Below are 71,721 nucleotides of genomic sequence, written 5' to 3'. Positions count from 1 at the left end.
TGCAGGCTCCCCCCTCCAAATAATGCAAACAAACGGGCCCTTAGCGTCAAACTAATATACTTTTGACAATCTTATGCCTTTACTGAAAAATAAGAGTAGATAAGAGACAGCACAACAATATGTTGCAGAAAATTGTATAATAAAGTCCATGGTGAGATCACAGAATAACTTCACACCTGCTATAGATAAAATATTGAACTAAGTACAAAGCCTTAATACCTAATAAAAAAAATTCTTAGAGAGTTTTAATCCTTGTTTAATTTCAAGAATATTGAAATATTACTTAGTACATATGATATTTTCTTTATTAATCTTAAATGATATGCCACTACGATGTATATAACATTTTTTTAAAGTAAGTTGCTTCACTGAGTTCTTCTCAATACATACATGCATATATACCTACGTGCATATAATACATATATACATCACCGATATACATGTATACGCATATAGAATCAGGAGTGGAGATGTGGACTATTCCAGTACCATTTTGTCTCTTCTTCCTTGTAGCAAAGCTAGAAAGCTAAACTGGGCTATGATCCCCTACACCATAGGAAGTAGATTTATGCTTCTCATAAGGAAGCTATATAGTTACATATCAGCTGCCACAAAGAATCGTAAGCATTTTTAGTGCACGTTAAATTCAACAGCTTTATATCCAGCCTCCCAAAATAAACCTCTCAAAATAACATCCTTTGGTATAGTGGTCAAAGTGCTACTTTCAAACGTTGTAGCATTTTTCCCCAGAAAAAGATAACCAAAGAGATATAATCTACTTTGGATATCTTACTAAAAATGCAATCTACTAAGCTTTACATTGAAAATTGGCTAGTGGTCACAATCACTTGATGCTGATACTTGGCTTATCCTTTCACCTTATAGAGGTATTGCATATCATTCACAGACGTTTTACAAATTTAGTTTGTTTTTAGGATATTTTAGGCACAAGATATTTCTTGATCTAAGGCCTTGTTTGCACAAAGACAATTCAACTAACGCATTCTAAAGTAATGGTCATACAAACAAATAGTTTTCTTTTTTTTATATACATAATAATAATAATAATAATAATAATAATAATAATAATAATAATAATGTGCTTTTTAGGTTTTTTTGGGAACAAAAATCATAATTAAATGTTGAGCACTGAGATTGGTCCCAACTTCGGCATACATGTACAGTATGTACATGCTAATACACAAAGTATATGGATATTTTTTGATAGTTCAATAATAAAGGTTTTCTCTGACTTTAATGTTACCTCAGGCTTTCACCCTGAAGTTGATTTTTCTACTCAATGTGGGACTATACGGATCCATGATACTTCTCACACTACTATTTCTAAAGGGAAAACGACGAGTTGCTTTGGTTGGAGGAATTTGTGCTGCATTTGCTGTCAGTGTGTTTGTAGCTCCTCTGAGTATCATAGTAAGCGCATATTGTATTAGAACTATGCAATATCACCAAATAAAGACATAATCCGTTAAAGATCTTTTTTCTTGTTTGTGCAGAAACTAGTAATCAGAACAAAAAGTGTCGAGTACATGCCATTTTCATTGTCCTTCTTCCTCACCCTCAGTGCCCTTGCTTGGTTTTGCTATGGTTTGCTCCTCAAGGATTTCTTCGTTGCAGTAAGTTCCTATTTTGTAAAAGGATAAATTTTACAAAACTACCATAGCCCTTTTTCACAGAGAAAACTACGAACTTATAAACTGATGAAAAATATGGTAAGCCGTCACGTGCGGAGCACATGACATGATTTAGACAATTTTGCCCTTATGTGCTATATCAATCTTTACTCACTCTCCTTCTGTTTCAAGTTTAGTTTAGAAATTTTATCCAAATCCTTAACAAGAAATTTCGACAATTCTTAGTACTTCTCTGCATTTTGAAAGTTGGTTTTAATTTTCTCTAATAAAATATATTATGGCAGTATCATGCAGAACCGTTCAAAGTTCGTGATGGTTTTGTAGAATTTACCCTTCATAAAGTTCTACTGTCTTCTTAAAAAATTTCTTACTTCTCTTCAATGTGAATTTTGTTTCAGTTTCCAAATGTAATGGGTTTCTTGTTTGGAATGGCACAAATGATTCTCTACTTCATCTACATGAACAAAAACAAGGATGAGCCTGTACCAAATCTTACTGAGGTTGTCCATGTGCATCCAACAAGGAATTCAGAGATTGAAGTGATCCACAATAACGAGAAGGAAGCTGCAAGACCTGAAACATAGTAAAAATAAAGATAAAAGTTACAGTTTCTAATTCTGCTAGAATTTATGATTATCTCCAATATAGACACAACATTCAACATATTGTAACAGTTTTAGTGAAATAAGAAAATAATTGCATACATGAGTTTGCATGTAACAATAAACTATGTATTTCTCGGATATGAAATAAAGATGTGAGAGAATACGTCCCTACTCGAGTTATATAAATCCTAAAGTGAGTTCTTGTAATTTCAGAAGCTCAAGTTTACATGTTGAGTAATTGACAATTGAAGTATTAAAGCAATTGTAGATCAATAATAATTAAGAGAGTTGTATAGGAGACTCTTAACTAACCTCTACAGAAGAAACTGGAAGTTAAAACTTTCGGTGAACAACTTCCACCAATCCTGTAAGCAATAGTTAGAGAAAGTTGGGTAACTTTCACAAAACTACCAAATAGTTTGGGGTTTTGTACATAACTACTATGAATTATTGATATGAAAGGAAACAATTTGAACTCCCAAAACAGCAGAAAAATACCATGAACTACTGGAAATTGTCGCTAATTATAAACTGTTCTTCTTTATATCTAACTGACAAAATTTATAAGGTTAATATAGAAGATATATAAAGTACATAAGAGCAAAATTTTCCAGGACATAGCACATGCATGATAGCTTAGCCCTACTGCCATCAACCATGATATAGCTTAGTGGGGGAAAAAGTTCATAATAGTTTTTTCTAATAAAATGGTTTGTGACAATATTGTGCAACATGCCCCAAACTTTGTGGTAGTTTTGTGAAACTTACCCTAAATAGTTTCTAGCGAAAAATAGCACAAGAAATATCTCATCAAGAATATTTATATACTAAAAAAAAGTTCAAACATTTTGCTCTAATATTGCATATTGCAAGGAAATCATGATCAAGATATCAGAAAAATGAGTACAAGATGAGTACTTAATCGATACAAATATTGTATAAATAATGATTCTCACATAAGTGCTATATCAGTAAATGTATCTGGATACAACCAATAACTGTTGCGAATAAAAAAGAATTAGACTAACAAGCTGAAAATTGTTCTTGTTTGTCCCTTAGCCACAATGTTTGATATCCTGAAACTTGAACATACTCCTCTCATAGTAAACAATTTCCTTGGTTCACTAGGCAGCACAAGACCTGGAACAAGAATAAATCTCTTATTTAGCCTTGAATTACAAAGTGCAGTAATTTGTCCTGTTTAGATATTAAAATATTAGTCAGGTCTATTATATTTTAGTCAATTAGGCATGTACCTACTTCTTAACAGGGTAAGTGAAGATTACACTTTAATACTAAAAGAATGTCTCACACAAATTCTAGAAGAAAAGTTACAATTTATTCATAGTATCCGTGAAGATATATATTAGGAGTAAAGCTAGAATAAACTTAAGTGGTGGAGTAGTGATAAGTGTACTACTCCCCCTATACTACTTTGGCACTACCACTCACAAAAGAATGGGGTCATGATGACTCACCACTCACCACTGCAATTTTCAAGTGGTGAGTCATCATGACCCCACTCTTTGAGAGTAGTAGTGCCAAAATAGTATAGGGGAACAGTAAACAACATTTTTCTAAGTTGGAGAAGACTATATCCACCAGCCTTTTTATCTATTGAATTTGCTTTGAGATTTGTGTTGCGATACACATCAGGACACACATCTCAAAGATGACCTTGATGTGTATCACACATCAACACGAATTTTAAAGAAATCCAAGGGATAAAAAGGTTGGTGGGCAGATGACGCAGCGCGGAAGTTGTAACCTCGGAATCCACCAATGGTGTTCTCTGAATCCACAAAGAACGATATTCGAATCCACGAAGAACTTCGAATCCACGAAGAAAATATTGAAAAGAGAAATTTTATTGATGAAAAGTTATGCTTCTAGGGCTTATAAGACTCTTCTTAAATAGAAAAAAAAAACTCCTACAATGACTCTAATTCCTAAGGACTCAAATTTTACCAAAAATAGTAAAAGAATTCCTAAAATATTAAAACTCCTAAAAAGACTCCTTATGATTAGGAAAGTCAACCGGTCAAATCTGAGATCAAACCGGATTTGTTTCCTAAACAAAACAGACTCCTAAAATATTACTAAAATAAAAAACGGACAGAATGTAAATATCTCTCAAACCGTAAGGAATTTGGCGAAAAGAAAAACGCAAACCGAACCCGAAGGGGTAGGTTTGGATGGCTCCGTCTCGTCAAGATAGTCGATTTTCATATATAATTCGTCTAATTCCGACGTACGGTTTGAAAGTTACGGTCGTTTCTTCGAAACAAGTTATTTTCTTCGACCAGGCCCGCATATAGGCTTGCGACTCTCCCACTTTGACATAAACGTGTCTGCTGTGTGTTCTACATCAGTCCCCCCTGCTTGAAAAGAGCTCGATCCCGAGCTTACACTTGCATGAATAGCTGTTTCTTTTGGTGGGTAATACTCAAACAAATCTGTAACATTGAAACTAGGAGAAATACCCAAACCTGTAGGAAGGTCAACCACATAAGCGTTGTCGCTAATCTTCTTCAGTATTTTGCATGGACCATACTTCTTATTCTTCAGCTTGTTGTAGGTGCCCACGGGAAAACGTTCTTTTCGCAGAAACACCATCACCATGTCTCCTTCTTCAAACAGCTTCTTCCTCCTGTGTTGATCAGCATCGGCTTTATATTTAGCATTAGACTGTTTTATCTTTTCCTTCACCTCCTGCTGGATAGCACGTATCTTTTTAGCCACTGTTTTAAAAAACCTCTGCCTAGTCCGCTTAGGCGTACGCCTAGACCTAGGCGGTACCTAGGCCGCCTAACTAGCGTCTAGCGCTTAGACGGTATTTAGGCTGCCCACCTAGATTTTACGAGCGTTTAGGAGAGTATTGTCTGCTTACGTAGATTGCACTCTGTAGGCCTTGATTGTGATTTTATGTGTCGTAGCCTATACGTCTTCCAAACTCCATTAACCTCTAAATATGAACATCTCCACTACCTCCTCCGACCTTCAACAAAACTTCATCGACCACCACTTAAATGAAGAAAGAAAAAAAAATACCCAGAAACCGCTTAGGCGTCCGCCTAGACGACTAAGCGCTGGGCGCCAAGTTCGACGCCTAGAAGCGCCCAGCGTTTAATGTAACATTGTTTTTAACCATATGATCCGCAGGAACATTCTGTCCGGGAAGCTTAGGCAATGGAGCAAGATCGAGATAATGATTCGGAAACCTTCCATACACAATCACAAAGGGTGCATTGCCTGTAGTTCGACTCTCCATACAGAAGCTTAGGCAATGGAGCAAGGTCGAGATAATGATTCGGATGCCTTCCATACACAATCACAAAGGGTGCCTTGCCTGTAGTTCGACTCTCCATACAGTTATAAGCAAACTCAGCATGTGCCAAAGCAAGATCCCACTGTTTCGGTCGATCTCCAGAGATGGATCTAAAAAGATTACCGAGTGTGCGATTGACCATTTCAGTTTGGCCATCTGTTTGAGGGTGATAGACAGTACTAAACTTAAGAGAAGTATTAAATCGCTGCCACAAAGTTTTCCAAAAGTGAGATAAGAACTTAGAATCTCGATCGGATGTAATGGACTTCGGCACTCCATGAAGGCGAACTATCTCCCGAAAAAAAAGATTGGCAATATTGCTCGCATCTGCAGTCTTCTTGTACGGAATAAAGTGTCATCTTCGAAAACCTGTCAACCACAACAAAAACAGAATCCATGCCTCGTTGGGTTCGAGGCAATCCCAACACAAAATCCATAGAGATATCATGCCATGGTGCATCAGGAACAGGTAAAGGTGTATACAATCTCGTATTCTGAGACTGTCCCTTAGCAACTTGACAAACTGGACAATGCCGCACATATTTTTCTGCTCCCTTCTTCAACTGAGGCCAGTAATATCGTTCTTCAATGGCTGTAATTATTTTATCACGTCCCAAATGTCCTCCTAGTCCGCCAGCATGAAGGTCTCAAATTATCTGCTCTCTTAGTGAACTCTGGGGTATGCACAATTGATCGCCATGAAATAGATAACCATCCTGAATATGAAAGCCTTTGACTGATTTATTTTGAAGACAGTCGTCCCAAATCTTCTTAAAATCTTCATCCTCTGCATACAGCTCCTTAAGGTACTCAAACCCAATCACTTCAGTCTTCAAAGTTACCAACAATCCAGCTCTCCTACTGAGTGCATCTGCAATCTTATTCTGTTGTCCGGATTTATGCTTCAAAACAAAGGTGAAACGCTGCAGATATGCAATCCAACGAGCATGCATACGGCTGATGCATACGGTTGATCATAGTCTGACTATTAAGGGTCTTCAAAGCCTGATGATCAGCGTGAAGCAGAAACTCTCTCGAGATCAAATAGTGCTCCCAATGCTTCAAAGACTGAACTATGACATATAACTCCAGCTCATATGTGGTCCACTTCTGCCGAGCTTCGCTGAGTTTCTTACTGTAAAAGGCAACTGGACGCCCTTCCTGAGATAAAACACCACCAATTCCTATGATTGACGCATCACAATCAACTTCAAAGACTTTTTGAAAATCTGGAAGTGCAAGTACAGGTGTGGTGGACAACTTCTCCTTGATCAGTGCAAAGCTACGATCTGCATCTTCCCCCTAATTGAACTTTCCTTTCTTCATGCATTCAGTTATAAGTACTACAATGTTGCTGAAATTTCTTACAAATCTCCTATAGAATGTTGCTAGACCATGAAAACTACGAACTTCGCTGACAGTCTTCGGGGTAGGCCAATCTCTAATAGCATGAACATTCTCTTCATCAACATGAATACCATCTGCACTAACAAAGCCTAGAAACACGAGGCTACTGGTCATGAAGTTACACTTCTTCAGATTGATGTACAACTTGTTCTTCTGCAAAACTGTTAGTACCTCCCTCAAGTGGTCCAGATGTGCAGCCTCACTCTGGCTATAAATCAGGATATCATCAAAGTAAACTACGACGAACTTGCCGATAAAGGATTTTAATACCTGATTCATCAATCGCATGAAAGTGCTAGGGGCATTAGAAAGACCAAAAGCCAAAAGGCATGACTGACCACTCGTATAGGCATTCTTTTGTCTTGAAAGCAGTCTTCCACTCATCTCCTTCTCTAAACCGAATCTGATGATAGCCGCTTTTGAGATCTATCTTGGAGAAGACTTTTGAACCAGATAACATGTCTAGCATGTCTTCCAAGCGTGGAATAATAAATCTATACTTCACCGTAATCTTGTTGATAGCCCTACTATCCGCACACATACGCCACTCTCCGTTCTTCTTTGGGACTAGTAGTGCTGGCACTGCACATGAACTCATGCTAGGTTGTATAAGGCCCTTCTGGATGAGATCATCCACCTGCTTCTGTAAAATCTCTCCTTCCTTCGGACTCATCCTATAGTGTGGCAAATTTGGTAGTCGAGATCCAGGGATAAAGTCGATCTGATGTTGAACGTCCCTAAACATGGATAATTCAGAAGGAAGATCATCAGGCATAACTGTATCAAACTGCTGTAAGAGGGTTTGTACTTCAGGTGGAATTTCGACAGTAGCAGACTCCTTTTTTCCCGAAACAAGGGCATAAATCTCATCAGACTGCTTCACATCTTTCATAAAGTCTTCATTGTCAACGACCAAGAAATTCTTCTTTTCAGCCACATTGGTTTTGACATGCCCCTTCTCGGTTAGAGGCTTGAGCACAATTCGGCGACTATCCTTCTTGAAGATGTAAACGTTATCTTTCCCCATATGCGTGGCATCAACATCAAACTGCCAAGGTCTGCCTAACAACATATGACATGCATCCATCTCTACTACATCACACAATGCCTCATCCACATAAGTTCGGCCAATGGAAAAGGATACCCGACACACTTCATCAACATGTACGTCATTACCCTTGCGAATCCAGCCGATCTTGTAAGGAGCAGGATGCTTCTCCGTCTTCAGCCCTAACTTCTCCACCATGTGCCGAGAGACAATATTCTCGTTGCTCCCACTATCAATGATGACATCACAGATCTTCTGTTGCACCGTGCATCTCGTTCGAAAGATGTTATGCCTCTGTGGTGGTTCTTCTGCCTTTGGAGCCAACAATAGTCGTCGCACAACACATGAGAGTTGTTCCCCATCATCATCAGCATCCAACCCATCATCATAGTCTTTAACATCGTCTCGGTCTGTATCCTCATCTTCATGATCCATCATGTTCATAATACCTCTCTTAGGGCACTATTGGACCGATGACCAGGCTGTCCACATCTATAACACTTGATCGGGTCAGGCTTGGCATATGGGTTCGCTGGGGTAGGCTTCTTTGCTGTCGTTGTCGCTGGACCCTTGCCCTTCTCCGTTGTTGCATCCTGCTCAGAAACAGTTTGAGACTGTTTACTTCCACCACGTTTAAAACTCGTGCGCGATCCGTCGGAAGCTGCCCATGATCCTTTAATATTTCGTCTGAGTTGTCGCTCCACCTTCACGGCTAGGCTAACTGTATCTGCTAAGGTATAGGTCTACTGTAGAGACACACGATCCTGAATCGCCATCCTTAATCCCCTGTATATCGAGACATCTGTTGGGCCTCGCTCTCGTTCAAGTTGTTACAGGATGACAGCCGATAAAATTCCTGCGTGTACTCATCCACGGTTCTTCCACCTTGCTTACAATTTTGGTACTGCCCGAATAATACTTGTTCATAACGTGTACTCATCCACGGTTCTTCCACCTTGCTTACAATTTTGGTACTGCCCGAATAATACTTGTTCATAATCACTTGGTAGAAAACGAGCTCTCAGTAGCTTCTTCATCTTCTCCCACCTTTCGACCTTCGGCTTTCCTTGACGAGATCGATTCAGACAAATAGATTCCCACCAAGCTGAAGCTCCACCTTTGAGTCGGTAGGCCACCAATTTTACCTTGCGTTCTTCTGAGATCTCCATATACTCAAAGAACCTCTCTACTTCTGCAATCCAGTCGAGAAACTCTTCAATATGCAGTTGCCCGTTGAAAGATGGCAGATTCATCTTCATCTTGAAACCTCCAACGTCATAATTATCCCTTCGTCGTCGGTCTCTGCGATAAACACTGCGACGTGAGGGTGCATAATGATCTTCCTCGCTTTCGAAATCTTCATACGGAGTCGACTCACGTCGTTGGCGACCATCAACGCGATTTCGATCTCCTGTCATGTCCAGACGCTCTACTGTCGCAGCTAGTCGCTCCATGACCGTCTTTATCTGATTGACATCGGCCTTTAGCACGTCGAACTCAGTTCGAGAGATATGGGCTTCATCACTTGCCATTGGATCGGAGGAACAAGGCTCTGATACCAATTGACGCAGCGCGAAAGTTGTAACCTCGGAATCCACCAACGGTGTTCTCTGAATCCACAAAGAACGATCTTCGAATCCACGAAGAACTTCGAATTCACGAAGAACTTCGAATCCACGAAGAAAATATTAAAAAGAAAAATTTTATTGATGAAAAGTTATGCTTCTAGGGCTTACAAGACTCTTTTTAAATAGAAAAAGAAACAAGACTCCTACAAGGACTCTAATTCCTACAAGGACTCAAACTTTACCAAAAATAGTAAAAGAATTCCTAAAATATTAAAACACCTAAAAAGACTCCTTATGATTAGGAAAGTCCACCGGTCAAATCTGAGATCAAACCGGATTTGTTTCCTAAACAAAACAGACTCCTAAAATATTACTAAAAATAGTAAAAAACGGACAGAATGCAAATATCTCTCAAACCGTAAGGAATTTGGCGAAAAGGAAAAAGCAAACCGAACCCGAAGGGGTAGGTTTGGATGGCTCCGTCTCGTCGAGATAGTCGATTTTTATATATAATTCGTCCAATTCCGACGTACGGTTTGAAAGTTACGGCCGTTTCTACGAAACAAGTTATTTTCTTCGACCAGGCCCGCATTTGGGCTTGCGACTCTCCCACTTTGACATAAACGTGTCTGCTGTGTGTTCTTCATCAACAGAGGCTTCAATCCACTTATGTTTATTCTAACTTTACTCCATATATTAGTATTCATGATAAGACATATATGATATATGTTATAAGCTTAAAATATGTTTTATCTGATAGCAGTGGGTATGTATTTCATTCCATACATTGTTACAAGGTTTGAGATTTGATTGGGATTTAATTACAACTCTTTATCTTTCAGCAAAGAAATTGTAATACGCGTCAAGTTTAAGTTGTTGAACATCTCTTACTTATCTGACCTAAGTTTTTTTTCCCAGTAGAATGTAATGCCTAGAGAAAATGTGTTCGTGCTAGAATTACAATGTAATTTGAAATTTAAAATGAATTTAGTAACAGATGTGAACATAGACTTAGCAACGCACACTGTAATAGCATTTGAGATTTCGCTATCGAAGCTTCTTTTGAGTAGTATTGGTTACTATAAAAAGACAATACAGTGTCCATCCAAAATCAAACTAGCTGCTTCCTAGTACATTAGTACTCGCTCTTGCCATGTTAAATATATTGTCTATTGTCTAGCCAATTATTATTAAAAATGAGGACGTAAATCCATTTATATTTATAAACCAAACAGATCTAGGTGCAGAAATGGCAGGAGGGGAAGTGAGCAGTACCTTTCAGGTTTTAATGTTTTTAAACTTCAAGTCTGCCTCCTTTAGGGCTTGAATAAGATGAGTCACCCGATACTGAAGTTTCTTGTTTTCTGCTTCAAGCTTCTTGATCTCTGTTGATGCCTACAATGATATGTAATGAAACAATAAAACCCAAAAGATTAAGCTCGTATTGTAGGGGCTATAATGAATATTAAGCAGCTCTAAAAGTTAAACCCTTGCAGCTTCTACCCTTCTACCAAAGGTTTAAGCTCATATATCGCGGGCTAACAATGCAATATCAAGCCAACATAGAGTTGAATGGCATTAAAGCTTTTAATATAATTGGCAAATGGGGACACACGATCTTTCACAGAGACTAACCTTCTCCTTCTCAGACACAAGTTCATCTTGAACACTATACAGTTTAGACTCCAAATCTTTTATCATGGATGACTCTTTTTTGTTATCAGTGTTTGCATAACCTGGGGGAAAAAAGGAGAAAACATAATAATTAATGACGATTACCTCATGTCAAAGGAAATATACTGAGTTGAATCTGAGAACCTACCATCTTTTGAAAGTAGAGACTCCAACTTTGACAAACGAACCTTCATTCACAATAAAGAGCAAGTCAGGGTGAAGCTAAAGCAAGACAATACCTCTACAAACATTATAAACAAAGGCTTCAACGACAAATTTTCAAATAGCAGATTTGCTCCATGCAACATTTTCCTTTAGAACAAATGCCATACCTAGGAAATCCCACAACCCAAACCCACTAGTTTACCGCTGCGCTGAGTTGGACAATGTTGGATCCTTCAGAAATATTTTTGACATGCTCATAGAAACGTTCGAGTGAGGCATTCTTTTATACATTATCAATATTACAGAACAAATAAATAGAGCCAATATGCAGATCTAATTTCTCAAGGTAACTACTAATAGAAAGCAATTTGACCAAATAAAGCCTGCCGTGCTTTAGTTAATCAAGTAAGTCATGTTAGCATGCGCTTCTACCTTATAAATCATGAAATTCGGTAATCAAATAGTTATGAACTTGAAAGATATTTTATTCGACTTTCAGTATGGCAATCATCTCAAGGAATAGCTTCTCAATGAAAAACTTGCAGCTTTTATAACTTTCAAAATCTACAAAGCAATACAAGTAAATACATTTTGAGGGTTCCTTTTTCTACTTATCCACTTCATTATGCGTTCAAATAACAGTGAGGTAGTTCAAAAGATAATTAATTTTCACAAGGTTTAAAGCCCCCTTGGCAATCAACTGAAGATAGATGCCATTTCACAAAAAAATACGAAACCCATGAATAAAATCAGCATCTTTTCTATATTAGAACCCGCCAACAATCAAATTGGACAAATTTACTCGGTAACTTCTCTTAAACAAGTAAAGTATACGAAATTAAATTGGAAAAAAAAGAAAAAAAAAGAAATGAAGTTGAAATTGGGTAGTATACCTCAGCATCATAAGCCCTATCATAAAAAGGCTTTAGCGCATAATCAAGATTGTTTGATTTCTCATTCTCCTCCCCCATTTCCCCCTCTCTCTCTGTAAAAGAATCAAAACCCGTCGACTTTCAACCTATTCAAAGAGTCAAAAAAAACCTCACGAGGTTGTGCGTCGGGCCCTATATGGGCCGGGTTTGGGCCTCACGAGGTTGTGCGTCGGGCCGCTGCAGAAAATAAGCCTAGTAGATCAATCTGTAATTGTTTATTGATCTCACTTCGCCTTGACATAAATGTATGTCTATCTAGATCTAAACATATCATAGTATTTTTATGGATAAATTATAGTAAACCCTCGTGAACTTTCAGCAGTTTGCAGTAATCCCTAGAAACTTTCAAAATCATAATAAATCCTAACAATTTTTCTATTTTGCAGAAAATCTCTAATTAGTTTTTGCATTTTGTAGATAACCCCATAAATTGGAACTAGAAAACAACATAAAACAACATGTTGAAAGTTTACGGTGGCTTCTGCAAAAGTTATTGGGGTTAGTGTGATTTTGAAAATTGATAGGGTTTGCCGCAAAACACCTGAAATTTACGAGGTCTTATTGTAATTTACTCCTTTTATTATTTTTACTTACGTGTGCATGTGTATGTTTCCAGGTCTAAATATTTTTGGAGCCCAAAATTATCATTCAATAAAAATTTCTTGGGAAAAATATGTCCAGGCCCCAAAAACAGAAACTTCATATGCTGCAGCCCTGCTTAGTTTTCCCCATGTGATTCAGCCCATTGAAGTGTGATACTTTATACCGCAGTCTCTTTTTAGCAATTATTACATGCCAGCTAAGCTAAAATCCCCAAAATAACCTTATCACATCTCTTCAATCCCTCAAACCCAGCTCTATCATCTCCCTATGTTAGTTCTAGCTAGTTGGGGACAAGTTAGAACTAACAATATTCGAAGTGATATAACGAGAGGTAAAAAATAAGCCTAAGTGAAAGGAAGATACCGTGTGATAGACAATATAAAGGGCTACACACCGGCGAAAACGGTGGTGAAAACGGAGACCGGAGGTGGCCGGAAAACGCGCGCGAAGTCGACACGGTGCTGCTATTTTCTGCTCGCTGCTGCCATCGAGCGATGTTTCGGACGTTACCGAGAGAGATAGAGACTGAGTTAGAACGTGATACAAATTGGAGGTGATAGGCAACATGTAGGGCTAGTCACCAAAGAAAAAATCGGCGGAAACGAAGATTGGAGGTGATCGGAAAGTGCGTGCGAAGTCAGCACAAAACTGCAGCGCCGTGCCGACTTCGCGCGCGTTTTTCGGCCACCTCCGGTCTCCGTTTTCACCACCGTCTTCGTCTGTGTGTAGCCCTTTATATTGTCTATCACACGGTATCTTACTTTCACTTGGGCTCATTTTCTATCTCTCGTTATATCGGTTCGAATATTGTTAGTTCTAACTTGCCCAACTAGCTAGAACTAACATTGGACGGGCTAGAACTATCATGAGACGGGTTAGAACTAACATGGGGAAAATTAGAACTAACATGGGGCAAGTTAAAACTAACATGGGGCGGGCTAGAACTAACATGGGGCGAATTAGAACTAACATGAGGCAAATTAGAACTAACATGGGGCAAGTTAGAACTAACTTGAGAGCTCAAGAGCCTAGAGCTAAGATGAATTAGAGCTAGAACTAGCTAGAATTAACATGGAACGTGCTAGAACTAACATGAGGCAAATTAGAACTAACTTGAGAGCCCAAGAGCCTAGAACTAACTTGAGAAAATGCTCCTCTCACATCCGGCGGAGCCCACCGAGACACCCCGACGACCCCGACAACCTCCTCCCACCTCCGGCAAGCCCGGACAGCGGCGAAAAGCTCCAAACAGTAAAGAACAAACCCGAACGGCGAGAAATTGTACTGCAAAAAACTGCAGTTTGTGCCAACTTCGCACCCACTTTCCGATCACCCTCAATCTCCGTTTTCGCCGATTTCTTCTTTGTTGACTAGCCCTACATGTTGCCTATCATCTCCAATTTGTATCACGCTCTAACTCAGTCTCTATCTCTCTCGGTAACGTCCGAAACATCGCTCGACGGCAGCAGCGAGCAGAAAATAGCAGCGCCGTGCCGACTTCGCGCACGTTTTCCGGCCACCTCCGGTCTCCGTTTTCACCGCCGTCTTCACCGGTGTGTAGCCCTTTATATTGTCTATCACACGGTATCTTCATTTCACTTGGGTTCATTTTCTATCTCTCGTTATATCGCTTCGAATATTGTTAGTTCTAACTTGCCCAACTAGCTTGAACTAACATGGGACAGGCTAGAACTAACATGGGACAGGCTAGAACTAACATGGAACGGGTTAGAACTAACATAGTGAAAGTTAGAACTAACATGGGGCAAGTTAGAACTAACATGGGACATGTTAGAACTAACATGAGGCGAATTAGAACTAACATGAGGCAAATTAGAACTAACATGGGGCAAGTTAGAACTAACTTGAGAGCCCAATAGCCTAGAACTAAAATGAATTAGAGCTAGAACTAGCTAGAACAAACATGGGGCGTGCTAGAACTAACATGGGGCGTGTTAGAACTAACATGGGGCAAATTACAACTAACTTGAGAGCCCAAGAGCCTAAAACTAACTTGAGAAAAAGCTCCTCCCACATCCGGCGGAGCCCACTGAGACACCCCGACGATACCGACAACCTCCTCCCACCTCCGGCAAGCCCGGACAGCGGCGAAAAGCTCCGAACAGCAAAGAACAAACCCGAACGGCGAGAAATTACACCGCAGAAAACTACAGTTTTGTGCCGACTTCGCACGCACTTTCCGATCACCTCTAATCTCCGTTTCCGCCGATTTCTTCTTTGTTGACTAGCCCTACATGTTGCCTATCACCTCCAATTTGTATTACACTCTAACTCAGTCTCTATCTCTCTCGGTAACGTCCGAAACATCGTTCGACGGCAACAGCGAGCAGAAAATAGCAGCGCCGTGCCGACTTCGCGCGCGTTTTTCGGTCACCTCCGGTCTCCGTTTTCACCACCGTCATCGCTGGTGTGTAGCCCTTTATATTGTCTTATCTCTCTCGGTAACGTCCGAAACATCGCTCGACGGCAACAGCGAGCAGAAAATAGCAGTGCCGTGCCGACTTCGCGCGTGTTTTCCGGTCACCTCCGGTCTCCGTTTTCACCACCGTCGTCGCCGGTGTGTAGCCATTTATATTGTCTTATCACACGGTATCTTCCTTTCACGTGGGCTCATTTTCTATCTCTCGTTATATCGCTTCGAATATTGTTAGTTCTAACTTGCTCAACTAGCTAAAACTAACATAGGGAGATGAGAGAGCTGGGTTTGAGGGATTGAAGAGATGTGATAAGGTTATTTTGGGGATTTTAGCTTTAGCTGGCATGTAATAATTGCTAAAAAAGGGTTGCAGTACAAAGTGTCACATTTCAAGGGGCTGAATCACATGGGGAAAACTAAGAGGGGCTGCAGCACATGAAGTTTCTGTTTTTGAGGCATGGACACATTTTTCCCAAAATTCTTATGCTCCGATAGGGGTGTGCAACGGTCGGTTCGGTTCGGTTTTTACCAAAATTTGAACAACCGTACCGAACCGCCTATAATACAAAACCGAACCTAACTGTTGCAAGTCGGTTCGGTGCGGTTCTGTTCGGTTTGTTCGGTTCTAACTTTATCAAACTTCTTATCAAACAACAAAATGTGTTAAAGAAAAAATATCAACAAAGTAGGAGATTATGAAGCATTAAACACTGATATAATGATATTATTTTTAACCCATAATGATCCAGAAAATGAGTTTAGAGTTTGGGTCTTTGACTCTTTGGGGACGGATCGGGTAGTGTTTGAGATCAGAATGGGTAGTATTGCACTATATTCGGTCGGTTCGGGTCGGTTCGGGTTGAAAAGTTTTCAAACCGACCCGAACCGCCCTACTCATAAAACTGATTTTTTCGGGTCGGTTCGGTTCGGTTCGATCGGTTTTTTCGGTTTGGACCGAACCATGCTCAGCCCTATGCTCCGAGCATTTTAAATCTAATCACCGAAAAAAAATAAAGTCATACTAAATCTTGAGCTTGCATTCGCTTGTAGATAGTAATAAAATCTAATTAAACAATTGCGAAATATTCCTTGCAATTAATTAAAAAAATGCTTGTGCTCCAAGTAACATAAAGAGACAAACGCTCAATAATCAATTACAGTTTTAACCTCGTGCGCCAAACCCAATCCCTAGGTATTCCTACCAAATTAAAAACGACCAAGAGCTCCCAAATCGTTTCAGCCGTCCGATCTAAAACTTTCAACGGTCCAAAACGATCCTAAAATCCATCACGGCTTCCCTTAACGCGGAGAAACGCATCCCTATAAATACAGAGACCCTCCCCCTCCTCGGGGAGCCACCACCACCACCGCCTCGGACGCTGCTGCTCTCAGGTTCGAAACGCCCCCACTTTTCTCTCTCTAGAAAATTCTAGGGTTTCGGTGTTTGATTTCATGATCTTGTTGCGGATCGATGAGATTAAGAGTTTGTACGGTTCGTGTTTGCAGTAGAGAAAACCCTAGATTGCCCCCTTCCTTTCTCTCTCAAGGAATTACTAGGTTTGGATGCCGATCTCATGATTTTGTTGCGGATCGGTGCGATTGATGGCTTGTTATTTGTTGATTTATTTGTTTCATTTGTGTTTTCTGTATGAAAACCCTAGATTCGCTCCTTTAGATTTAGTTTTGCGATTGTTTTTTTATGATGATGGTCAGTTTTGTTATGAGAGGAAATATTTGGATGAGTTCTTCGAGATATGACTTGAGGATTATGTGTAATTCTCATATCTTAAGCGTAAAGAGGATACTTTTTTTGGAGATTAGATAGGGTGGTTGTTGATGTTAAGTGATCACACAGTCAATTTGGATGGGGATGAAGATTGATGAGAGGCCGTTTCCTTCCCTGAATATTCGATTCTGAGTTGGGTGGTTAAAAAGTCTGCACATATAGAAACACATGAGAGAACGGGGACTGGTTCCCCGTGGTTCATTCGACGATCAAGTCAGCCGGTGAGCTTGAGTTGGGAAATGAAGAACTCTGGGAGTTCTTGTGTGTGTAGCATATTTTGCAGGAGACATATTTTGTAGAAAAAATCAGAATCAGAATTCGAATTCTCTTAATGTTAGAATAGTACCTCTATTTATACTGGTGTCGAAGGGACAGAACTGTTATTGTGAACGAGCACAGAATGGCGGTGAAGAAGCATGAGTTGGCGACTGAGTTGGCTCTTGTTTTACAGATGTCGGCTGGCGGCTGGATGAGAGATCACCTCAACATTAATTAGAAAGTGATTGGAAGCATGGTGGTGTCTATGTAGTCCGATGAGTCATGAAGACTATCGAAGCTAGAGGCATGATGGAGCCTGCCAAGCATTAAATACGACGCTGATACGTTGGTCAGTGGGAGAGGCTCGAGGCTGAAGTTGTCTTCTAGTTTCGTCGAGAAGTAACGTCTTTCGAGTCGACATTGTGAGGTGTTGAGTAATTGGTCGAGTGGGCTCATTGTGAGTTGTTTTCGACAAAAGGGGTGATAAGTTCCGCCTTTCGAGTTGACATGAGGAAATGTCGACTCGACGAGTTAGCTGAGTTGTAACCCTTGTTTGTCTTCGGTCACCAATTTAGATTGGGGCATTGCATGCAGAAGTACACATATCCGTTCTTAGCAGATGGTTGCACTTAGGCGATTGAAAACACCATAATAGTTGTAGATGTTAAATTTTTTTAGAAGGAAGCAGTAAAAACAAAAGATTTTTTAGCAGTGTTGTGGTTCCTATATGTTGATGCTTATTGTTTAATTGTTGAAAATGGAGAGCATGGTAAGGTCAATTATGTGTGATATTCTTGTATTCTTCCATTGCTACAATCATCAATAAAACCCTGATATGATTTTTTCGGTTACATCTTTTATTGTTTAAAACGGTGTGCGTAGTATTGTGGACATTCAATAACATATACCTATAATCTTATAGAACTTAGTCTACAAGATCTATAAATACGCATGAACTTGCAACTGCTTATTCTAACTTTTAAAGCAGCATGATGTACAAACAAATAGTCTATCTTCCCCCCTCCCCCTTAATTCAGATTTTCGTAATTTTAATGAACACAAAGTACTTATAGCTGGATCAAAGCAAATTCAAATTATGAGCCAGCATTTTAGATTCTGTAGATATTGCATATTAACATAAGTACTTAGTTTTGCCGGAGAAGTTTGCATGCTTCCTTGTTGGCTTTCTATGATTTAAATTGGCAATTTAGTAGTAACTAAGGACGGATCTACACAGTGGAGTGTGGGGGCACTTGCCCCCACAAAAAAAATCAAAAAACATTGGAAATTATCTACTATTTTCATATCCCATAAAAATTTGTTTGTGCCCCCAAATTGAGAGCACTTATGAAAGATTGTTGTTGAAACTTAGGAGTAATTTGTTAGTTTTTGTGATTAAAATGAAAATGAGCAATGTATTGACTTGAAAGTGATAATGACATGTACCATGTTATGAGATCTTTATGATTATTATATGAATAAATTTTTCTGTTAATAGAATTTATATTAATTTATTTTACTAATACATATTTATAATTGTATATTGCCCCCATAGAAAAAAATCCTGGATCTGTCCCTTGCAGTAACTGATTGATTTGAACATGTCAATAGACTAAGATAATCTTAAGTAATTCTATTAGCACAACAATCACTAGAATTTCTAAATAATTTGAACGTGCCATGGCTATGCTTATGTTCTTCTTGACCAGTATATCACGTCTTCAATTATTTCTTTGAGACGGTGTTATGTCCAAAATAAGATTAAAGTGTGACTGTCTGATGAAACAATTTAATGAATCAGACATGTTTTTTAGAGTGAGTTAGACACGCTATTTTTAAGTATCCAAAGTGGATGGACATTCATGTCATGTTGGACAAGGGTCCTAATTTCACCAGGAAGCTTATTCCACAAGTGGTAGCCTGTAAGTGGTAGCCTGTAAGTTTTAGAAGTTGTTAATAGATATATATTCAATTTTCTTTGAATCACAGGCTCTAATTGCTTTTTAAACTTTAGGTTCAGTTTAGATGTACCTCTTGTCATCAGTTTGACTATCCTATTTCTTGTATGCAATTTGTTTTTTTTCATAATAAATCATTAATACTTAAGTAGGTTCGTGTGAATTTAATTAAACGGTAAAAGTTAGGCCTGTTTGGCAGGAGATTGTTGCAGTGTTTGTCATATGTTGTTTTCACCCCTGTTTTGTTTTCACTTTGGCAATTGTTTATTCCCAATAGGTGTTCTGCTTGTTAGATGCCACTTCAAGTAACTTAGCTACATGTTTGATGCATTGATACTATAAACCACTGCATCTTTGCTGATATAGTTTCTTTGATTTAAGCATGTTTTTAATTTTTTTAATTTTAAAATTTTTCTGGTATTAGCTTTGAGAAAGGGAACTTTATAAGTTATATACATGTCCAGCCTTAATGAGCTTGTAATTACCAATGAAGCAAAAGGGCAAGCTGTTTTTTATTTTTTCATTGCATGTGTGAAGAGTGTGCATGACACGACATAAAACCTGAATGTTAAGCATATCTCTCTCCTAAATAACAACTTCATGTTGGTTTCTAGAGTTCTGAAAAGATAATTAATTAGAAGCATATAAGTATACTCTTTTCTACTCAGCGTAGTTGTATCTACAAAGTCGTTATATGCATGGTTTCTACCTTAGATCTGTACAGTTGCATATGGAATATGGAATGTAGAAGATAAAGTGTGTTGTAATAGGTTGAACTGTTACAGTGCATAATTGATTATGTGGTTTTGATGGTGTGATATGCTCTGAATTTTATTATGATGTTTTCTTCTTTTATGCCCTTAAATGATATTTATGTAATTACTTAGCAGAAACATACCTAACTGTCACTTGTTTTTTTTTCAGGTAGATCTTCCTTTTCCGTGTGTGACAGTCTTTAAGAAGATGGCTGATGCTCACGAAACTGATAGGAACATTGAGATATGGAAGATAAAGAAGCTCATCAAAGCTTTGGAGGCCGCCAGAGGCAATGGCACAAGCATGATTTCTCTGATTATGCCACCTCGTGATCAGGTATCTCGAGTGGCTAAGATGCTGGGTGATGAATATGGAACTGCATCAAATATCAAGAGTAGGGTCAACCGACAATCTGTATTGGGAGCTATCACTTCTGCTCAACAGAGGTTGAAGCTCTACAGCAGGGTCCCTCCCAATGGACTAGTTTTGTACACTGGAACCATTGTTACTGACGATGGGAAGGAAAAGAAGGTTACTATAGATTTTGAGCCATTCAAACCCATCAATGCATCACTCTACCTTTGTGATAACAAGTTCCATACAGAGGCATTGAATGAACTTCTGGAATCTGATGACAAATTTGGTTTCATAGTGATGGATGGAAATGGAACCCTTTTTGGCACTTTGAGCGGTAACACTCGTGAGATACTTCACAAGTTCAGTGTTGATCTCCCGAAGAAGCATGGAAGAGGAGGGCAGTCGGCACTTCGATTTGCTCGTCTTCGGATGGAAAAACGGCACAACTATGTTAGGAAAACCGCTGAACTGGCAACACAATTCTACATTAATCCTGCAACAAGTCAGCCTAATGTTTCTGGGCTTATCTTAGCTGGTTCTGCTGATTTTAAAACAGAGCTGAGCCAGTCTGACATGTTTGATCCCCGGCTTCAGGCTAAGATTCTCAATGTCGTTGATGTTTCATATGGAGGGGAGAATGGTTTCAATCAGGCTATTGAGCTGTCAGCAGAAATTTTATCAAATGTCAAGTTTATTCAGGAGAAGAAGTTGATAGGGAAATACTTTGAGGAGATTAGTCAAGACACTGGAAAATATGTCTTTGGTGTGGATGACACACTAAAAGCTCTCGAGATGGGTGCTGTTGAAACCTTAATCGTTTGGGAAAATCTGGATATTAACAGATACACACTGAAGAACTCTGTTAGCGGGGAGGTCATTATAAAGCATCTTAACAAGGAACAAGAAGCAGTTCAGAGCAACTTCAGAGAGCCTGCAACTAACGCAGAGCTTGAAGTGCAAGAGAAACTGCCATTGTTGGAGTGGTTTGCCAATGAGTACAAGCGTTTTGGTTGCACCCTCGAGTTTGTCACCAACAAATCTCAAGAGGGATCTCAGTTTTGCCGAGGTTTTGGTGGCATTGGTGGTATACTTCGCTACCAGCTTGATATAAGGTCTTTTGACGAGCTCTCAGACGAAGAAGTGTATGATGACTCTGATTAGCAATCAATCAACCAGTCACTGGAGGGAGTCCGGTGCAAGACGGAGCTGGCCCCGATTGCGCCCGGACCCGCTTCACAGAAGCAGCCTGTGCTCTCCAAGAAAAATGAAGGGTTAGTATTTTGCTTCTGTCTTATTAAGTCGCATTATGTTTTTTTGGGTTTTTTTTTTGTTTGGTTTTTTTTGTGTGTGTGTGTGTGTGTGGGGGGGGGGGGGGGGGGCNAGAGAATTAGAGAATTCTATATAGAAGATCATTTAGTGGGGGTATCCGTAGAGAATTCTATATAGAAGATCATTTAGTAGACACATGTCCACACACATTTTTAAACTTGATGATTGCATTGATAATAATCTCGTGTTAATTGCAGATAGATCTCCAGTAGTTTTGATGTTGCAGGACTCCATACTCTTGTCCAGTCACGGATGGACCACTGAGTGAAACCTTTTGACTCTTTTACCTTCAGGTCTGAGTTGAGAAGGGTAATTTTCTCATACTTGAGGATAAGGAGTCCAAAAAGTTCACTCAGGGGTCTCTCTGCAACAATAGAAACTATAGCGGGTTTATCTGCATTTGGGTGATGTTACATGAGTCTTATCTGCGATTAACCCTATACTGGTCTTATTGCGTTAATTTTCTATTAACTGCACCGGTATTTGTTGATTTCACTGACTGACTATTGATAGTGGGACATGCTACAGAGGGCTGGCTTTCTGTAGTTTTCTATTCCGTTGTGTTCACAGTTCTTTAATTTTTAAAGACCATCTCTTTTCTTTATTCAGGATAAAAGATGAGATTCTCAATGCAGGATTTTAACCATATTGATTGGCCAGCTGGGTGATACGTTATAGAAGATTATAGACTACCGTCAGCCACCTGATGCTCTACATGATCGTTGCTTGGTTTATCACCATGATATTTGATGCAGTAGCGTCTTTGCTTTAAGCATCATAGGCCTCTATTTTACTATGCTATGTATACTATATGATGTCCGCTACTTGTTACAGTTTATGGAACATCTGCAGCTCTTTTGTTTCGGCAGAAATCACAAATGAGTACCTTTTATGATTGTCTTGTATTATGAACCATATTTGAATTTACCTACCTGGTACATGAATAAATAAATGGGTTTGTAGTGGATGCTGGTTTTTGTTAGCCACATGTTTCGTGCATGCGAGCTGTTGCTGGACGTGCAAGTCCCGCATATTTGAGGTTTATGCTTAATTCTGCCTTTGGGTTCATTCGGTGTGTCGCACAATGTTTGGATTGCTGCTGTTGAATCGGCTTTGTGTACTGTTTGCGGTTTGTTTTTGTTCATCTTGGTTTTGTTTTGCATTTGTACCTAATGTGGCTTGTGCATTTTTTGTTGACCATGGAAATGCTAATATGCTGTGCGCTTTCATGTGCACGTGTTCTGAGAAATTCTGGTTGTGCTGATATCAATATCAATAGATATAAACATGTATCACTCTGGCGATAGGATTAACATAGCAGCAAGGCGTTCTTTGCGTACAATCGAAGGATAGAATGAAGAGAAGCAGCGAACAAAAGCGGGAGAATTTTATGCAGCTGTTATTTTTATCGCATTCTTGATTTATCAGATCATGAAACATCTTTTCCCTATGGATGAAGTATAAATTTCCAACATGTTAGGAAAAACATGGAGGGAAGGAATGGACTAAGCCGATGGAATCACGAATTTTGAACTAAGCACATTTATTTTCCATTGGGTTGAACAATGAAAGCAGACAAAAAATTGTAGCTATTAAAAGTCGCAGTATTATTTTCCATTGGGTTGAACAATGAAAGCAGACAAAAAATTGTAGCTATTAAAAGTCGCAGTATTAAAAGAGAGAGGACTTGTTCTTGTCTAGAAACGATCGAAAATTAACAAATTGTGAAATCATGGCTAATACCCAAAATTTTGAAGTACACATTATTATTTGCCTTGGATCGAAACAAATGAATATTGACAAAAGCAAAATTAGTTATAACTTATGAAAATCATAAATTTTAAAATATGCATAATTAATTTGCAAAAATCGTAGGTTATAACCTATCAAAATCTTGAATTTTGAAGTAATCATCACTAATTGCCGTTTGATCGAATGAATGACTATGGACAAAGAATCTACTTCTTTATTACTACTAAAGGAGAAGGACAAAAAAGCTAAAATGAACAGTAACCAATTTAAAATTTCAAAATTATCTTCATTCATACTCTCTACTATCCAACCAACGGTTCACACAACCTTCTCTCTCCAATAACCAAACAGTAACTCCCACAATCAACGCACATTCTCAATTCAAAAAAACCAACCTGTAACTCCCACCTGCTTCTTTTCCATCACCCACGTTCTCAACCCAAAAAAACAACCTGTAACTCCCACCTGCTGCTTTTCCTTCAAAAAAAAAGTGATGGATTATAACTCATGATATTGTGAATTTTAAACTCTCGATAATTATTTGCTATTTGGTTAAAATGGACGAAATAGAACGAAACTCATAGCTACAACTCTTGAAAATAAGGAATTTTTACTCCGTTTAATTATTTCTTATTTTGTAGAATTGGGGGAAAAATGAGAAAATTTGTGTATTATAGCTCATAACTTTGTGAATTTCAAACTCTGCATAATTACTTATTATTTGGTCGACATGAAAAAAATGAACAAAAATTCATGCATTCTAGCTTGTGAAAATCGTGAAATTTAAAGTCCGTTTAATTATTTCCGATTTGGTCAAAACAAATAAATGGACAAAAATCATGAATTAGCTCCTAAAATCATAATTTTTTGCATGTTGCATAATTATTTGCCATTTGGTCAAAATGAAAACAAATTGTAGATTATAGTTTATGAAAGCTTGAAATTATTATAAATTTTGGAATCCATGAAATTATTACCCATTGGGTCGAAATTACTAAAATTCACAAAAAACTCGTGGATTAAAGCTCATAAAAAAATTGTGAATTTCAGCCTCCTCGAAATTATTTGGGAACAGATCGAAATACCTAAAAATGGCCAAAATCATGGATTATAGCTTATGAGATCGTGAACTCTAGCCTCCACAAAATTGTGAACTTGAACTCTATGAAATTATTTGCAAATGAATTGAAATTGGATTAAATGGCCAAATATCATGGGTTATAGATAAAAAAATGGTGAATTTTTGCCTTGGCAATTTTTTTCCTTTGGTTCGAAATAAATGAAAATGGACAAAAATTATGGGTTATATCTAATGAAAATGTGAATTTTGATCGTCACAATTATTTTTCAATGGGTCAAAATGACTAAAATAGTCAAAAATCATGGATTATAACTTAGGAAAATGTGAGTTTTGCACTCTCTGAAATTATTTGTTAATGGGACGAAATGAATAAAATTGGTGAAATTTTATGGTTACAGCTCATGAAATTATGAATTTTGGTCTTGCAGGTTATAGCACCGAGATCATGAATTTGGCAACTGCAACATTATTTGATAGTGGATCGAAATGACTAAAAATGGCCAAAAAATTATGGATTATAGCTCGCAAAATCATAAATTTTATCCATCTCTAAATTATTTGACAACGAGTCAAAACGACTAAAAATTGTCCAAAATCGTGGTTTATATCTCAAGAAATCGTGATTTTAACTGCCGCGCAAACAGGTTAAAATTACTAAAAATGGTCAAAATAGTTGGTACATCACATGAAATCTTTCATTTTGGCATGCAAAAATTATTCGACAATAGGTTGAAATGACAAAAAATGGCCAAAAATTATGGGCTATAGCTAATTAAATCTTGTAATTTATCGTCATGAAATCATTTGGAAATGGGTCAAAATGAGTGAAAATACCAAAATTGTGGGTTATTGCTGAATGAAATAATGAACTTTATCCTCAGCAAAATAATTTACCAAAGAGTCGAAATGACTAAAAATGGCTAAAATCATTCGATATAGTAGAGTTTAGTATCTGCAAAATTATTTACCAATGGGACGAAATGAATAAAACTTATCAAAATCATGAGCTATAACTCACAAAATCGTGAGGTTTGGATGCCGCAAAATTACTTACTGATGGATTAAAACGATTAAAAATGGCTAAAAATCGTGGGTTACAGCTCATGAAATCGTGAATTTTGGCCTTTGCGGAATTATTTTCCAATGGATAGAAATGAATAAAAATAGCTAAATTAGTTGGTTATAAATCAAGAAGTGGTGGATTTTTGCCTCCACAAAAAAATTCTCATTCATTCGAAATGAGTAAAAATAGAGAAAAATCATGGGCTATATCTCATGAAATCGTGAATTTTAAAATCTTCAAAATTATTTTTCATTTAGCCTAAATAAGCAAAAAAATGAAAAAAAATCATGGATTATACAATCCATCAAACACTCATATTTTAAAGTAGTCATAATTAATTGGCATGGGGTCGATGAACAATTATGGACAAATATTGTGGATTATAGCCCATAAAAATCATGAATACTCAAGTTCGCTGAATTAATTGCTAAATACTCTAAATGAAAAAAATTGTGGGCCAATAAAAATATGAATTTTTAAGTATGTATATTTATTTTCCATTAGATCAAAGAATAAAAATTGTTTTAAAAAAATCATGGGTTAAAGCCCATTACAACCACAAATTTTAATAAAAGAAAATTTAATTGTTATTGCATCGAAACTAACAAACATAGACTAAAATCGTGGATATATCTCATGAAAATCGCTTTATAAAATACGTATAATTACTTTCGATTGGGATAATACAAACAAAAATTGCCTAAATCGTGAATTATAAGCACATCAAAATCTTGCATTTTGAACTACTCATAAATTGCCATTAGATCGAATGAACAATAATGCACACAAATCAAGGATAAATCATGAATATTGAAAAGTTTTATAAATATTTACTATTTGGTCAATATGACGAATTTTGCACTGTGCATAATTATTTTCTATTTGGTTGGAACGAAAAAAATAAAGAAAAATCATAGGTTATAGTGCATGAAATTGTGAATTTTAAAGTCTTCAAAATTATTTTTCATTCAGCCTAAAGAAGCAAAAAAATAAAAAAAATCATGAATTATATAATCCATGATCCATCAAAAACTCAAATTCTAAAGCAGTCACAAGTAATTGTCATGGGGTCGATGAACAATTATGGATAAAAACGATGTATTATAGCCCATAAAAATCATGAATATTGAACTTCACTTAATTAATTGCTAAATAGTCTAAACGAAAAAATGACAAAATTGTGGGCCAATAATAATCATGAATTTTTAAGCATGCATATTTATTTTCCATTAGATCAAAGAATGAAAACTGTTTTAAAAAAATCATGGTTTAAAGCCCATTACAACCACAAATTTTAATAAAAAAAAATTAATTGTTATTGCATCAAAACTAACAAACATAGACTAAAATGATGGATATATCTCATGAAAATCACGTTATAAATACATATAACCACTTTTGATTGGGATAATACAAACAAAAATTGCCTAAATCGTGAGTTTTAAGCACATCAAAATATTTAATTTTGAACTACTCATGAATAATTGTCATTAGATCGAATGAACAATAATGCACACCAATCAAGGGCTATAGCTAATGCAAATTGCAACTATTTAGTTTGCACAATTACTTCTTAAATGGACGAAACAAGCAAAATGGACAAAAATGATAGACTATAGCCCATGAAGATCATTTGTTTTGAAGTTGGGATATTTATTTTCCATTGGGTCAAAAAATAAAATAAAAATTATAAAAAAATCAAGGGCTACAGCACACAAAAATCATGATTTTGAAGAAGCAAATAAGTCGAGACAAACGAAAAAAAAATCACAAATTAGCAAAGAAAAATCGTAAATTGTGAAAATCATGGATGTTATAAAATTGCAAAACTCTAGAATAATATTCAATGAAAATTACAAATTGCAAAAATCTCGAGCAATAACCCATAAAAGTCTTGCATTTTAAAGTGTGCATAATTATTTGTCATTCAGTTGAAACAAATAAATATTAATAAAAATTGTGGGTTACCACTAGGGTTTGGAACAAAACGGAATTGAGTACTTTATTACTCAATTTCCAATTCAGAATTCAATTCATATCCAAACGCAAAATAAGTTTCGAATTCAACTCATTTGCTTAATTAGAACTTCGGTAAATTTTCACATCGGAGCATTCAAATTCAACATCCCAATGCGACGATTCAATTAACCCAAAATTTTCACCAAATCCGTAACTCCAGACAATAGGGTCTCTCACTCGACTAACCGCTGCATTTCAAACTCCAAATCCCCTGAAAAATTTTGTTCAGCCCGAGAGCAGTCTTAAGTTCCAAATTGGCATAAACAGCTTAAATATAGCATTAACAAGACAACACAAGATTGTTACAGAAGTATAGGAGTTAACATAAAAACAAACCCCCCCCAAAAAATAAACTAAAACAAAAGCCACACTTGACCACCACCATGTTAAGGTTTCGATATCCGACGGAATTAATTTTTCAACCGATCAAAAGTACAGACTAGACTCATGCGTGCCAAAATCTTAGCTAGAGAACTATATCTCAACTAACTAGTGTCCCATTCTCTCCTCCCTCTTCCTCGGTGCACAGGTTATAATCTCATCAACCCTTAGTATCATTTCAGCAGCCTCAGTAGCTGATAATAGTACGGCTTGCTTAACCTTGAAAGATTCTGAGATGCCGAGCTTCTCCATATCTCCTACCTGTGTTGTAACAGACAAGGTTTATAAGATTTTTGAACTAAACGCGTGAAAGACAAAACAAAACTGCCATCAGCTTCTGGGAGTTCCGGAACAAAACAACCATAAAACTTTTTCATTAGAAAAGTTTACGGTGAACTTCCAAAACTGAAGAAAAGTATCATGGAATACTGGAAATTATTGCTAACGTGATTAACATCTCTGGTAATACCATTGTTTCTATCAATCTATCTAAAAGTTCACAAGGGTAATGTAAAAGATATACGAGGTACATAATGTTGTCCAAGAAAATGCACAAGACAAAATACTGACATTAGCCCCAGTAATATTCGCTAATAAAACAATTTTATGTCAGTTTTTTTCCTTTTGCAAAATACCCTGACATTAGCCACAGTAATATTATCTATTATGGTAGTCCTTTTTCCTAATGCAAAATACCCCAAAGTTCACCATATCTTTGTAAAACTTGCCCGAAAAACAAACAAGATGAGTTTGTTATACTTACACTGCCAGTTATAACATCGACCCCTGCATTACTGTTCTCCTTGTGATGTTCAGCACGAAGCTGTGAGATTAACTCAGCACTGTCCAAGCCAGCATTGTCAGCAATGATAGTAGGAATTGCTTGTAGTGCCCGAGAGAAAGCTTCAATAGCATGGGACTTCTTTCCAGGAGTCTTGCGAGCGAGTTCATCCACATCTTTTGCCATCACCATCTCAGGCCACCCACCACCGAGTAAAACTCGGGTGTCATTTACTGTCTGAGAGAGGACACAGAGAGCATCATGCAGGGACCTTTCGGCTTCATCAAGAACATGGTGACTGCCCGGAAACAAAAAATTGTGAGTAAATCTATCTCACAAAATAGAAAAGACAAGCAGGAAAGAAAAGTGAAAACTAGTATCTTTAAGACTGAAGTTTGCAGTCTGATAGGGGCAAAGAAATAACTATGTACTCCTAATCATCATCATCATCATAATTATCTCTTCTATTCTATGATTTAGAGTTAATTCAAACCAAACTCGACGAGTTCTTTCCAATTGAAGACTGACATTGGATGGTTTGCGTAGATTTACAATTTCATTTACTTAAGAGTTTGAATTTATTTAGGATTCCATCTTGTAAAAGATCCACTTAATATTCTATTTAGATCAGGAGTCAAAAGAGCTTTCATTTTCACTCACTCCTTATATTTTTCACCTGTGTAGAGGCCGAAAACACTGTTCATAATGATATTGGATTCGGCATCTTTTTACTAATAAAATTCTGAATTCTATTATTTATCTTATAAAATCAAAGGTCTCTTAGTGGGTTCTAGTTTTTTCCCATTATTATTTTCTTTTCTGTTTTTCTCTTTTCACTGTGGAACACAGATGTCATAGCCGTAAATCCAAACAAGCAAAAAAAGAAAGTATATCGTGCCAGGTAACTTGAAATCTTATTATCTTACATGTTATTAATATACATGAGCTAAATCATGTTACCTTTTAAATGATTAGGTATCAATGATACCTGACATTAGGCCAAAAGGGAAGTTTGTCATTTTCCAGTACAAAGAAACACAGTAATGCCTAAGGTCATCTTGAAATGTAAAAGCATATGATTTATAAACGAAAAGAACTAAAAAGTAACACTATCATCAGAATGCTAACATATAATAGAATCCTACCGAGAAGCTTAGGTTAATAATTAGATGTCTAAGAAGCAAGCATACCTTGCACCTCTTAGGACTATGGTACATGCCTGACCCATTTCAACCCCAGAAAAATGGATCAACTTGTCTTCCCCAATCATGATTTCTTCAATAAGCTTGCAATGACCGAGCTTAACAGACTCAGGGTTATCAAAGGTAGATGCAATTTCACCACCAGTAACTAGAGCGAGACGCTCAATCCCATCAAAATCAGCATGTTCAATGGCAAGTATCCCTGCATCTGCAAAAAGTTCCTCCGGGAAGTTATATATTAACTGTCGATTAACAAAGCAATTGATCCCATGAGCAATGATTTTCTGCACTTTTTCTTTCATTTTCTCCTTCTCCGCTCCTTCAATCTGTGCTACCTTTGCCATTGAATCGACACGAACTCGGGCACCATATATCTTAACTTTGTCGGTGTCCATAGCTGTGTTTGCCACCAAGATATTAGCATTCTCAATTCGTTTAGGTTGGCCAATGCCAATTTTCTTATCAAGAATGAATCTGCATGATCATAGAATTAAAACTGAGTTCAATATCCAAAAAAACATCTAAACGTGTGAACTTCAACAAAGAAAGAAAAAAAAGGACCAAATTCCTTTAACATAAATTAGGAATTTATATAACGGTCTTTGAACAAGCTGCAGTGAATAGTAATTTATACAATGACACAAAGAAACCGCCAGATCTATTACAAATAGGTATATACTATAAAAGATATTAAGTGAAATGGCTGTGAGATAGTTAAGCATCTACGCAAATAACACACAAGAACAAATTTTAAGACTTCTATCAGAAAGGAACAGGCAAATAATCTTTTTATTTCCATTTCTTTCTACGCAACACGAAATTAATCGATTTATTGGTACAAGGTAAAAATGCTAAGAACATATAACGATATGATATAACAAAGTAATTGGATCATAGGGACTTAAGGAAGCAGTGACATCAAGTTCGGTCCAATTTTTTATCAATGCCGCTTTTAAGTGATATTATTAAATCCAAAATGAGACTTAAAAACTATAAATTTAAAAATATAATAGCCAAATATCAAATATAGGTTGTTTATAAGTATATCAACTCAAATATTTTTGTCATTTATAATAGAGTATATTACAATAAATCTCTTCGTATACTCTGTTTTCTCATGTCATCTAACAAATTCTACAAAAAATCCTCATCCATGAATGTTAATGAAACCTTAAACTTTGCGGTGAAGCTCTGATCTCCAAATGTCTAAATAGATATTTGCAACTTGGTAGATTTCCATATATCTACGCTCCAGAACATAGAAAATGGACCGAACTGTGAACCAATGACAAATAAATACTAAAATTCACGATTTTCAAGGGTTATATAACCCACAATTTAGTTTATTTTCGTTAGTTTCAACCCAAGAGCAATTAAATTTACTTCATAAAATTTTCTCAAAAAATTACCTCATAGAAAAGCACAAATTTCATTGGCTAACCCACGATTTTTGTTAATTTTCATTCTTTGACCCAATGACTAGTATGCATACTAGGAAATTCGTGCTTTTCATGGGCTATAGTTCATGATTTTTGTTTAATTTTGCTCGTTTCAACCCAAGAACAATTAATTGTGCAAATTTCAATAATCACGATTTTCATGGGCTATAACCTACGCTATTTACTTGGATTTTCCTTTGTCTCGACCCAATGACAATCAATTATCTTCAAAGTTCACGATTTTCATAGGCTATTACCCACTATTTATAAAATTTGTGAATTTCATTGGCTATAACCTACTACTTTTATCAACTCACAATACTTTTGACAAAAGTTTCAAATGTCAGATGTCGGGTTCGACATTCATGTCGAACGGCGAAAATCCATGCTGGACAGCAGAAATCGAGAATAATGTCAGGGGATGTGTAGTAAATATTGGAATGTCATACCGGATGGTGCATATATATAATATAATCTCTTAAATGCAATCTAAGAATATTCTTAAATTAATAAATTCTATAGTCTAAACATAAAAAAGTAAATAACATATGACGTGAATTGTGAATGGTTATACATTTACTCATTCCAACCAATAATCAATTTAAGCATATCTAATCCACCAATTAGAATTCAGCCTATTACTGTATCAATTTAATAGTATAAAACAAATCAACATTTCAACTCAAATATCTAACATATTCCAAGTTTCCAACTCAAATATCTAACTAATATCTAATATTTATCAGAAGTCAAAAAATTAATAAAAATGAGACCTAGAAAGGGGGAGAGAGAGGCTGAGATGGAGAGGGAGATAGATGGAGAGAGGGAGAGACTGAGAGAGAAAGATTAAAGAGGCAGAGATGAAGAGGGATGGAGAGGGAGATAGAGAGAGACTGAGAGGGAGAGAGATAGAGGGACTCAGAGAGAAATGTAGAGAGAGACAGAGATAAGAGGGATAGAAAGATGACTGAGAAGGATAGAGAGGTAAGAAGAGTGAGTATCTGTGTATTCTCCTGAAAGATTAATGAATGTGTGAAGCGCCAGTTTCCTGTGAAGCCCTAGTTTTGAAATCGCGAGAGATCAAGATCGAGATCGAGAGGGGGGGAGAGAGACGTCGAGCACAATTTAAGACCCGAAATTGCGTCCAATTTGAAGCCCAAAACAATATATGTCATCGAAGGTGCCAAGTCGTGGTGGTTTGAGATCGAACCCGGCCACCATGTCTGACATGGCACCTGTTTTTCACAACACTGTTTTTCAACCTAATGGCAGCTAGGGTTTCTTTATTAAAAATTTGTGATTTTCATGGGGTATAATGAACAATTCTATAGTCAACTATCGTTCTTAGTCCCAATGGCAAATAAATATGCGTACCACATAATCCACAATTTTCAAGGGCTTTAACCTACCAATTATGACTATTTTGTGGTTTTCGCTGCAAAAAATGTAATTTTCACAGAGATAGAGGGACTCAGAGAGAAATGTAGAGAGAGAGAAAGATTAAAGAGGCAGAGATGAAGAGGGATGGAGAGGGAGATAGAGAGAGACTGAGAGGGAGAGAGATAGAGGGACTCAGAGAGAAATGTAGAGAGAGACAGAGATAAGAGGGATAGAAAGATGACTGAGAAGGATAGAGAGGTAAGAAGAGTGAGTATCTGTGTATTCTCCTGAAAGATTAATGAATGTGTGAAGCGCCAGTTTCCTGTGAAGCCCTAGTTTTGAAATCGCGAGAGATCAAGATCGAGATCGAGAGGGGGGGAGAGAGACGTCGAGCACAATTTAAGACCCGAAATTGCGTCCAATTTGAAGCCCAAAACAATATATGTCATCGAAGGTGCCAAGTCGTGGTGGTTTGAGATCGAACCCGGCCACCATGTCTGACATGGCACCTGTTTTTCACAACACTGTTTTTCAACCTAATGGCAGCTAGGGTTTCTTTATTAAAAATTTGTGATTTTCATGGGGTATAATGAACAATTCTATAGTCAACTATCGTTCTTAGTCCCAATGGCAAATAAATATGCGTACCACATAATCCACAATTTTCAAGGGCTTTAACCTACCAATTATGACTATTTTGTGGTTTTCGCTGCAAAAAATGTAATTTTCACGGGTTATTGCCCACAATTTTTGTGCGTTTCATCTGTTTTGACGACCAAATGACAACTAATTACATGTACTTCAAAATTTGCGATATTTGTGGGCTATAAGTCACAAGCTTTTTTAGGTTTAAGTTATAGCAACAGGAAAGAATAGAAAATGCAGCAACATAGAAGACAATAGCCAGCAGTAAGCATACAATAGTAGGATAGTATGTGAAGCATAACTCACAATTAAACAACGAAGAACCAAAAAGACATAACATCTATCAGATAAAGACTTTGTAGGCAATAAGAACCAATTATAGAAACTTAAGCTTTCACTAGGAAACGAAGAACATGAGAGGTAATATATTCAACCCCATAACCTTAAGACAGAAAGCACCAATTTACCTTTTTCCTAGCCAGCAATTTGCTAAAATATGGCATCACGTACCAAGAAAAAAAAATACCAGGGACTAATAGTACCCAAAAAAAATACCAGAGACTAATAGTAAATAATGATGAATATGAAAAGATATGCAAACAGATATTATGCCCCCAAAATTAAAAAGCTAATTAAGTGTAAATAGGTGAATAAGTGCATGAACCATGGATGCTGGAGCAATCATTAAATTTTTTTTTAAAAAAAGACTGATGCCGTAAATTCATACCCTTCGTCTAAAAATGAATCCTTCAAGGAACCTCCAGCCTTCTTGATTATTTGAATTGACTCCAAATTTGTACTACCCTGCCATAAAAAATGCAGAAAAATCACTCAAACGTCAGTAAAACAAGAAGAAAACAATATAATGGGAACCCATCATACACAATCCTTACAATTTTGAAGAAAAATATTAGGCATGTGGTCATATAGCTATGGCCATAAACATGTACAACAAAACAAGGGATCCGCGACCCAAACAAAAACAATCATGTCACTAAGCTTTTGAGTGAGCATAAAGTAATATCAGTATTCAAGAATTTAGTTATTAAGGAATGATTATTCTCCAAAGACCACTATAATTTAGCCACAGTTATTTACTCAAAGCAACTGATAAAAAGATTTCAAGTTGCATTTTGAGCATGATCTCAAGGAAATGTCAAAACATTTCTTTCATCAAAATTAACTCCTGGACGAGTCTAAGAAATCAGCATAGCTGGTTTAAACAGTCCATATCAAGTGCAACACATTAGGGTCAATACTAAGATGATAAATATAATGCTAAATCATACTTCATTTTTAAACTATCAATTCAAAACCAAAATCTTTAGAAAATAAGAACCCATATTTTTCAAGAAAGAAATTTGTAAGATAAGCTAGCAGCTTAAATAAGAGGTATTCTACAACTCAAATATTGGATCCATCAAAAGGCTGCAACATTATAAGAAAGAGAATCAGGCGTACAATGTAAGGAAAGCAGTTACCTTAAGCCTCATAACAGCATCAACTGCAAGTGTAGCAAAGTGTTCCTTGTCCTGGGAGAGAATTTTTGAACTCAAAGTTGTCATTGCAATGTTCATCAAATCTGACTTGAATTTCTCTGCATTTCAATACAAGAATAGCACACATAAAGATACACACAAAAAATGCCGGATCACATTAAATAGAATGGACAAAGCGCATGCTAGTGCTACGTACTGCTCCTAATGACCAATGGTATAACCCAAAGCTTCTATTAAATGGTTAGGATCTTTACTTCGGCCATCTGCGCCCTAATCAGTTTTTATTTAGCTATTTTAATTTCACTTGTGGGCTTAGAGTTGAATGCAATTCTCTTTACAATGCTGTGCTGAATCTGCTCAACTTCAAGTGGTATAAACATTAACTGATTGTTACCTGGATCTTGTTTGTTATCCTTGGCTTTCTTTGACAATGCATTCCGTGCACATTCAGCAGCCATTCTATAACCTAAGAAACAATAGAAGTTTCAAAACACACCAAAAAGAATCACACGTATACAGCAAACAGAAATACAAATATTAAACATAATAATCCTACTGCACTCAGAAGAGGACACATGAATATATATCATCTATTCGTGAGCCAGCTAGAGTATGATCCCAAACCAAGTTTAGGTAAACCAAGTAAACTTTGACAGGAACTCAAAATTGGAATAACCATGCTAAACATATTGCAAAAATATATAAACTAAAACTGCAAGCACTACATTAAACAGAATTGCCTTTTAAAGAATATGCACCTTGAAATAAGCTTTCCAGCAATAAATTTGCCAAGTAAACCTTAGAACATACCTGCTATAATAGTCATGGGATGAATCTTTGTCATGATTAACTTTTCAGCTTCCCTCAAAAGCTCTCCAGCCAAAACAACAACAGAAGTTGTCCCATCACCCACTTCATCATCTTGAACTTTCGAAATATCTAAGTCTTGAATTAAGGACAAATATTCACTTCTGTCATGTCTTATCAACAGAAATGACCAACACATAATACTAGTAAATGTTCTTACAAACCTAGAAATTAGTTTTTTAATTGCAAGTCAAAGGAATAGGATGAAGCAATTACAATGTCAGGCAGAAATGAAGGGTTTGACACGTAGTTTAATTGTTTAAATTAGGAGCAAAGAGACAAGAATCGTGCCTGACTATTTGCACATTACCAATATGATTCCTTACTGGCACCCGAAAATGTAATGAGGATACCAACAAGAACTTTTGCAGCAGGGTTATCAATATGGAGTGACTTTAAGATAGTAGCACCATCATTGGTGACTGTAACAGTACGCCCTCTCCCAGTGGACTGCAAAATTTTGTCCTACATTCAAGTGTATTTAATCACAAGGTTAATTCATTAATCAAAAGTGGAAAGCCAGAATCAAATAAGATATTAATTGAAAGCCTATATACCATTCCCTTAGGCCCTAAAGTCGTCTTAACTAAATCAGCAATTGACACTGCACCAACATGTGTAACCTGCACCAAAGATAAAAACGGCAAAAAAAAAAGATGGGTAAATAGCTCAAGTATATGCAAGAGATGTAGACATATAACAAACAATGCAAATCCGAACCAATTATTTCACTAATGTTGTGTTTATCTTCACTATAGCAAATAGCATACAACTCTCAAGTTTTTTTTAATATCTAATGAAATAAATTCAGATATGCCTGTTTTATAGTCCCTTAGTTTACACAAATCTCTCAGAATACCATATATTCATCTATTTTTTTAAATAGGGATTAGAGCATTAGTAAAAAGGGGGGATAAAGTCAAATAAGGTACCTTTCCAGGAATTTTTTTAAAGAAACAGAAGGATTTATAAATTATTTGTAAGACACATAATGAAATATTGTTTGAATTACTGGAAAACCGTATCAGGTTACTTGCTAAATGAGTACTAAGTTTGGACTGTCAAAATGATCCAAGTTAATGTGTTCATACATGCCTCAGACATTATGATACATTGATATTCACACTAAGAAATAAACTGTAAATGCACCATTTAAGTCTAGATTCAAAGTTGATGCTAGTAAAATAAATAAATCAAACCATGTCTGAAGGACACCGAACCTGGGGATTATACTTGATGAGAAATTGACTTAACCCATTTCAAGTTAACCTATTTAATCCATTTCAAGTAAAACTGTATTAAATTGGACAATTTGTTTCATAATATTTATACTTGATGTAAATGCACCATTTAAGTCTAGATTCAAAGTTGATGCTAGTAAAATAAATAAATCAAACCATGTCCAAAGGACGCCGAACCTGGGGATTATACTTGATGAGAAATTGACTTAACGCATTTCAAGTTAACCTATTTAATCCATTTCAAGTAAAACTGTATTAAATTGGACAATTTGTTTCATAAGATTTATATTATCCTTGAGCTCTTTGTTAGAGATTTGTGAGAGAACTATTAAGCTTTTCTTTACACAAAATGTTTATTTCTTGAACCTTTTAAAGAGGTGGAATATTAAACAAAAATGAGAGATTAACTCTTTTTAACCTGCTTAAGACGGATTACCTTGTCCTACTTATATAGGATTTGTTTTTTGTGTTTGGAAGGTTAAGAAGGGGCTACCCCCTTTTAACTTCTTATTTAACCCATTGCTAAACAATACCTTAAAAGATAATAAAGACTAAAAACTATTTGGCTAATTTGACCACCACTTATTTGTACCGTACCCTCACTGACTACAGGTTAATGTCTATTTATGGGAAGGACGGAGCATACCAGTGCTACTTAATTCATTAAGCTACAAGATAGATTTCGAACATAAGTGACCAGTTTGTCCTACGTCGCAGACTGTATTTGACCTTGTCAGTCAACAGACCAAGACAAAGTTTAACTTTTATCTCTCATTTTGTGTCCGGTAGAACAACACAAAACAAAATCTCAAGGTTGTGACAAATGATGAAGCTCGTTAAATATGGCGGTCGCCCTTCCAATCTTTGATGACACCTGAACATAAAGGAACAAGAGCGAGAACAGTCGAAGTATCCCATCCAGTGTTGTACAAAGCGGAAAAAAAACTAAGAAATGCGGAAGTGGCACCTTCCAGCTCCGCTGAGCCCCAAAGCAGACCTATTAAGCGGCTAAGCCGCATTCATTGCACAAGCACACCCAAAAGCGCTTTTGAGAAGAAAGTGCCTAAAATCCACCTAGAATGGTGAAGCAGTCCAAAACGGTCCAAGCTAGTGTTAAGCGGTTAGACGCCTTTCGTGGTTTTTTTCCATGCTTAAATGAATCTTTTTCCCTTTTCTTTTGAAAGGATTCTACTTGAAATTTGGAATAAACTTACAGAAATTTAATAATGATTGCATCTAAGAGGCATGTTTTCTTCCATTTGATAATTTATGGCTAAAATACCAAATTGGCCTAAAAAGTGAGACCCCTTTACCACTTGGGCCTACAAAGTAACACTGACAACACTTTGACCTAAGGCGATCGTCGAAGACAAATTTTAAACGAAAAATTAACGAATTTTTTCAAATATACCCCTCGAATCTCCGACATTTTCAAATATATTGCTCAAGTTCTAAAATTTGTATTAAAAAACTCCTCTCCCTCCTTTCCCACCATCTCCTCCCTCCTTCCTACCATCTCCGTCATTCCTTTCTCTTTTCAATCCTAAACCTCCCTCCTTTCTCTTTACCACTTGGGCCTACAAAGTAACACTGACAACACTTTGACCTAAGGCGATCGTCGAAGACAAATTTTAAACGAAAAATTAACGAATTTTTTCAAATATACCCCTCGAATCTCCGACATTTTCAAATATATTGCTCAAGTTCTAAAATTTGTATTAAAAAACTCCTCTCCCTCCTTTCCCACCATCTCCTCCCTCCTTCCTACCATCTCCGTCATTCCTTTCTCTTTTCAATCCTAAACCTCCCCTCCTTTCTCCCATTCTCTACCTCATTTTCTCATATCCTCACTCTTACCTCCTCCTTTCCCTCTTTCTCCAACCCTACATCTTCTTAGCCTCTCTCTCCTTGTTGGGAAATTACTCAAATTTCCCTATTACCAGATTTAATAGAAAGCAAGATAAATGCGCAAAAAGAGTGACACGCAAGATTTACGTGGTTCAGCACAAACTTGCCTATATCCACGGGCTGACGGGTTGCTGCAGATCTTTCACTATAAAGAAAAATTTTACAACACTCTCACAAATTTCTCACAACCCAATCCCTACTCTGAAAATTGCTCATAATTTTCTCTCACAAAGACTTTTCTCTAAGCCACTCTTTTCTCTCTCTCTTACTCTTCTTATAGAGGAGTTGTTTCTGGGATGAGTTTTTCCTTAAGAGTTTGGGATCTATTTATAGTGTTTTGAAAAAATACTATGCACCAATAATTTATTACTGGTGGGACCCGCGATGGGGCCCATGATAGGGGCCCACCCTTCTTTTTCTCCTTCAAAATTTTCGACCACCGAAAGAATATGTTGGCTTTTTCATTTTGTCAACAAAGGGAAGAGGAGTAGTGGCTTTCGGTGGCAGCCAATGTTGACTAACAATCTCCCACTTGAAGACTGATTTCAATCTATCTTCACATCTCGATCTCTGCAGCAGCTCTTTCTCGATCTTGTTACTATTGCAGGCCAACTAAAGCTGAACACAGCTTCAGTTTGTCAGTAATCACCGTCTTTGTCAGCATGTTTGCTGGATTTTGAGCTCTACTAATCTTTTCAAGCTTCAAAATTCCATCTTGTTAGTCAACATTGGCTGCCACCGAAAACCACCACTCCTCTTCCCTTTATTGACAAAATAAAAAAACCAACATATTCTTTTGGCGGTCGAAAATTTTGAAAGAGAAAAAGAAGGGTAGGCCCCCACCACGGGCCCCACCACGGGTCCCACCAGTAATAAATTATTGGTGCATAGTATTTTTTCAAAACACTATAAATAGGCCTCAAACTCTTAAGGAAAAACTCATCCCAGAAACAACTCCTCTTATAGAAGAGTAAGAGAGTAAAAAGAGAGGCTTAGAAAAAAATCTTTATGAGAGAAAATTATGAGCAATTTTCAGAGTAGGGATTGGGTTGTAAGAAATTTGTGTTGTAAAATTTCTCTTCATAGTGAAAAATCTACAGCAGCCCGTGGATGTAGATAAGTTTGTGCCGAACCACGTAAATCTTGCGTGTCCCACTTTTTACGCATTTATCTTATTTTCCTTAAATCTAATAATAGGGGAATCTGAGTAATTTCCCAACAACTGATATCAGAGCTCTGGTTGTGACTTCTGTCAATTTTTCTGTAAGATTACTATTCATGTGAATAGTAAATTTCGTGAATAGTGAAATTTTGTCAGCGACACTTGTTCGTTGACAGCAGTGTTCTAATACACGGTGGTTCGCAAAAATTGTCAAAAACAATCTAGAGGAAGCCAGATTCGAGTGGGAGCGATGGCTGCAGATGAAAGGAATGTGAAAATTAAAAAGTTCGATGGTGCGGACTTTGGCTTTTGGAAGATGCAAATGGAAGACTATCTGTACCAGAAGTTGTATCAACCTCTCTCAGGAAGTAAGCCAGATGATATGAAGGATGAATAGTGGGCTCTTCTCGACAGACAAGCCCTTGGAGTTATCTGATTGACGTTATCCCGTAATGTTGTTTTCAACATAACAAAGAAAAAGATCACGACGGATCTTATGACGGCTCTCTGCAGCATATATGAGAAGCCCTCTGCCTCAAACAAAGTTCACTTAATGAGGTGGCTGTTCAATTTACGGATGACAGAAGGCGCATCGGTAGCTCAACATCTCAATGAACTCAACACAGTCACAACTCAGTTGTGTTCAGTTGGGATTGAATTTGATGAAGAAGTACGAGCATTGATACTTCTTTCTTCTCTACCAGAAAGCTGGAATGCTACAGTCATGGCTGTGAGTAGCTCATCGGGAAGCAACAAGTTAAAATTCCATGACGTTTGTGATCTGATTCTTAGTGAAGAAATTCGACGGAGAGAATCAGATGAAGCTTCAACCTCCTCAGCTTTACACACGGAGTCTAGAGGAAGAACTTCAGAAAGAAGTTCAAATCACGGCAGATCAAAATCTAGAACAAACAAATCTAGATCGGGAAAGAAAGATTTCAAGTGCTATAATTGTGGCAAGAATGGTCATTTCAAGAGGGGGTGTCGGGCACCGAAGAAAAATACTGACGCACAGGAGTCTGCCAAGTGATCGAGGAAGGAGGTGATGCTATGATTCTAAACGTCAACAGTCCGATTGAATCATGGATTCTTGATTCAGGGGCATCCTTCCATTCTACCCCATGCCGAGAAATCATGGAGAACTACGTCAACGATGATTTCGGAAAGGTACATCTAGCAGATGATGAAACCTTAAAAATTGTTGGCAAGGGAGTCATCCGATTAGAATTGCCAAATCAAACCACATGGAAGCTGCAAGGAGTGAGACATATTCTTGACCTTAGAAAGAACTTGATCTCTGTGGGACAGCTTGATGGAGAGGGTTATTGTACAACCTTCTCGGGTCATGAATGGAAGATTATCAAAGGAACACTCATCATTGCTCGAGGTAAGAAAAGTGGTACTCTCTATGTAACCTCTAACCTAGAGAATATTATTGCAGTGACAGATGCAGATAAAAAATCAAACCTATGACACTAAAAGCTTGGCCATATGAGCGAGAAAGAGATGAAGACACTTTTGCCAAAAGGGAAGCTGTCGGATCTGAAGAATGTAGATGTCGACCTATGCGAAGATTGCATCTTTGACAAACAGAAAAAAGTCAGTTTTGTAAAGATTGACAAGACACCTAAGACAGAAATGTTAGAATTGGTTCATACCGACGTATAGGGGTCATCTCTAGTTTTATCTTTTGCAGGCTCACTGTACTATGTCACCTTCATTGATGATTCTACAAGGAAGGTATGGGTTTATTTTTTGAAGAAGAAATCAGAAATCTTTGATACCTTCAGAAAATAAAAGGCCATAGTGAAAAATAAAACTGGTTTAAAGATAAAACGGTTGAGGTCAGACAACGAAGGAGAGTACAAAGATAGTAGATTCAAAGAATTTTACGCAAACAACGGAATCAAGATGGAGAAAACAGTTCCCATAACACCGCGCATGAACAGAACTTTGAATGAACGTGCCAGAAGCATGAGATTACATGCCGGCTTGCCCAAGTTCCTATGGGCTGAAGCTATCAATACCGCAGCCTACCTAATCAACCGCGGAACACCGAAAGAAGCTTGGAACAGAAAAGAGGTAAACCTTTCACATTTAAGAATTTTTGGTTGTATCTCTTATGTACACAGATTCTGCTGAAAGAAGTAAACTTGATGTCAAATCTAACAAATGTGTTTTTGTTGGTTATGGTGATGATGAGTTTGGTTACCGATTTTGGGACTATGAAAATCGAAAGATCATCAGAAGCAGAGATGTCATATCTAATGAGAATGTGATGTACAAAAACAGATCAATTATAGAATCAAGTAGCTCCAGTACAAAAGCTGAAACAAAGGAATTTGCTGAATCTGAGGAGATTTCTGAAAATGATGTTAAGACTAGCCCTGAAGCAGTTCAAGAAGAACCAAACACGCCAGAAGTGAGACGCTCCTCCAGAATTCCTAAGTCAACCCAGCGTTACTTGCCTTCTTTACACTACCTGTTGCTGACTGACAGTGGTGAATCAGAGTGTTATGATGAAGCAATGCTGGTGGAGGATTCAAACAAGTGAGAGTCTGCTATGCAAGATGAGATAGACTCGCTCATGTTAAATCAGACATGGGACTTATCTGAATTACCATCAGGTAAGAAAAATCTTCATAACAAGTGAATTTACAGGATCAAAGAAGAACATGATGGGAACAAACGCTACAAAACAAGATTGGTTGTGAAAGGCTTTCAGCAAAAGGAAGGTATTGACTATAATAAAATTCTCCGATCGTGAAACTGACTACAATCAGACTGGTATTAAAAATTATAGTTGCTAAGAATTTACATCTTGCACAGTTAGATGTAAAAACAGCTTTCCTTCATGGTGATTTGGATGAAGAGATTTATATAAAGCAACCAGAAAGCTTCATAAAGGCCGACAAGAAAAATCTAGTATGCCGGTTGAAAAAGAGCTTGTATGGATTAAAACAAGCTCCCAGACAGTGGTACAAGAAGTTTGACAGTTTTATAAGTAGCAACGGTTTCACTAGATGCCAAACAAATCATTGTTGCTATCTCAAGAGGTTTGACAATAGCTTTATTATTTTATTGTTATACGTTGATGACATGCTCATTGTAGGTTTAGATCTGCAAGAGATTACAAATTTAAAGTAAAAATTATCAAAGCAGTTCGCAATGAAAAATCTTGACACTGCAAAGCAGATTCTTGGAATGATGATCAAGAGACACGAAGTCTAGGACTTTGATATTATCAGAGGCTGAGTACATCAACAAAGTACTCTCCAGGTTCAACATGCAAGATGTGAAATCAGTGGGTACACCTTTAGGTGTTCATTTCAGACTTTTCAAAGAACAATCACCGAAGACTGAGGAAGAGCGAAGGTCCCTTACGCTTTAGCTATTGGAAGTCTGATGTATGCCATGATTTGTACAAAATCAGATATTGCTCAAGCAGTGGGAGCTGTTAGCAGGTACATGAATAATCCAGGCAAGATACACTGGGAAGCAGTCAAATGGATCCTCAGATATCTACGGGGTACTACAGGTAAAACACTTTATTTCAAAGGTGAAGATATAATACTAATAGGTTATGTGGATGCTGATTTAGCAGGAAACATTAATATCAGAAAAAGCACTACAGGGTATGTCTATACTCTAGGAGGTACAACAGTGAGTTGGATTTCTTAACTGTAAAAGATAGTTGCTCTCTTCACAACTGAAGCAGAACATGTCGCTGTTACAGAAGCCAGCAAGAAAATGGTTTGGCTTCAAAGTTTCTTGGATGAGTTAGGCAAGAAACAAGAAGACAATGTCTTATATTACGACAGTCAAAGTGCTATTCATCTAGCGAAGAATCCATCTTTTCATTCCAGAACGAAGCACATACAGATGCGATATTATTTTATCCGATCACTTCTGAAAGATGAAATTTTGAAGCTTAAAAAGATTAGTGGAGCTCAAAATCCGACAGACATGCTGATAAAGATGGTGACTACTGACAAACTGAAGCTATGTTCAGCTTCTATTAGCCTGCAATAGTAACAAGATCGGGAAAGAGCTGCTGCAGAGATCGAGATGTGAAGACAAATTAAAATCAGTCTTCAAGTGGGAGATTGTTAGTCAACATTGGCTGCCACCGAAAGCCACCACCTCTCTTTCCTTTGTTGACAAAATGAAAAAACCAACATATTCTTTCGGTGGTCGAAAATTTTGAAGGAGAAAAAGAAGAGTGGGCCCCCACCACGGGCTCCACCGTGGGTGCCACCAGTAATAAATTATTGGTGCATAGTATTTTTTTAAGATACTATAAATAGACCCTAAACTCTTAAGAAAAAACTCATCCCAGAAACAACTCCTCTTATAAAAGAGTACGAGAGAGAAAAGAGAGACTTAGAGAATAATCTTTGTGAGAGAAAATTGTGAGTAATTTTCAGAGTAGGGATTGGGTTGTGAGAAATTTGTGAGTGTTGTAAAATTTCTCTTCATAATGAAAAATCTGCAGTAACCCGTGGATGTAGACAAGTTTGTGCCGAACCACGTAAATCTTGTGTGTCCCCCTTTTTGCGCATTATCTTGCTTTCTCTTAAATCTGGTAATAAGGGAATCTAAGTAATTTCCCAACATTTCTCTCTCCCCTCTCCTCCACTCCCTCCTAATACTTCACGTAAAATGTTTGATGTTGTGTGTGGAAGAAGAAAAGGAGGTTGGGTTTTTGATGATTTGCGGGTGGAGAAAGTGAGCGGAGCAAGGAGGGAGAGCAATTGGGAGAGAGGAAGAGGATGATAGATTTGGAAGAATTTTTTATCTTGGTCTCAGAAAGGAACAGGAGGAAGTTGGATTTTTTTTAATTATTAGAGGGTGAAGGAGTTGATGGAGTAAGCAGAGAGAGGAAGTGGGAGAGATGAGGGAAGGTTGGGGATTGAGAGGAGAAAATAAGGGAGCATATGGTGGAAAGGAGAAAGTAAGAGTTGGGACAAGGAGGAAGAAGGAATGGGAGAGAGGAGGGAAGGTTAGGACTCTGGAGAAGAGAATGAAGGAGATGGTAGGAAGGAGGAGGGAGGAGATGGTGAGAAGGGAAAGGGTTTTTACAAATATCAGAATTTGGGAAACGGTGGAGGGGGGTGAATCCGAAAAATATGGGAGAATAAGGGGCCTATATGCAAAAATCCCTTAGTTACAACTAGCCTCCGGCGATCGGAAAGGCCTATATGACGCTAATTTGTCACTTTTTAGGTCAACATGTCACCAATGTCACTTTTTAGGCCAAAGTGTTAAAAGAGTGTCCCTTTTAGGCCAATAGGTATTTTAGCCGATAATTTAACATGTTGGCAACTTGATGCGCATATCAAACACATACTAGCTATCACATTACCATGTGTATATTATTTAACAATATTGTGTGATTTAATCTAAGTATTGTTACACATCAATTTCATGCTTTTGTTCTCTATAAATAACCAAATATGCATTTTTAGAATTTTGCCTCCAAATTTTACTTGTTTTATAACTTTCAGGTTTTGTCCTTTGTTTCTTATTCTTTGGAACTTTTGCCCCCTAATTAAATTTAGAAAAATTGACTTGCCACTTTTTTTGGCCCAAGTCCCAAAAAGCCAAAGCGGCACCTTGCCACTTTTCTCACCTTTGCGTTTTTCCCAACTTTGGTCTTATCATAAAGAATGACCCAAAGAGAAGGGAAAACCCTGATAGTACACCTTCCCATACCCTTAATCTAGTGAGAGCCTCTAAAATCACTCCCAAAAGGGTAGGCCAAAATTGACATGAATAACTTGAAATTGCTCCAAATACCACACTTGAAAACAATCTCTACTAACTTCTTGCTTTCCTTCATAATGTACATTAGCTTATTCTTATTCAATTATTGGGTTGAAAATTTTACTACTGAAAATCGAATGAGTTTGTTAATCTACTTGTATTCAATTATTGTATCTATTTTCCATGGTTTTACATAGCACAGAAAGTTACACATAACAGAACTGAGAATCCACTACAAAGGCTATGCACTTTTCTAACTACAAACATTGTTATAATTCACGTTTTTCCATTTGTAAATTAAAACACACATATGTCAGACAAGCTCAGTTACCAAGCTTAAAGTCAGTACAATCAGAGAATGTAATGACAACTCACAGCACGACTACTTCATCACAAACTGAGCAAAAATGTTCAGAGAATTAGATTTCTCATTCGTATATCATCATTTAATTAATCAGAAACAATAGGATAATCAATATTTACAACTCTAGGTTAATTGACATCAAATTAGGATTGTTTCTACCCGATTTTGCAATGATTACGAAGGGAGGAAGATTACCATTCTAGCTCGCTCTCCCTTCTCTTCAGTCGCTTCATCTTTAAATAGCCGCTGCACACAAACAATCATTCAGAACAAAATCACCAGATCCAAAGTAACGGATGAAAAAAAAAAAGATTAAAGACCACCAAAAATGGCCAGATCCTGAGACCATACCGCCATTAGAGCAGCAACAAGTGAGCTCCAGAAACTGGCGAAGATCGAATGCGATGAGAATCGAGAGAGATCAAAAGAGAAGAGGGGCCGAAGTGACAGCGAAATCGATCGCCTTTCGGGGTTTGAACTGAAACCCTAGAAAACCCTAGAATACTCTCTCGCTTCTCGCGGGCGGGTTGGACAAAGCGTTTTAAAGCGGGTCGGGTAGATAGGGATCGGACCCAGAATTAGAGGCCCGAAACTCTAATCGGGTCGGGTAGAGGGATCAGGCCCAGAACACTGGTTTTACCTTTTTTTTGGAAAAATCGAATGCTGTGATTAACTCTATTTTTCAGAGAAATGTTCAAATATTTAAATAGCTCCTTATTGCGTGACCCATATAATTTTCCATTTTTTTTGGGTTTTCCTCGTACTCAGCTATGGATGCACACATATATTTCGTTGTTATCTGGTTCGTATCCATATTTGATTTTGACGAATATGGAGTAAAAATTATTCTTATTGAATGATGTCGACGTTCATATTGGTACGTGTGTTTAGTGAGCAAATATGAAGATAGTAAATATCATATTTGATTCCTACCCAATTCATATGCAGCCTAAAACTATATTAGGCCAGAAGGTGTTAGTTGTTGGTCACCTATTTATAGCGCAGCAGACTTTTGGTCTTTTTCTTTTTCTTTCAGGGGATGTTTGGATAGGTTTTTTTGGGTGGTAAAAAAGAAGAAATCTGCTAAAAATGTCAGTTTTTTAGCAGCTTTCCCCCGAAATCACCTTTTTAAGAGGTGATTTTGGGGGGAAGTTGCCAAAAAGCTGACATTTTTCACAGCTTTCCCCACTTTTACCACCCAAAAAACAGGAACCAAACAACCCCTTACTTTTTTTTGGGTGGGGGGTTAGGGGTTTAGAATATGTAAATCAAATTCAATGGAGCGGATCATCCACAATGTAGCTCAATCATGTGATTTTAGGCTGCATCCTTAGATGATTATCTAAGGTGTCACATTATTAACTTAATTGTAACTTTTTATATTTTATTTCTATAATTAATTAGATTGTAACAGTAAAAAAAGAGAAAAACACATAATAAATACTCATTCTCGTTTATGCATAGTTTATGCATTTTTTTCTCTTGCTAACTTCCTTTATTCTCTTCTCATTCACTCATCTTTTATATTTATTTAATCTTTGATACTCAACATACATAATTGTAATTCTAATCCAGAAGGCCCCAAAATAAAAGGTAAGCTTGTTGGTTTTTATTTATTTTAATAAATTTACATTTATTCTCCTCATATATATATATATATATATATATATATATATATATATAATGTTTTTTTTTAAAAAAAAAAATACATGTTTTTTTTTAAAATTAAAATTAATAAAATTTTATTTATGCTCAACAATGTCTCAAGAAAGATTAAATAATTTGGTAATTTTATCAATTGAAAAAGATTTATTATCAAAGCTTAAATATAAAAATTTAATTAGTAACTTTGCATCTCAAAAAACAGAAAATTAAATTTTATATAAAATTTATTTTAAAAAACTAATATTTAATTTTTTTTTATATTAAAACCCCAAATATTTTTCTCAACCTAGACCCTCAAAAATGCTTGAGACGGTCCTGTGGCGCCTAACAACCAGTTGTAATCCAAAAGCTTAAAATACTAGTCACCAACTTCTATTTTGAGACTCTCAACTCTTTCAGGAAAGTGCTCAGCAATAAGAACGAGTCAACAGGCAAGACCGCAGCCACGCAGAGAAAGAGAGAGAGAGAGAGAGGAGAGAGAGAGAGAGAGAGAGCAGAAGCTTGGAGCGATGGAGATGAAGACCGTGGAGTTGAAGCCCGCAGAGGTGGCCAGCTCTAAGATGTTCAATGGCTACAACAAGAGATACAGGCACTTCAGCCCCACCCTCGGCTGCTTCATGCACTTCTCCATCTTCTTCCCCCCTCCTTCCCCTTCCCAAAAGACCCCAGTAATTAATTAAGCCTCTCTCCATCCTCTTCCAATTTCATAAGTTTTCATTTTTTGGATTTCCATATGTTTGATGAATTTAAGAGTCTAAGTTCTATGGCCAACTATACTATACAGCTCACTAGCTACCAAGTAAAGTGCTGTATTTGCACTGACTCAGAATTGATTCAGGAGTAAATTTGCATTCTTCCTTAGTATGGTTTTCTATAGATTTCAATGAGTTTACCCATCTGAGTTTCGCCTATAACTCGCTGTCAATCTTAAGTGTTCGCGATTAGATTGATCTTTTCATACTTTTTTTTTTTTGCTGCTGCTGATATTTTAACTATTTCACCCGTTTTTTTCTGTCTGCAATGGTTGAATATAGCGTTCGCACTGATTTAAAATTGATAGCGGAACATGTGGCAAGTTTTACCTCCCCTGTATATGAGTTCTATATAAGGATGCACAAAATATCCGTATTTGAGGAAATATCCATATCCGTTAGGATCCGGATATGGTCACCAAAATCTATAACCAATAGGATATGTTTATGGATATGATTATGTACTGAAATATTTGGATCCGTATCCGAAATATCCGAATATATGTTGGCCATACTGTTGCAACAATTTTAATCCTTTGATTAATGGATTTGAGGTTAATTCTGATGATCAAGATACCTAAACTTAACTCTTTAAGATATAACAAACATAGTAATGAACTCTCATGTATCCTACAAACTATGTATATTATCTAGTTTCCTCATATCCGTTTTGTATCTGCATGTATATCTGCTTGTATATCTACATGCATATCCGTGTCCGATTATAGCAGATATAGATATGAATTATCCTTACCGAGGCATATCCATACTCGTATCTGTGATTGGTAAGCGTATACGGATATGGTAAGCATCATATCCGAGCGGTATCCGGACCATATGCACCCCTAGTTCTATAGAGGTCGTCCGTAGGAAATTTTCCCATTTCAGATATTTGATGGGTTTACCCATGCAGGCTTTGTCTATGAGTATCTTATACTAGTTCAATATTTGTTCACTGATATTTAGTTTGTGCATTGAGATTTACATGTTTATGTTGTCTAGCATTGTTTCATTGGTTTAAGATGAATAATGCATACATGTCACTCCCTTCCTATATGATTTTCTATAAAGTATCCTACATAGGGCTCCCCCCCCCCTTTCCCTGTCATACATTTGACGACAGTAATGATTTTTACATCTCTATCAGTTGTCTCTGAGATTCATTAAAAATCTTTAGTGAGTACGACTGATTTTTGTACTATTTGTGCTATTTCAGTACTCCATTAATACTGATTTTTTTTTAATTCATTTCATACATGTGATTAATTTCCATTTTGGTTTTGTCTGTAACTCACTACAAACTAATAGGTCCTTTACTTTCTTTCTGGGGTCCAATGCACCGACGAGACCTTCCTCCTCCAAGCTGGGGCTCAGAGGACTGCATCTGCTCTAGGGATTGCTCTTGTTGTTCCTGATACATCTCCAAGTAATTTGCCCCCCACCCCCCACCCCACCAAAACAAAATGGAGTTCAATGAAATTGTTGCCAATGGTATTTATTTACTTATCATTTTTTGACTGAATGTAGGAGGCCTTAAGGTAAAGGGAGAAGCAGATAGCTGGGATTTTGGTGTAGGTGTGTATGCATAAAAGCTATTGCATTTTCATAGCATCTTAAAAGCATGTTGTTTGGAGCTTGGCTTTATGCTAAAATTGAATATTCACTGAAATCATGGTAGTTTTGTAAAAAAAAATAAAGTTCATGATATTTAATTCATATGTAGCTTCCTGAAAGTTATAATTCGTGATTTGACATAACGTGGACGTTATGTAGTTTGACATAATGTGGACGTTATGTAATTTGAAGCAATTATTAGTTCATGCATTTTTTGTTTTTTATTTTTTCCCTCTCTTTTCTTTTCCTACCAGGAGCTGGATTTTATCTAAATGCTACCACGAAGAAGTGGAAAAATTGGAGAATGTATGACTATGTAGTTAAGGAATTGCCGAAAATTTTATGTGAAAACTTTGAACAAATTGATACTTCACAAGCATCCCTTTTTGGACACTCAATGGGTGGGCATGGAGCACTTACAATTTACTTGAGGAATCTTGACAAGTACAAGGTACTGCATTGTTTTAAATTTCGGGTTAGTGCAAATAGAACTTCTGATCTACTCTTTGCTTGTTTACGTACTCAATAGCTTTTTCATGTTGATTATCTGAAATTGAACCATCATTAACATTTATATCCTTTTAATGCCTATTTAAATAGAAGGGAAGCAGGAGGATCGGATGGATATTTTTTGCTCAAAATAATCACGTGCTAATCATGTGACACAAGTGTAACGAAATCTTCAATAGTCGACTAATCATAATTTTCTTCCTTTTGCAGTCAGTATCAGCCTTAGCGCCGATGGTCAATCCTACAAAGAGTCCTATAGGACAAAACATGCTCTCAAAGTATTTGGGGGCTAACAAGTCAGATTGGGGGGTAAGCTTCCTATGATAATTCTGACACGATCTTTTCATTTTGCCTATGAATCTTATGTGCTTTATATATCTTCTATATTTCCTCATGAATTTTCTGAATTGATAGATATAATGATGAGGGTAGCTTAGATCTTTTATCCAAAAGGTGAATGCAGTATCAACATTACTTATTACTTTCAGGAATATGATGCTACCTGCTTGATTGCAAAGTATAACAAATTTTCCTATCCTATCCTAATCGACCAGGTATGACATTTTTCCGATAGTAAGCCGTATATTTTTGCTGATTTAATGGTTTATAGTATTTTTCTTAAATAAACATAGTTTATGGCATGTTTAATGTTTTGTGTGAAACCGATATACGAACTCACGTTGATAATGTGGTCTACAGGGTGAGGATGATCAGTTTCTGCATGATCAGCTTCTGGTAAGCAATTTTCAGGAAGCCTGCAAGAGGGTTGGTGCGCCTCTAGTCCTCAGGATGCAGCCTGGCTATGACCATAGCTACTATTTCGTCTCAACTTTTATCGCCGATCACATTCATCACCATGCCAAAATGCTTAAATCAGCATGAGTCAAATCTCGGTGTGCCTGTGACCGTTATCCTTCTGTGACATTATCTCGATGTTTGTCTGGTGGTCGTTAAACTTCATGTGTTTGTTTACTTCTGTGATACCCTCTTCATACCGTCTGCTAGTTGTTGAACTGCGTGTATCTTTGATTGTTATCCTTCTGTAATTTTATCTCGATATTTGTCTAGTGGTTGTTAGACTGCCTTGGCGTGTTCCTTGTTTCTGGGTTAATCGCAGATAGACCCATGTACTGTCGCCAAATTGAACTTTACTACCCACGTAATCCTATCGTTGTAGATAAACCCCCTGAGTGAAATGTTTTTGACTCTTTTACCTTCAAGGAGTTTATTTATCAAAGACCAATTCTCTCTCTCTCTGAGGGTAATAGAGTCAAACAAATGTCACTTAAGGGTTCAATTTGCAGCTATAGACCTCTACATGGGGGTAAGTTCAATTTGGGGTCTATCCGCAGTTATCCCTTCTGAAGTTTATGCTGGATGAAATCTGCTGAATCTTCACTAACTTCCAAGTTTCTATGTTAGAACTGTCCCAATCTTAATAAGATGCTTTCATAATCCTTTTAATTCAAGATTTGTTATTCAGGTTTTGCTGAAAAAAGATTTTACTGTTGTGTCATCTTCTATATATTTTGCATGTCACAATCTGGAAATAGGAGATTTAGGCTATTGTTATTGGCAAAGGAAATTAGATTGGGATTTGAAAGTTGAGGGGAAATTAATTTTTTTTTTGCTTACAATTTTCTGACTTAATTAGCTAAAAAGCTAAACACTTGGCTCCCAAACCATAGCATGTGATATATTAGAAATTATCGCATGCTGTGCATGGCCTTGAATTCAAAGATGCGATATCTTTTTGAGGAAATTTCCACCATTTTCAACTATACTTTTTCTTCACTTTCACGACTTCAGCTACTTGGTTTTTATTATAGCGGAAACCAACTGGATTTTTATCCTTTATTTAAATAGATAGGAATCTAGAAATCGACATGGTAAACCTCACTCATATCAGGGTGATACAACCCAAAATTCTGCTCAATCCCAGGTTTCTTCAGGTTCTCATTGAACAATGCAAACAAGTAAGTCTCAGTCCCTTTACCAGGCCTCTTTGGTGTTCCTGCATTCCCATTTACATGCTTCACCAAATTATTATTGTACGCCATCGCATTATCAATCGTCGCTCCTCGCTCATTGCCTCCCGATGGCCAACCAGTCTCTGAGACGATAACTTCCACATTACTGCCCCCCATCTTTTCCAATGACGAATATATAGAATCCACTATTGCATCAAACATATTTGTGTATCCCAATGATCCATCTTGCACAAAAATGTTTCTCTCTTTGAAGAGTGCATAGTCTAATGGCAAGCTCTTGTCACCTTTGTAGGCATAGTATGGATAAATATTTACGAGGAATGGAGTGTTTTTAGATGCCAGGAATGAGATCATCGGCTTCATGATTGAAGCTAAAGCTTCAGAGAATGCACCCTGCAAAGAACAATACGCATAAATTAGCATTTTTTTGAAAAAAAAAAAAATTGGGCCATGACTAAAGTTCCAGATTGATGTTGAAGAACAGCTTGCAGGATGATCATAGACAGAATGAAAAGATGTACAGACCAGCAGAAAGTGGACTATTCTGAAAATTGAAGTCGTAGTTTTTCAAAATCAGCTACATTGTAGAACAAACCCCCCCCCCACCCCCACCGCCCCACCCACGGACAGCACTTATCACCCTCAAACTCGCCTGATTATGTGCTAACCAACAAGTTGAATGATGATAAGTGCTACTGAAGGTATACGTATGGGGTTACTTGCGATTTATCCTCTTAGAAAACTTTCTGTAGAGCTGTGTCCTGAACACTGGACATAAAGTGCACCAAGACTGAGTATTAGTTGGAACAGTATTGGTATTAAGAGTTGCCTTGGCAAGCCTGAACCTAATATACATTGGATGACGAAAAGTATTCTGAATACTCGGTTACTAAAATATTTTGTTAAATAGCATATACTACTAATATACATGATTTGAGAACTAACCTAGATTTTGAAAAAGGTCAATTGCATCTAGGTACCCTGAGTATGGCATATTTATATAGCTGATCCTAGACTCCATATATCTACGCAGGGAACCGTGAGATTAATGATTGTAATTGTAAGGGTGACCCTTGAGTTTATTTTTTCCTTCTCAAGTTACTTATGTAGTTATCAGTAATCTCAGGGTTGCCCCTGTAAATATAGAGACTCCAGCTCAGCCTTGCAATTACACCATGCCTCAAGGTGACAGAATGTAAATAATCCTTTTGAAAAATATTTTTTAGCAATACCTCTGATAATCATTATGTTAATGGCATAAATGGAAATAAATCTTAAAGATCATAGATAATGCAGATACACACCTGAGATGGAGGGTATGAGACACCAAGAACTCCAAGAGAAACAGAAGTTGACACGGGAATTTTCAGGTTCAATGCAGAAACAGCAGCATCGAGGTTCTTCATCGCTGGAACTACGTGCACTGCCAAGTCCCCGGGTATGACTTCATTTGCTGCAGTGATGCAACGAAAGGTGACTGAGTTTGCGTGAGGGAGAACATTGGTTTGGACCCATTGAGTGGCGAAGGATGGATCAGAAGCGAGACGAGGGAGATCAGAGTTTAGGGTTCCAATGATTACTTCGATGCCTGAATTGTGAAGAGCTTCGAGGACATTTGGGTTGGGTTCAAAGAGGCGAATTTTGTTTATGTTTCGAGATTTAAGGAGGGAGACTACTTGGTCTGGTGGAGGGAGGTTGTCGCCAAGTAGTCCATAGTTCACACCGACACTTGAGCCTCCTGTATTCAACATTCAAGTTTCAACATCATGCATTATTGTATGTTTAGGACGAAGGAAGAGTCAGATGCTTCTTCTATCTATAAGTAAAGGGTTATTTGCAGATAGCCCCTTCGTACTAGAGCCAAATTTAACTTACTACACCTGTAGTTCCATTGTTGCAGATAAGACCCCTTAGTGAAATTTTTTGACCCTTTCCAGGGGGTTTATCTGCAACAGTAGATTTTTACACAGGGAGTCTATCTATAGCAATAGAACTACAGCGGTAGTGAGTTTAATTTGGTGATACTATCGGGGGTTTATCTGCAATTAACCCTTATTAAAAGATGAATAAATTCTCTTTTGGGAGTAATCCATTCGTTAAGAAGGCGGACCATAAGTTTTCATGTAATATATCATTCTGAACTGTACACAAAATAATAAGATACGCATTTCCGAGCAAATGTTAAAAAAAAAAAACATAGTTATGCATCAGGATCATGCAATCAAAATCACTGTCCATACCCAAATGCAAACAAAAGCGTGAAATAGTGATCATAAAAGCAAGAATAGAGAGAAGATGATCCATGGAAATTAGGGATGAAAACTAAATACTGCAAGTTTTCTCCTTGCCTCAAACTTTAATCATCTTGAGGTTGGATGAACTGAGATCATCTATTTATGATGGTAGCTTAGCATACATTTATTGAAACAGATTGCAAATCATTTTGATTGTAACTAATGCATGATTGTTGACTTTATATATGGACATCACCGTTACGCACGTGTTGAACTTCATGATAGTCATCATTCTGCACATGATATGTTACACTTGGTAGATCTATATTTATAGCATATTGCTCTATTTTTCTTCAATCAAGCAAGGTGCAGACGAGTTTGGCGATATTAAATAGTTACTTTCATTGGTTCACGCAATGGGTAAAAGCATGGTGCAATATCTTCAATCAAGCAAGGTGCAGACGAGCTCTGGTGGCGGTCGACCGTCACCAAAACTGACGCCCAGTAAGCCTCGTGCACGAACGCGGTCGACCACCGTGGTCGACCGCCACCCAGTCTGCCTGAATCTGTCAACCTGCGCACGAACGCGGTCGACCACCGTGGTCGACCGCCACCCAGTCTGCCTGAATCTGTCAACCTGCTGTCAATTCTACAGTACAGGGTATAGATCGGTTGAAGCTTGCATTTGACTAGTGTTCACCATATACAAGGAGGGCTAGGATAGTATTCCAGAAGAGATTGATTGTCCGTTCTAAAGTGACAGTCTATTTGAGCGTTCGAGAATCAACAACAAATATCTTTCAAAAAAGGTTTTAAGGACGCCTGTGCCTCAAAAAAAAATTTTTTTTTACCGAAACAACAAGAATAGATAAAGTGATAAACAAATAATAACTAAGAAGTAAAAAAAAAAAAACCATGCCACAACTCACAAATTGACAACACCGGTGATCAAGAGCAGTTTAGCCCGCATTCAGCTGGTCACATCTTCAATAGCATATGCTTTATAGTAAGTTAATAAAATGCAATAAAAATGCTACAGTGCAGATTTATACAATGTAATTTAATTAGTAACATAGGAATTCCTGATAATTCCTCTGACAGAGTCAATCTATGCTACTCTTGAGTTTCAATTTTGACTTCAAGCCAAAAAAACTCCAAGCTAAAGATCACTAATCCAACACTCACTTTCGTGAAGTGCTCCTTTTTGGGTGCAAGCATAAATTATTCTATTCATGATGACAAGTTGTAATTTGGTCCAAATGAATAAAAATATGGGTTACGGTCTGCAAAAATTCAAAAAATTTGGAAGCCCGCTTAAAATATTTTGTGTGGGTCAACAATTTGTGATTTTGTTGAAAAGTGAATAATGAGTTTTAGTCCACAAAATTGCGGAAAATTCAGTGTACGCGTGTAAGTATTCTATGTGGGACAACAATTTATTATTTAATCAAAAAAAAAAACAAAATAATGAGTCATCGTCAACAAAATTTCCAGAATTTCTTAGTAAGCATAAATATCCTATGTGAGACTGCACATTGAGATTTGGTCAAAAATGGGGGGAAAAATGGGTCATATAGTCCATTAAAATTCTTAAATTTTTGTGTACGCAATAAAATATTCTATGCAAGATTGTAACTTGTGATTTGGTTGCAAACGACCAGAATAATCGGTAAAGTCACAGAAATTCAGAATATTTTAGGGCCCGTAAAAAATATTCTACGCAGGACAACAATTTGAGATTTGGTAGAAAGTGGCCAAAATCATGAGTTGTGGTCCCAAAAAATCATGACCATTGGAGTATGCATAAAATATTCTATGTGGGATAATAAATTATGATTTGCTCGAAAACGGACGAAATCATGGGTTATTGTTCACATGAATTCAAAAGTTTTGGATTAGGAAAAAAATATTATATGTGTGATTTCGACAAAAAGGATCAGAATCATGGATTATAGCTCACAAAAATTTGGGAATTTTGAAGTACGCATAAACTATTCTTTACAGGACAACTAGTAATTTTCGAAAATGGCCAAACTAGCGAGTTCCACAAAAATTCTAGAATTTGAGTATACATAAAATATTATATGTGTGACAACAATTTGTGATTTGGCCTAAATCGACCAAACTCATTGGTTAAATATGCATAAAATACTCTATGCAAGATGGCAATTTATGATTTGGTTATAGACCAAAACCTTAAGGTACCGTTTGGCAAAGGGTTAAGTGAGGGGTTAAGGAGACTTAACCCCTTCTTAACCTGCCAAACACAACAAATCTATATAAGGGTTAAAGTGAGTTAACCCTTCATAATTTGCCAAACATAAAAAATATAGAAGGGTTAAGTTAACCCCTCTAGAGGGGTTAAAATGAGTTAACCCCTCAAAATGAGGGGTTTACTAATACTCCTATTTAGATGGAATAAGAGTTAACCCTTCTAATTATAAAGAAAATAGTCAAAATCATTGTTATTCCCAAACACTAAAACTGATCATAAGGGCTAAAATAAAACTTATTTAACGGATTAATAATTTAGTCCTTCGGATTATCAAATGGGCTAAGTACATTAATCCTTCTTTTTAACCCCTCTTCATTAACCCTTTGCCAAACGGGGCCTAAGTTGTAATCCACACAAATTCGAGAGTTTCAAAGTACACATATGCAAGAGAGCAATTTGTAACTCAATAAAAAACGAGCAAAATCATGGGTATACCTCATAAACATTTGTGGGCTAAATTACTAAATTGGTATTGTTTGTAACCTTACTTAACAGGTTTGGTATTAGAAGTTTCTACAATGACTTTTTGGTATTAAAAGTCCTCTCAATTTGTGAATAGGCATACTTGTTGTTGATGAAATTTTGGGGGAATTTTTGTCAATTTCAAACACATTTACTATAAAAAAAACTATGTTTTCATTCAATTAAATACTACTAATCATCCTACTAACCATCTACAGCTTTCAAACCATACAAAAAAAGTTAAGAACTTTACAATTTTATCCTGTCACGTCATCTAAATCCAGCCACATCAGTTAAACAAAGTCACATTAGCATTCCAACTACTTAGAAATTAAGTCATATGCTAAATCCAGCCACATCAGTTAAACAAAGTCACATTAGCATTCCAACTACTTAGAAATTAAGTCATATGAGGTCACATACAATTTTCTCGCTATGTTTTTTGCTGCCGCCGAAAAAATGTCTAATTGCTCATCTGGTGTACTTTTAATACCGAAAAGTCGCAGGAGAAACTTTTAATACCAAACTAGTTAAGAGGCGTCACAAAAAAATACCAATTTGGTAATTTAGCCAAAATTTATGATTTGGGTACGCATAAAATATTCTTTGCAACATGACATCTTGTTGGTCTAAAATGGTCAAACTCATGGATTATAGTCTATAAAATATAAGAATTTTAAACATGACATCTTGTTGGTCTAAAATGGTCAAACTCATGGATTATAGTCTATAAAATATAAGAATTTTAAAGTATGCAAAAAATATTCAATGCAGTCTGAAATTTTGTGATTTTATCGAAAATGACCAAGACCATAAGTTCTAGTCCATAAAACTTCAGGACTTTGGATTAGGCATAAACTATTCTATGTTTAATTTGTGATTTGGTCGAAAATGGCAAAAATTATTGGTTATAGTCCATAAAAATTAAGAAATTCTTGAATATGCATAAAATATTATATGAGGGTCATAATTTGTGATTTGGTCTAGAAAGGTCACAATTATGCATTATAGTCCATAAAAATTTGTGAATTTCAGAGTATGCATAAAAGTATTATATGTGGGATGACACCTTGTGATTTAGTCGAAAAAGGGCAAACTCATAGGTTATAGTCCATAAAACATGACAATTTCAAAGTTGCATAAAATATTCAACGTGGGATGATAGTTTGTGACTTGGTCAAAAATGGACAAAATCATGGGCTCTAGTCCATAAAAATTCAGGAATTTGAACTAGGCATAAAATATTCTATGAGGAATGTTAACTTGTGATTTGGTTGAAAACGATCAAAATTATTGGTTATAGTCCACAAAAGTTAAGAAATTCTTGAATATGCATAAAATATTATTTGTCGGACGATAATTTGTGAGTTGATTGAGAATGGTGACAATTATGCATCACAGTCCACAAGAATTCGAGAATTTCTAGGTATGCCTAAAATATTCTATGTACGAAAACAACTTATGATATGGTAAAAAAAAGGCTAAATTACCATAGTAGTATGTTTTTATACCCCTCTTACCAATTTGGTATTTTTTTGGTTCGACTACATTTTGGTATTTTTCTGACTAACTGTGCAATTAGACCAAAGATTTAGCCACTAGCGAAAAAAGGCGCAAAACTCTTTCCTCCTAGCAGTGTATGGTCTCCCAAGCTTACTCTTTATTATATTTGGAGGTAATACCATCCCCACTTCTTATTTGTTCCAAAATTTACTTTCTTGTAGTGGACTCAACATTTTTACATAAGTTTGGGCATAGTTATTATTCTTATACTCAGTGTATAAATATCGGCTGACATATCGATATATTGGATTCTACAACAACCCGCAATGATATTTACATATTTACAGTGGTCCAATTTTTAGAATTTTTTTCAATATATCAGCCAAATATCAGATATATCTCGATACCCACAATATTGACCGATATTGTGATTTCTTGTGTTTAGTTTTATTTTATTTTTATTTTTATTTTTAGGTTTGGGAATATTGACCGATATTGTGATTTCTTGTGTTTAGTTTTATTTTATTTTTATTTTTATTTTTAGGTTTGGGTTTGGTTTTAGGTTTTCAACCCAATTGTGTTTAGTTTTATTTTATTTTTATTTTTATTTTTAGGTTTGGGTTTGGTTTTAGGTTTTCAACCCAATGAAACTCTCCCTTTGCTTCAAAAACCAATCAATCTCACCAAAATTCGAATTCTTGCAATTTTGACACTCATCTCTTTCTCGCTCCTCTCTCTAGCTCTCCGCTGGTAAGCGCTCTCCCCCATGTCTTCTCTGTCCTTCTCTCCCCCTCTCGCTGCCCCTCTTTTCACCCCCTCTCCCCCCTCCCTCTCTCTTTTCTCACCCTCTCTCTTCTTTGTCCCTCTCCCCTTCCTCCACCCCTTACACTTTCTCTCTACCTCTCTCTAATCTCTCTCTACATTTCTTTTAGCATTATGCACTTTGAAGATTTCAAGATACAATCATGAAGAATGTTTCAACAATCTATTAGTCATCCTAAAGATATATCATGATGCAATTTTTTATATTTAAAAATCATTAAATATGTATAAATTACATATTAGAATGTTATATTATGCATGAACATCACCCAATATGACACCCCAATATTTACTATATATCTCTGATATATCCCTGATTTTCACAATCCAATAAGAATTTTAGTCCTCTAATATTTACGCGATACCTAATATTTAAATCAATACTTACATCAATGTGCCAAATAATCTTCTAGCACTTTCCCATGAATATAAGATAGTATTAATAACATCATGTGAGGTTTCATGGCTTTTTTTTAATCAACGGCAAAATTTTGGGTCTAATTGCACATTTTGCTTTGAAAAAAAAACCAAATGTCATCAGAGCTAGAAAAAAAATACCAAACTTGTAAGAGGTGATTCATGTGGTAATTTAGTTTGGTAAAATATAACTAAAATCATGGGTTATAGTCCAAAGAGATTTGGAAAGTTCAGATTTTGCATAAAACATGCTATGTGGAATAGAAAAATTATATTTGGTCGAAAATGACAAAAATCATGGGATATAGTATGTGAAAATTCAACATATTTAGAGTACGCATAAAATATTTAACGTTGGACAACAACTTGCGATGCGGTCGAAAACGGCCAAAATCATGGCTTATAGTCCTCAGAAATTTGGGGACTTTAATAAATCCGCATAAAATATTTTATGCAGGACGATAATTTACGATTTGGTAAAACACGGCCACAATCATGCGATATAGTCCGCAGCAATTCAAAAGTCTCAGAGTATACATGAAATATTCTATGTAGCACGATAATTTATGATTTTGTTGCAAATGCCCAATAATGAGTTAGCCCATCGAAGTTCAGGATTTCAGAGTAGGCGTAAATAATTGTATTCTGGAGGGAAATTTGAGATCGAGTCAAAAATATAAAATATCATGGGTTATAGTTCACAAAAGTTTGAGAATTTTGGCATACACATGAATTATACCATGCAGGTTGACAACTTGTAATTCGGTCGAAACAGCTAAAACCATGAGTTATAGTCCACATAAATTCAAAAACTTTGGAATCCCACATAAAATATTTTATGAGAGATGAAAATTAGTTATTTGGTCCACAGAAGTTTGAAAATTTGGAGTACGATTAAAATGTTCTGTGTGGGACAACTTGTGAATTGGTTCAACGCATCCAAAATCATGGGATATAATCTAATTTGATAATTTTATATTTGGTCAAAAATAGCGGCAATCATGGGTTGTAGTCCACAAAAATTTGAAAAGTTCTGATATTCATAAAGTATTCTATGCACGATGGCTATTTGTGATTTTACCAAAAACAACTAAAATAATACAGTCCGCAAAAAAGTAGGAAAGTGGAATAGGTATAAATAATCGTATGGGGAACGACAATTAGGTATTTAGTCATACATAAACAACCACAGTCAAAAAATTTAGTAACTTTGAAAATATTCTTTGCGTGATTACAACTTGTGATTTGGTCAAAATAACCAAAATCATCGGTTATAGGCCATAGAAATTCGAAAAACCCGGAGTATGCAAAAAGTAGTTTCCATGTGGGATGATTTGTCATTAAAAGATCAAAATCATGGATTATAATCTACAAAAGTTCAAGAGTTTTGTGGTGCACACAAAATATCTTACGCAATACGACAATTTGTGATTTGATCAAAACCAACCAAAATCATTGGTTATAGTTCACAAAATTTGGAATTTTGTAGTATGCATAAATTATTCTATGCACGATGGCAAGTTGTGGGCCAAAATAACCAAAAATCATGAGTTATAATTCACAGAATTTCCAAGATTTTATATTCTGCATAGTCACATAAAGTATTCTATGGGGAACGACACTTTGTGCTTTGGTGAAAAAGGACAAAATAATTTATTATATTTCACAAAAATTAGAGAACTTGGTAATGCGCATAAAATATTTTATTGAGACAACAATTTGTGATTTGGTAAAAAACGACCAAAATCATTGGTTATACCACAAAAATTCAGAAATTTGTGAGTATAAAAATATTCTACGCATGATGATAACTTGTAATTAATCAAAAACGGACAAAATCATGGGTTATAGTCAACAAAATTAGGAATTTTGGAGTACACATAAAATATTCCCTGTGGAATGACAATTTATGATTTGGTTGGGAATAATCACACTCATGCGTTATTGTCCATTGAGATCAGGACTTTCAGGTGTAGGCTGTCTAAAAATCACAATAGATAGCCGATCCCTATCAAGCCCTGATAATGGAAGTTACAATCAGACGACTTTCTAATCACTGCATCCGCAACTCTGCAACCTCTATAAGCACGGCCTCATCTCTGAGATGATTGATCTCGATGGCTGCGACAACAGCATGACCAATATTATATTAGCAACCACTAGAGATGTTGATGAGCATGTAGGCGTCAAAAAATGCTCAAAGGTATCCAAACACAGTTCAAAAAGAAGTCATCCAAAATGTCAAAAAAGAACACAAGTATAGACTGTCTCGCAGGCGAGACAGTCTTTACTGTCTCGCCTGGCGAGACAGACTTTTACTGTCTCGCCCACGCGAGACAGTTTTCACTGTCTCGCCCCCGCGAGACAGTATTTACTGTCTCGCCGTGCGAGACAGAATTTACTGTCTCGCACGCGAGACAGTTATCAGTGGTTCAAGAAACTGTTTTGCAACCACCGACACGTGGCCACCAACTGTTCAAGAACGTGGGGAACGTCGTGGGCGAGAATCACGTTGATAACTACCAGAATAACGGAGTTTAAAACGTGGGAAGGCAGTTACAGCGAGAAACTATCAGGACTATTCGTTTTCTAAGACAGTATTTACTGTCTCGCTGGGCGAGACAGCAAATTTACTGTCTCGCTGGGCGAGACAGCAAACACTGTCTCGGCCAGCGAGACAGCAAACACTGTCTCGCCCGCCGAGACAGCAAACGCTGTCTCGCAAGCACTGTTCATCAACGGGTTATAAATACCCCCGAGGTGATTTCTTTGGGGGGGCTTCCAGCAGAGATCCAAGGCTGATCAGAGAGCATCCATAGGCTGATTCCAGAGCAGAGAGGGCAGAGTACTCGAGCTTCTGGCAACTCCTTGATATTCAGGCTTTGACTTGATTTCAAGAAGAACGACTATCTTACCTTGATAAGATATCGTTTCAAGTTCTCACTTCGATAAACGAAGTCAGAATTATAAACCCCTCACGATTCGATCAGAATCTGTGATTTGGTGGTCCACGGGCTAACGCACCCCCGGCACAGGCAAAGATCCCACGCAAGCAGTGATCCAAACAACGATCCTGCGTTTGTTTCCCAAGAGTTGTAATTTTCATTTTGTTGTGTAAAAGAAGTCTTATAAAAAGGCTATTTCTTTTGAATTTATTGTAATCGACTGAAGATATAATGAATTCCATGACAAAACCAACTTTCATGAAATCATACTATTTCCTGGACAAATATCTTTGCATACATCTCCACTGTACAAGTCGTTTTCACAGCAAAATTTCACCGACTACATCAACGAATCAATTATCATCCAAAAGATTCATTTTCTTTCTTTGATCTTAGCATCCCTTTAATGAAATTCATAGATATATCTTCCCACTTTCACTCTGGAATGGGTAAAGGCTGTAGGGTTCTAGCTGGTCTCTGACGTACTGCCTTCACTTATTAGAAGGTAGAACATTTAGCTACATATTTCAAAATCTCCTTACGCACGCCGCTCCGTTAACACGTCCTTTCAACTCTTTGTACATTTTCGATGTGTCTAGATGTACGATATGCCTCATCCGATAAATCCTTCTTAAGTTGTGGATAACCCGACATCACTAGCCGACCTTCCATTTAGAAACCCCCGTCTGTTTCAATAGTTCATTTTGCTTAAATCTTTATAGAAGTTACCTTCTTTTGGATTTTTAATCTAAGAATCTCTTAACTGGGTACTGATCTTTCCATAACTCCAAGATGACTTCACTGATAAAGCTCCTAAGAAAATGTTGTTTCTGCTAATCTCCTGTCTAAAGCTAATCTGGCTGAGAGTTTAAAGTTCTCGATACAATAAACATTAAACATTTTAAAACTATAATCTCTCAACGACGCTTCCTTCTCAACGTGTCTACTACAACGCTCGTCTTTTCCTAATTAATACTAAATCGCAAACTCATAATCTTTAATAAACTGGACTCTTTGCCGGTGCCTCTGGTTATACTTCTTTTGGGATAAAGGTACTTCCAAACTCTAATAATCCGTGTATAGTTTCTTTGGTACTCCATAGGAATGATGTCTTTACTTCTTCAATGCGAAAACCACTACTGTCGGCTTTAAATCATGTGTGAGAAAATTTTGCTCATGAGTCCTCAATTGCCTTAAAATATAAGTCATTACTAAAAGGCCCTAGAGGGGGGGAGGGTTGAATAGGGTTTATGTACAAATAATATGCAATTAAAATATATTCCAACAAACCACACACAAATATGAAATGTAATGATAATAAAAGAGAGTAGGGATAGAGATAGTTAGCCAATTGATGACACGCGGTATGTTCATGAGGTTCAGTCTGCTGACCTACGTTCCCGCTCCCTACTCTCAAGGAGAAATCCACTACACACCCGGTTTGGAAGCCGGAACTTCTTCTACACAACGATCTCCACCGAGATCTGATAACCACACAATAGATCTCCACGAGATCAAGCTCATAACAGTAGTAAATCAAAGAAAAGCTCTCTCTTTACAGTAGCCCTATGGCAAGAGAGGAGATTGCAATTGAAGCTTGGGATGTGGGCTTTAAAATAGTAAAAGCAAATGAAAGTTGAAGCTCTTTGAAAACAATAAACTCAAACACAAGAGATTTGCAATGAAAGCTTCGTTTCAGAAGTAGTTGGGGTTGTTGGGTATTTATAGGGAGAGAAGACAACAGCCAAAACCCCAAAGAATCAGCAGAAATTTCCCAAAAACCGAGAAATAGATTTTGTAAAAAAACTAGCCGCTAGACTGCTTATCAGTTGACTGACGGGAAGCATCAGTCGACTGATGAGCTGAATGTTGTATTCAAATACCAGCTCATCAGTCGACTGATGATCATTGTCCAATCGACTGACAACTCATCAGTCGACTGGTCAATCGACCAAAATAGAACAGAAACTTTTGATGAGTGCAGGCAGTTTAATCAATCGACCCATTAGTTGACTGATGTCATCAGTCGACTGGCCAGTCGACTAATAACAGGTTATTAGCCTGAATCGATTTTGAAATTGAGTTTCAAGGCTCTGTGAAAAATAGTAAATAAACTCTAAAAAATATAAAACTATCGTTTGACTCATTCAACACGAGTTGAACGGTTCTAAAACTGTTTCCCACGATTTGGGGGCGGTTACACCCCACTTAGGAGAGATTTAAGGGGCGGTTTCACCCCCTTAATCCTCTATAAATAACTGAAGATCAATTCAGTTCGGGCCTCTCTTTCTTCCCTTTCCGGTTAGAATTTTCTTGGCTTGGATCGACCACTGGAGAGAGGCTTTTGAGGAGATCGGCATCATCTCCCAACGAAGATCATCTTCAACTTCAGCAACAGAGAGCCTCTGTCCTTGGCTTATAACCGACTTTCGGTTCAAATCAACTCTTTTTCAAGAGTTAAAACTCGTTCAGAGTTATCAACTCATCAAGAGTTTTAAACTTGCCACGCAAGTTCTCCACAACGTCAAATCGTGAGGAGAAGACATCGTTCCAGTGAATCAAGACGTGCGGATCGTCAACGGAGAGCAAACTCGACGCAAGCATTCGAGGGAGGCATTCCATCGCTACCGTGAAGAACCCAGTTTTAAACAAAGAGGAAGAACCAATTTCGTTCTCCTCTCGATCCTTTCAATGCTTGGTTGAGTAGATCGTGTAGAGGAACCCGTAGGTGGCTTCAACTTTTGATCTCTTTGTCTCTCAATCTATTCAGTGCTTTGTAGAATAGCTAAGATTTATCCAGCATCGCGTTTATCGCTTAACTGTTGTCGAGATCTTGAATTGAAGCTGGAATTTGTGTTTGTGAAATCAGTCTCCATAAGAACACAATAGTTTAACCTCGTATACCCATTTGGGGTAGCCAGGTTATTCTTAAGAATATTTTAAGTGATATTCTCCAGAAACTTCCTGTTGAGGGTAGGGAGACAGTTTAGACTCTTGTACCTATTTGGAGTATTCAAGTTATTCTTAAGAATATTCTGAGTGATATTCTCCAGAAACTTCCTGTTGAGATTAGGGAAACAGTTTAGACTCGTGTACCTATTGGAGTATTCAAGTTATTCTTAAGAATATTCTGAGTGATATTCTCCAGAAACTTCCTGTTGAGATTAGGGAAACAGTTTAGACTCGTGTACCTATTGGAGTAATATGGTCTCTTTTTTGTTGGTAGAGATGAACCCGATGATGGAGAGGAAGAATTTTATATTCTATCTCCTGGTCTCTTTTTTGTTGGTAGAGATGAACCCAGAATCGGAGAGGAAGAATTTTATATTCTATCTCCTGGTCTCTTGTTTGTTGGTAGAGATAAACCCAAAATCGGAGAGGAAGAATTTTATATTCTATCTCCTGGTCTCTTGTTTGTTGGTAGAGATGAACCCGATGATGGAGAGGAAGAATTTTATATCATATCTCCTGGTCTCTTGTTTGTTGGTAGAGATAAACCCGGAATCGAAGAGGAAGAATTTTATATTCTATCTCCTGGTACAAAGGAAATTTGAAGTGGGATTTCTATTCAGAGAATCTGAATAAAGTTTGATGAATTGAATATTGGAAGCAATCCTAACTTTTATAGGTTTGATTGCGCAAATCGAAGGTGGACCTCTTGTTCATGGAAAGAATCAAGAGGGGATTTTGGCTTTGGTCCTAACTATTTAAAGGTTTGACCAAGATGGGAATTTGAGACGATCCTAACTGTTTAAAGGTTTGATCGTTCAATTTGTGGACCTCTCGTTCATGGAACGAATCGAGAGGGGATTTTAGCTTTGGTCCTAACTGTTTAAAGGTTTGACCAAGATGGGAATTTGAGACGATCCTAACTGTTTAAAGGTTTAATCGTTCAATTTGTGGACCTCTCGTTCATGGAACGAATCGAGAGGGGATTTTGACTTTGGTCTTAACTGTTTAAAGGTTTGACCAAATGGGAATTCGAGACGATCCTAACTGTTTAAAGGTTTGATCGTTCAATTTGTGGACCTCTCGTTCATGGTCTTGTTTTTGAGTCCAAAGCAAATCTCGGTGGGATGAAGAACCCTTCTGTGGTACGCACAGTAATTTGAATCCGTAATCCTCTTAGCTCCATCCTGATCTTTAATAGGTGGTAGCTCGATTTTATCATTAGCGAAGAGGTATTCTAATATGGCTGGAGCTTCATCATCTTCGAAAGAATATTCCTTTTGAAACCTCGGATCGAGAGTCGCATTCTCAACGATTGCAGATGTCATTGGTTGGCCTCTCTCAGTTTTCTTTCTTTTAAGAAAGTGCTCAGCTTGTTCACCCCGAGATTTTAACTCCTTCCAAGTTGTGGATGACACGACCCCCAGAGCTTCCAGGACATCGATGGAGAGGTTATTGTGGCATGTTTGCAGGATAAACTCCTCTGTAATAGGATCTCTGCAATTCATTGCTTTGCCACGGAAGCGCTTGACAAAATCGTCGACTGGCTCTCCGTCTTTTTGCTTCTCATCTAAAAGGGTTCCGACTGACACTTCGGTATCATCATCGAAGAAGTTGCTGAGGAACAAACTTTCCATGTCCTCCCAGCAATTGATGCTCCCTGGCTTGAGCCGTCGGTACCAATCGAAGGCGGGCCCACGAAGGGTGCCAACGAATGACCGGACCATTAAAGCATCGTTTCCAGAGATCATGCCCAAATAAGACTTGAAATAAATCAAGTGCTGAATTGGTGAACTCTTCCCCTCAAATGGTGTGAAGTTAACCGGATTGAATTTGGCCGGGTATGGTATTGAATCCCATTCTCTTGGATAGGGACATGGAATACCCGTTGTAGGCTGTCTAAAAATCACAATAGATAGCTTATCCCCCATCAACCACCGATGATGGAAGTTACAATCTGACGACTTCCAGAAGGCTATAATCTGAAGACTTTCGCGTAGATTGCTGAAGGTTACAATCTGACGACCTTCACGACAACTGATGGAAGCTCTACTTCAACAGCCTTCACAATCAACATCGGGAGTTACAATCTGACGACTCTCATATTCTCAAGGAGCCAAGACGAAGATTACAAGACAATGATCTTTGCAACGCCATGACAAAAGAGATTACTTGGTGATAATCTCTGCAAGGCAAGACGCGGAGGTCCTCCCCGTGTTACAACATCAAAACGCCATGGTCGAAACCCGCGTTTCAACATCAAAACGCCAAGGTCGAGCCCGCGTTTCAACATCAAAACGCCAAGGTCGAACCCCGCGTTACAACATCAAAACGCTAGGGTCGAACCCCGCGTCTCAACATCAAAACGCCAAGGTCAAACCCCGCGTTACAACATCAAAACGCCAGGGTCGAACCCCGCGTCTCAACATCAAAACGCCAGGGTCGAACCCCGCGTTTCAACATCAAAACGCTAGGGTCGGACCCGCGTTACAACAGACGAAACGTGAGCGACCCTCGCGTTCGTAGGGGTCCAGCCAACACCGACCCCCGCGTTTCTAAGCTACAACAAACCAAAACGCGAGCGGCCCTCGCGTTCATCAATGTTCAGCCAACATCCAACCTCGCGTCTCAATCCTAAGACGTGAGGTTAGGGTCCTGAACGCCAACGTGGGCGTTTGACTCATTCAACATGAGTTGAACGGTTCTAAAACCGTTGCCCACGATTTGGGGGCGGTTACATCCCACTTAGGAGAGATTTAAGGGGCGGTTTCACCCCCTTAATCCTCTATAAATAACTGAAGATCAATTCAGTTCAAGGGCTTCTGGTTTTTGGAGGGTTCGGTGGGATTTTCTTGGCTTGGATCGACCACCAGAGCTTTCTTCTAGCCTTGGCTTATTAACCGATCTTCGGTTCAAATCAACTCTTTTACAGAGTTCTTCTAAACTCGTTCAGAGTTCTCAAACTTGCCACGCAAGTTCTCCACAACGTCAAATCGTGAGGAGAAGACATTGTTCCAGTGAATCAAGACGTGCGGATCGTCAACGTTTCCCACAAACAAAAGATGGCGACTCTGCTGGGGACTAGCTTCTGTGACGAAGAAGTGGTGGTGCAATCCGATGTTCATCTCACTGGAACAACTGTCGAAACTCTCGTGGTAGAGTTTGATCAAGCCAAGTTTGAGGAGGCTATCTCTTCCGGATCCCTTAGCCCCAAGGCTATGCGCAAGATCCACACAGTCTCCAAGGAGAATAAATCTCTAACTGTTGCTGGAGTGCCGAAGAAAGTCCTCTTCTTTGGCCGCAATTTTTCGAACAGTCACTCTGCTTCAGGAGCGAGCTTAGCCTCAGCCGAACTCGCCCAGCGAGTTGAATGTCCCACATCCGCGTCAACACGATGTGCTTCGGGCCATAAACGGCTTAGAGAGGAGACGAGCTCCATAAACGCTGATGATGCCTCTACAAAAGCCTTAAAACAGGCCAAGAAGAACGCTGCTCGGTGAAGAAGAAGGTCTCAGCGACGGGCACAACTTCGAGAAAATCGATCCTCCAACCAACGCGAACTTCGCGTTCATGAGCCTAAACGCGACCCTGAGCTCAAACATGAGCTTCGCGAGAACCAGATTGAACGCGGCCCTCAATGGCGCGTTTTACTTCCAAAACGCGGACCTCAAGTCTACATTGAACGCGAACTTCAACTTCGCGTTTCCCAGTCAAAACTCGACCCTCGCGTCGACAATGAAGAACGCGACCCTCATGTCGCCAAACCAAAACGTGACCTTCGCGTTTCAAGTGCCAGACGCGACCCTCACGTTTCAAGTGCCAAACGCGACCTTCGCGTTTCAAGTGCCAAACGCGATCTTCGTGCCAAACGCGACCTTCGCGTTTCAAGTGCCAGACGCGACCCTCACGTTTCAAGTGCCGAACGCGACCTTCGCGTTTCAAAGGCCAAACGCGACCCTCGCGTCCCAAGTTCCAAATCCAATACCGTGCCTGGTGTATATCGTGAGGGGCGGATATAAGAAGTTTATGGATTCAAGGCATCTCAACCAGATCCATATTCACCAAGAGCCAGTCCTGTCCAATCATGGACTGGGGGTTCCAGTTCAAACCTCACAATCAGTGAGTAATTCTCCTCGAATCTTTATAACAGATTCGAGAGAGTTCACATCGAGAGAGAGATCGATGCAACAAGTCATTCGTTCATTTCAATGTGAACGACTGATTCCTACGGTCCTCTCGGGACGCCAATGCTGCTCATATGCGGCCCAACTGCTGGTGTTCAACCAATTTACGAACGTTGCTTTACCCAACCAACGACGGCGTTCACACAAGAAGAAGACTTCTGAGGATGAATACCTTAGAGTCACTTCTAACATGATCGGCAGAGGGAGATCATCAGTTCCTAGTTCCGATGAGTCAGAGAACGATCAGTCTCCTGGCTTGAAAGACTTCCTGAATAAGTCTGATGGAGTTTATCAACATACTCGGACGCGAACAGGAGCCATTCCCCCCGTCAACTATCGGAGTTTAGCCAGGGGAACCAATTCCAATGATGAACACTCAGCCATTGCAGAGTCCCAGTCATCAAGCTCTTTTGTTGAACATGAGAGCTACGCTTATATGACAGGAAACCATGAAGATCTCGCGAAGAGACTTGATGAGCATGAGGCCATGTTCAAATCTCAGCAAGAGGCCATCAATGAACTCCTGGCCCTGTTGACTCAACTCGTCGCAGACAAGGCCAAATCTCAGAAGACAGATTCGCCACTCAGGCAAGAATCTTCCCGAAGGGAAAGAACGTCTTCGTCCCGACCTCACACAAGCAAAGGGAAGGGAAAAATGGTTGATGACACGGCTTCTGACCAAGAAGCCCACAACCTGGAATCTTCCTCTGATGAAGGAAGAGAGACGGAGTATGAGCAAAATCCTCAGTCGGCTAAAATCGAGGAATTGGAAGCACGCCTCAATGTCATTGCTAACAGAAGCGAGCTCCAAGATGAGGGAGTTGTCAGGCCCTACCCTGCCGAATGGGACGCAGCCCCTTATCCTCCAAAATTTGAGGTCCCGACGCTACAAGCTTTTGACGACACGGAATCACCGAACCAACATATCTATCATTTCAAGTCACAGACTGGAAATGTAATATCAAACGATGCCATACTGGCTCGA

At 37.6% G+C, this 71,721-nt stretch overlaps 6 protein-coding genes across 10 annotated transcripts in view; 3 read left to right on the top strand and 3 right to left on the bottom strand.

The window, feature by feature from the left end:
• Positions 1-2,428, top strand: part of LOC109843417 (bidirectional sugar transporter SWEET12-like) — a 3,694-nt gene extending 1,266 nt beyond the window's left edge. For both annotated transcript variants that reach the window (XM_020412354.1, XM_020412355.1), the window contains 3 exons: positions 1,270-1,431; positions 1,515-1,634; positions 2,051-2,428. In XM_020412354.1, coding sequence (XP_020267943.1) covers positions 1,270-1,431; positions 1,515-1,634; positions 2,051-2,236 — 468 coding nt within the window. In that variant the 3' untranslated portion in view covers positions 2,237-2,428. The remainder of the gene's footprint in view (positions 1-1,269; positions 1,432-1,514; positions 1,635-2,050) is intronic.
• Positions 2,135-12,479, bottom strand: LOC109843418. Of its 3 annotated transcripts, XR_002247672.1 has the most exons (6): positions 12,341-12,479; positions 11,431-11,470; positions 11,244-11,344; positions 10,884-11,003; positions 2,570-2,622; positions 2,135-2,225 (listed from the first exon to the last, which is right to left on the bottom strand). XR_002247672.1 is itself a non-coding variant. In XM_020412357.1 (5 exons), the coding sequence occupies exons 1-4, from the start codon at positions 12,416-12,418 to the stop codon at positions 10,887-10,889; spliced, it is 336 nt and encodes a 111-aa protein (XP_020267946.1). In that variant the 5' UTR covers positions 12,419-12,479; the 3' UTR covers positions 2,148-2,225; positions 10,884-10,886. The 3 variants fall into 3 exon arrangements, 2 of the variants coding, with proteins under 2 accessions (XP_020267946.1, XP_020267945.1); XM_020412357.1 differs by lacking the exon at positions 2,570-2,622 and having other exon boundaries at positions 2,148-2,225; XM_020412356.1 differs by lacking the exons at positions 2,135-2,225; positions 2,570-2,622 and adding an exon at positions 3,092-3,397 and having other exon boundaries at positions 12,341-12,476.
• Positions 16,668-22,849, top strand: LOC109841659 (eukaryotic peptide chain release factor subunit 1-3). Of its 2 annotated transcripts, none has more exons than XM_020410608.1 (3): positions 16,668-16,811; positions 20,346-21,805; positions 22,499-22,849. In XM_020410608.1, the coding sequence occupies exon 2, from the start codon at positions 20,385-20,387 to the stop codon at positions 21,693-21,695; it is 1,311 nt and encodes a 436-aa protein (XP_020266197.1). In that variant the 5' UTR covers positions 16,668-16,811; positions 20,346-20,384; the 3' UTR covers positions 21,696-21,805; positions 22,499-22,849. The 2 variants fall into 2 exon arrangements, with proteins under 2 accessions (XP_020266197.1, XP_020266196.1); XM_020410607.1 differs by having other exon boundaries at positions 22,473-22,849.
• LOC109841430 (T-complex protein 1 subunit beta) lies at positions 28,017-46,927 on the bottom strand. The gene is made up of 11 exons (XM_020410405.1): positions 46,765-46,927; positions 46,609-46,659; positions 36,530-36,595; positions 36,326-36,437; positions 35,916-36,044; positions 35,500-35,571; positions 35,088-35,203; positions 34,334-34,410; positions 30,131-30,616; positions 28,923-29,238; positions 28,017-28,420 (listed from the first exon to the last, which is right to left on the bottom strand). The coding sequence occupies exons 1-11, from the start codon at positions 46,768-46,770 to the stop codon at positions 28,268-28,270; spliced, it is 1,584 nt and encodes a 527-aa protein (XP_020265994.1). The 5' UTR covers positions 46,771-46,927; the 3' UTR covers positions 28,017-28,267.
• LOC109843716 (S-formylglutathione hydrolase-like) lies at positions 48,483-52,021 on the top strand. The gene is made up of 7 exons (XM_020412669.1): positions 48,483-48,746; positions 50,139-50,256; positions 50,358-50,405; positions 50,699-50,895; positions 51,165-51,263; positions 51,443-51,508; positions 51,654-52,021. Exons 1-7 carry the CDS (start codon positions 48,588-48,590, stop codon positions 51,834-51,836), a joined length of 870 nt encoding a protein of 289 aa, XP_020268258.1. The 5' UTR covers positions 48,483-48,587; the 3' UTR covers positions 51,837-52,021.
• On the bottom strand, positions 52,764-55,322 carry LOC109842851 (putative glucan endo-1,3-beta-glucosidase GVI). The gene is made up of 3 exons (XM_020411755.1): positions 55,186-55,322; positions 54,250-54,683; positions 52,764-53,338 (listed from the first exon to the last, which is right to left on the bottom strand). Exons 1-3 carry the CDS (start codon positions 55,247-55,249, stop codon positions 52,829-52,831), a joined length of 1,008 nt encoding a protein of 335 aa, XP_020267344.1. The 5' UTR covers positions 55,250-55,322; the 3' UTR covers positions 52,764-52,828.

Source organism: Asparagus officinalis, chromosome 5, assembly GCF_001876935.1.
Source record: "Asparagus officinalis chromosome 5, Aspof.V1, whole genome shotgun sequence".
Lineage (NCBI taxonomy): Eukaryota > Viridiplantae > Streptophyta > Magnoliopsida > Asparagales > Asparagaceae > Asparagus > Asparagus officinalis.
This window is presented reverse-complemented; position numbering and strand designations above follow the sequence as displayed.

Coding starts and splice junctions, on each gene's coding strand:
- LOC109842851 (XM_020411755.1), bottom strand. CDS start 55,249: ATGGATCATCTTCTCTCTATTCTTGCTTTTATGATCACTATTTCACGC. Junction 54,684..55,185: donor ACGCTTTTGTTTGCATTTGG/GTATGGACAGTG, acceptor TGTTGAATACAG/GAGGCTCAAGTGTCGGTGTG. Junction 53,339..54,249: donor TCTCATACCCTCCATCTCAG/GTGTGTATCTGC, acceptor TGTTCTTTGCAG/GGTGCATTCTCTGAAGCTTT.
- LOC109843716 (XM_020412669.1), top strand. CDS start 48,588: ATGGAGATGAAGACCGTGGAGTTGAAGCCCGCAGAGGTGGCCAGCTCT. Junction 51,264..51,442: donor CTAACAAGTCAGATTGGGGG/GTAAGCTTCCTA, acceptor TATTACTTTCAG/GAATATGATGCTACCTGCTT. Junction 51,509..51,653: donor ATCCTATCCTAATCGACCAG/GTATGACATTTT, acceptor TGTGGTCTACAG/GGTGAGGATGATCAGTTTCT.
- LOC109841430 (XM_020410405.1), bottom strand. Junction 36,045..36,325: donor TGCTGCAAAAGTTCTTGTTG/GTATCCTCATTA, acceptor TTCAAGACTTAG/ATATTTCGAAAGTTCAAGAT. Junction 29,239..30,130: donor ATAGTCCTAAGAGGTGCAAG/GTATGCTTGCTT, acceptor GTTTCCGGGCAG/TCACCATGTTCTTGATGAAG.
- LOC109841659 (XM_020410608.1), top strand. CDS start 20,385: ATGGCTGATGCTCACGAAACTGATAGGAACATTGAGATATGGAAGATA.
- LOC109843418 (XM_020412357.1), bottom strand. CDS start 12,418: ATGGGGGAGGAGAATGAGAAATCAAACAATCTTGATTATGCGCTAAAG. Junction 11,471..12,340: donor ATAGGGCTTATGATGCTGAG/GTATACTACCCA, acceptor TTGTGAATGAAG/GTTCGTTTGTCAAAGTTGGA. Junction 11,004..11,243: donor TTGTGTCTGAGAAGGAGAAG/GTTAGTCTCTGT, acceptor ATATCATTGTAG/GCATCAACAGAGATCAAGAA.